Genomic DNA, 72089 nt, shown 5'->3' on the forward strand with positions numbered 1-72089 from the left:
TAAGTTGGCCGTGCAGACAGACCACATGTTACTCCGGAGTAAACAAGACACACACAAGCCAAAATCACTGTCGAGTTCCGGTCTTCTGCCATTTTTTATATGTCTCTTGTGCGTCATTGTTTGTTATCTAATGCGTCAATGTCTTTTTGTTATCCCTATCTGTTCCATAACAACTCGAATCCTTTAGACAGTCAACACATTCTGTAGACAGGTTGGCACGACTTAATATTCACTTTTGTCCCACTGGCACAGAATAGAAGAGAAATTAAATGAGCGTACATTCTTATTAGACATGCAATATAGGTCAAAGGTCAGAAATTCTACTACATACCCGCCTTCCAGGGTCTTAAGACCCTGGACCAAAACAATTTCTGATGTAGACCACATGTTAAATCTCTACCACAGATAGAGGCAAAAACCTCAATGTTTTTTTACGAGGCAAAAATTCCGTCTATGACCCTCCTTCAGAGCGATCGCTGTTACCAGCCTGCAGTAAAACCATCTCACAGAACACAATTAGTGGCCTACCCTTTGATTTAGTAAAGGAATAACAAATACTTTGATCATGAACATCATTGAACATAAATAGATGAATATATTTAGACTTATGACTGTAAGACATTTGCAAAAATATTTTTCCCGGCATTTGCAATGAATGTAGTTACCAATATTGTTAATTATCAATTGATTTTGAACACACAACTGAATTTCGTATGAGTCCATGTTCGATTAGAGCTCGTATAGATGGCTCGGTGGTGCCTCAGGCTGGTGGCCTGCCGACACCTCGTTGGGCTTTTGGCTGCCTTGGTGAAGAAAGACATCCACTCAAACAGTCTGTCTCTGTCTCTTCTTGGGGTGTGGTTCAGTCCATTGGGCAGACTGTGCAATGGCATGTGCGTGCTGGCCGAAATTGGGGAAAAGCTGAGAAAAAGTATGGAGCTGTGGGGGCTTTGGGGAAGGCGGGGGCAGAGTATGGGGCGTGGGGCTTTGGTCCAGGCCCTCGGCTTGCTTCAGGCCTCCTCGCTGTTTCGGCACTCCCGACACTTCTTTCCACAGCTCTTAGTTGTTCTCGTCATCGCTGGCAAGGTGTTGTCTCTCCTCTCGGTTCCTTCCAGTCAGGTATCGGGTGTTGGTCCTGGATTGGCTTTGACCGTGCCCCTCTTAGCGAGTGCAAGGGAATCTGGGGTGGCTGCTTTCATCCTCCAATCTGCACAGAGGAACTGGCACACAAATTCTACATTTTGCAAACTTACCATTTTGGTCTCATGGTCTTTCCACCTTCCTAGGAAGCTGCTGGTCCTGAGAAGTGCTGATCTTGTGACTGAAGATGATAACCTGTTTTCTTAAAATAGGTGCCGTTGTTTGACCAAAACTTTTTGGGGAAACCATGTCGGGATATTACTGAATTGGCACCCTCCTTTGAGGTTGGGGTTGCTTCCGCCAACCACTGCAATTGTCAATCTAAATCATTACGTTCCTTTATCCTTGTACCGGATTGATCATATCGATTAAATAAAACCTGACCCAATCCAAACTCACCTCCCCCCTCTGTCCCTCTCACAGGGACAGTGTTAGTCGTAGTAATAGTAATATTAATAGTAGTAGTAGTATTAGTAGTTTTAGAAACATCCAAGAAAAAGAAAAGGCAGCTGATAGTCAAGTGCAGCAAGAACAGAGGCGGAGGACAGGTCGTGTTTGAGGTCACTGTTCGCTTTTGCAATAGTACTTTGATATTTTACAACACCTAGTGAATTATTGTGGCCTCAATAATTCACTAAATAGTTGTATTTAATTTAGTCTATCTATGATGGGACAATGCACAGAAACATTAAGTTCAGAAACAGATATGTTCTGTACCAGATTATTTCTAAATAGCTACTTTCCATCTGTAGTCCCTGGCTACCTAAATTAAAGGGATCAAAAATCAAGCAATAAAATTATGACACTAATTAATCATAATAAATATATACATTCATAGTAATCAATAATTAATCAAAAAATAATCATACTGTAGCATGTAATCAGATTAAGAGAAGTCCTCAAATGCCCCTTCATGGACACATACTTACCATACGATACAACCACACCTTATTTACATCATCACACAAAGACCATACATGCTCTTGTTCACATCTGTCATCATTCATAACAACAACCAAGATTTTAACAGCCATACCTCACAATTTACAACAAAATGCTCTCATGGATAAATATACTACACATTAAGTTGATGTGTCAACATAATGCCCATCTTAGTGACCGTGTGAGCAGCCTTGATTGCTCCAAAGCCACCTTTTAACTTCGAATTTTCTATTCCTTTTGTTATAACGTGGAGAAGGCTAATTGGTCTGTACATGTTCTGGTCTTCATTATTTCCTGCTTTATGGATTTAATCATAGTAGCAGTTTCTCGACGTGGTAGGGAAAGTTTTTTCCGTTATTGATTTATTTATCAATCGTTGTTATACGAGCAATAATACAATCCTTATATGTTTTTAGGAAGATAGTGTCCAACCCATATATATATCTCTAGATCGTGAGTCTGATAATGCAGTGAAGATTTTGTTTAACTTTGTTTCATTTGTTAATTCTAAAATTAGTCCATCCTGAATAAATGACAATTATTTGCACTGATTTTGAGGGATTTTTTATTCAGGGTTTGTACAGACTGGATGAAATGTTCATTAAAATTATTACTTATGTCCAGACTGTCTGCGACAGTAGCGCCATTGATATTTAATGTTATAGTGTTGTTTCTTGTTTGCTCTCTTTCCGTAAGTTTGTATCTGGTTTTCCATAACTTTCTAATGTTCCCTTTTGCAGCTTTGATTAATTCTAAATGAAAGTCAGCCTTAGACTTCCGCATAAACATTGTAACTTTGTTCCTCCAAACTTTTAAAATCATACGATCTGTATTTAGACCTGTTTTAATTGCTCTTTTGAGAGCTGAGTCTTCATGTCTTTATTAGAATCCAAATTGTTTTATTAATCCAATGGTATTTTTATTTTACACTCTTCTTTCTGGTTTTGTATTCGTGTATTTACAGATGTTCTCTTTGATTTTTGTCATCCAATTGTAATTCTAGTAGGGCTGCTTATCATTTGTATCATGTAGAAGCCGTTTATAATATCCTTAAGTTTCTTTCTACGTGTTTTATTCAACCAGTCCAGATAAACGTCCCCCATGACGTTACTTCTTTCATACTATGCTGTTTGAGGATGTCTGAAAATGAATCAAGAAAAATGTCTTCAGCTGTGGTCGGTCGGTATACTACAATTACCTTGAAATACATTTCTGAGGAAAATGTGATTTTAATTTCAACATACTCAAATTGATCTACATTTAATGTTTTCCCTTTCATAGATCATAATTCCTCCCCCCTTTGTCACTCGATCTGTATTTTCTGTAATCTTGTCCCCCGGGACATAAATTAGAACAAAAGTTGTTGTGGGTTTTAACCATGTCTCTGATAGACACGGTAATCCGAATTAGAGTCTGACAGTAACTGCTGTTTTTGTTCAGTATGTTTCCTGTGGTAGAAAGTTTAATAATGCGGACACGTTTGTTACTGAATACTTTCTACAGACTTCTGTCTCTCTGCGACTTTGTGTATGTAATAAGCAACTACAATTATTTGATATGCTTAAATTTTGTTTTAGCTCAGCTGTTGTGTAGCTGCTAGCTCTTTGTAACCTACAGCAGGAATGTCCAAATTGCAACCAATAGCTATGTTTTTAACAGACAACCGAAATAATTGAAAATGTGGTATTAGCGTATCGGTTCAATCAGCGGCAGCTACGCCCTGTTTTATCATTTGACCTAAATTTTTGGTTTCGTAGGCAGGACAGAGGGAACAATGTGGGTCATTAGTTGTCCATCTTATACCATTCTAATTGTTGTAAGGATAGTTCACATGAGCGGCCATACCTTGAGTCCCACCATATATAAGAGTCAAAAGGCTCCTATTATGAGTCGTCTAATTGGTGATCATACACTTTGGCGGTTTGGGTGGCAGGGCACACGGACGCACCTCAGTCAGCCAGTGCTAGGACAGTTGGAGCAGTCCCCGTCCTCCATTCGTTCCTGGGAGGCGTCCCCAGTAGTTGTCCGCTGATGTCGTGCTGTCAGGCAACATCAGGAAGTTCCTTCTGTGCAGTATTGAATTGTCAGGGCACAGTTCGTAAGCAGGTCATTACAAGGTGTGTGCAGGTTGACCACAAAGGAATGCTTCAAAGATTGTGTTGAACATTGTCCGTTGACACTTATGTCCAGCAGGGGTCTGTTTGTATCCTGCTGTTCGTCCTGCTGTCACACCTGTATTTTTTGTGAGCATGTTCTGGCTACAACTTTGGAGCTTGTCTTGTTCAGAGAAGCTGGCAGTCCCCCGGCTGCACATCCTTTCCACCCTCGCTTGACCTAGCACAACCGTGGCTACCACCCAAGTCCGTCTGTATGGTTTTACGTTTTGTTGGGGTTTTTTCCTCCAGAATTTGGAACTCAAAACATGTACACCCATCGTTTTCATATCCTCTCGGTTAGTTCAATTTTGCATATCACGTTTTAAAATTACAGTCTTAACTATCCCATTAATTGCTAATCAATAACCTTAATTCAAAGATTATACGTACTACTTCATGTGTATTTAAGTACCCTTTTAATTCACTTAAAGATTATCTATACGTTAATTTAAACTATCATTTGTCTATCAGTAGCCGCGAGCAAGCTGTCATGCTTGCACTCTGACCTCCCGCTGTACGTGATACTCTCCAAAACAAAGGAATGTTTTTATTCACGTTTCTCCTTATCTTTCAGCTAAATCTTTTAATCTTTTAACTTTTAACGTCCGCACTGTTTTTATTTTTATTGTCTGCATTTTAATTTTGCTTTTATTTTCTTTCATTTCACTTTGTTGTCTGTGAAGCACTTTGAGTCTGCCCTTGCCTGGAAAAACGCCACACAAACAAAGCTGCCCCGCCTTGCCTTGCCTGTCTCCGACTCGTTATCCAACCTAGTCACAACAAACACACAAGGCCATGCTCTAAGCGCCAGGCTTAATCACACTTCTCCTCTTTTTAACACTTTACATATCGGCTCTTATTCTATTTATTAATGTATGCTGTTATTTGTAATTATTTTTCAACACTATTCACAGCAAACGGTTGTAAAGTTATAGTTATTCGCATTATACTCTCAAAATCTATAGCTAATTGAAAGCTGTTGAGATTTGGTTTGCCTCCTTCATCTCAGTTAGAGTGTCCGCCCTGAGATCGGCAGGTCGCAAGTTCAAAACACCGGTCGAGTCATACCAAAGACTATAAAAAATTTTGGAGCCAAATCACCAAAAATGATTCTCGGGCGCGGCACCGCTGCTGCCCACCGCTCCCCCCACCTCCCAGGGGCGATCACGGGGATGGGCCAAATGCAGAGGACAAATTCCACCACACCCAGTGTGTGTGTGACAATCACTGGCACCCCAACTTTAACTCTAACTTTATTCTGTCATGCCATTATCCTCTTCTAGCTCAACATCCAGAAGTATGGTGTACTGCAATGTCTAAATAAAAATATAAATTACTCCAAACTAAAATGTCAGACTGCACTTTAAAGTTACCTGACTTAAACTTACTTTTATTAAATTGATTTCCAAACTAACCACCACCACAGCAGACATCTTCCTCAATCCTATCCCAATACTCCCATAAATTAAAAGTGTTTCACAATAGTGGTTAAGTAGTTATTTTAAGTAATAGATCTCAATATGTAGAAATTAATAAGACTAAATTTGCCAGAAAGAGTAACTTGACAGAGTATATGAACTAACTTCTTGAGAATAATAATTGATCATAAATATGTTGGAAGCCACATATTGAACATATTAAAGAAAAATATCCAAATCCATTGCTATTCGGTATAAAGTAAAACACATGCTGAATAAGAAATGTCTGCACATGTTATATTATTAATTTATTTTTCCATATGTAATATTGTTTTGAAGTTTGGGGAAATGTTTATAGAAGAAATATAGACCCAATACTTAAACTTAAAAGGCTCATTTCAATATTACACAAAGCATTATTGTTATGATCATACCAATCTATTTTTTATAAGTCATAATGTGTTAAATGTTCAGATAATTTAATTTTAAAACAATGGCAATTATGTTTCCGAGTAAAGAACAACAGCCTTCCAGTTAGTATTCTTAGCTTGTTTACATTATGAGGAGAAAACTATCATTTACGGGGGATATTGATTTTTGAAATAGGTCAAGTAAAATAAAATAAAAACACAAATGTATTTCAGTTTTAGGAGTTACATGATGTACCATCCTCAGTGATGAGCTGAACACATGTAGTTTTTTGTTATGGTTTTTGAGACCCTTGAAAAGTAAAGTTTTTTGAACATTATAAAATATAGTAACAATTACTTTCATCTTTTAACATTGATGTTCCAGGTAATTTAATGTTCAGTAATTGTATATCATAGGCCAATATAAGCTTTGGCTTCCGCCTATTCTTTTTTTCGGTCATTCTTTTTCTTTTTTGTTCTGTGTGTAAATGTGTATGACTGTTAATATGTCTAATTTACTGTTAAACTGCTCACACAAATTGGTTGATGGTTGATTATATGACCAAAATAAACTTATTTAATTTATTCATTCATTATCTATCGCACTCATAGTTTTATTCCATTTTGCATGTAATTATTCCTATTGATTTCTTCCCCTTTCACTCAAACAACTAAACAAACAAACAAACAAACAAACAATCAAACAAACTTGCAGCTAACCACAATCAACAGCATACCATTTACGAATACCTTCATTTGTCACTTTCTCATCTTTTCTTCACTTTCGTTTTCCTTTACAAACAACATCCTGTATCCATCTCTTCCTTACACTTCACCAAATGTTTCTATTTTCTGTTCTCCTAGAAACTATTCACATAACGTAAGGTTATAAACATCCTTTTCCCATATTTTCTCAAACCATCCTCTTCACCCTCCTTCTGTTTTTTCACCTGCTCTCTCTTCCTCTCTCTCTGACTTTCTCTCCTTCTCTCACAATACAAACACAATAATCCAAAATAATCAGTCTTATAAAATAATTTTAGCTTTAGATATGATTTAGAGCAGTGGTTTTCAACCTTTTTTCCCCAGTAAAATAAAGAAATAAAATACAGCATAATGTCATCATTTTCTGATTTTTTAAATTGTATAACAGTGCACCATATTGCTCATTTGTTGTGGTCTTACTTGACTTATTTGGACAAACAAAAAAACCCAAGAATAACTAAAATGTTTTAAAAATTAAACAAGTGATTAAATTATAATAAAGATTTCTATACATATAATCAATCATCAACCTTCTTTGGATATTGTAATAGAGATCCATCTGGGCTCGTGAACTTAATTCTAAATATTTATTTTGTTGAAGAATTATTCTTCTATAATTATATTTATAAAGGATTTTGAATTGTCGCTATTTTAAAATATTTAAAATCTCAGGTCCCCTTTGGCATACCTTCAAGTACCCCCCTTTTTTGTCCGGGCGGAAACACCATACCCTCCTTTGAGAACTACTGGTTTAGCCTATAAAAAATCCTTTGTCTCATACATCATTACACTGTACAACTCCTCTTTGGGGGGGCTAGGATGACAGGGAATGCAAAACAATAACAGTGCAATACTTTTTTATATCATGGTCGTTAATGCCTAGTTTCTCTTATTTTACTGTTCATTTTTTATTCTCCTTGTAATATTTTTCTATTTTGTTTTCATTTATACCCTTATTAGTTACTGTTTACTTTTTACTTCTTCTTCCTGAGGGAACTCTCCTGAAGGAATCAATAACGTTTTATCTGTCTATCTATCTATCTATTACTAACCCGAGCACAATTCATGACGTCATGCTCATCTTGCAGACAGTTATTTCCATTTAGTTTTATTCTCTACATGTAATTCTACATGCACCAATGTCACATAGAAATTAGCTTTCTTTGTTATTTATTTACATTATTATTTCTGGTTTACTTGCTGTCTGTTTACTTAAGTTCTCATATTTTGGTCTGTCTTCCTTCTGATTAGAATTTGTTTAACGCTTCTCTACGTTTTGTTTTGACGATGGCGCTGAGTGTTGGCGACGCTTATCTGTACTTCTTCAGACTCTATGTTTCACAGTTTGCACAGATGCCCTTAGATGTATTAGAATATAAATTTAACTTTTATTTTATTGTGTGTTTATTCCTAAAAAAAAAAAAAAATGTCAATGTATAATCAATTTATCTGTATCAAATTTAAATTCAATATTATTAATTTATTTGTTGTATAACTATTAATTCAAAGTTACAATGTGTCCTAATCTATGATGTGCGTGCGTGTGTGTGTTTGTCTCAACTTCCACACAGGAACTGGATGGATCAGATAAGCAACAAGGCTGTTCAATACAATATATTACACACATAATTAATGACTAATGAATTTAACAATGCTTCAATGTCCCAGTCCAAATGTATGTATTGATATTTAAATGTTTATTTATTCATATACAGTATATTTTATTTTTCCTATTATCAAAACCAACCTGTCAGCCTTCTCTTCAGATTTGAGTACAGCTGTCCACTATATATATTTATATATATTTTTTTATTTATTTATTTTTGTATTCTTTAAACCTAGCTCAATGCTAAACTAATCCAATGCTATGCTAACTCAATGCTAACCTAGCTTAATGCTAACCTAGCTCAATGCTATCCTAGCTCAATGCTATCCTAACATTGTCACACCTCTTCGGCCCACGCCTCACGCAGCTGTCACTCACACAGCCTCGTCACATGCACACATCCCTTATCTTAAAATGTCTTCCAGCTGAGACTCCTTTTTTTTTCTTTTCTTTATATGCGTCACACAGTCACTCACACAGAGAATTTACCAGCACAGTTAAAAGTAAATGCAATAGACAACTATTTTTCTCATCCAGAAGCACAGCTGTATCATATCAGAACCTTAATAATAAGAACAACATTTATCAGTCACTCTTAGATGGACAAATAGTCAAGTTTAAGGAGGGTATTCTGGACTTCCCTGCTTAGGCTGCTGCCCCCGCGATCCAACCTCCGAGAGCGGAATAAGATAATTAAATGGATAGATCATTCACTCATGTTTTCTGTACATAAACTTTGTCTACTTTCTCACACGCACACACATTTTAGACAATTTCCCAACTTTTACAGATAGCGGGGCTGTGAGAAAAAGCGTGAAGGGAGGTTGCGAGAGGGGGGGGGGAAAAGGAAGGGGGGAATTAAACCAGATAAGAAACCAGGTGCTACACAAAAGTTATTAAATTATGCATACATCTAAATGTACCAACATAAACTGACTCACTCAATACACACACATTTCAGCATTCATCATTATACACACACATTGTTAATATACCATACCACCCCATTGTCCGGACAAATATAAACAACTAATGCACGCGTGCTTTTGTGGAATCGGCCGTCTCATATCACAAAAACCAGGTTCCATCATTGCTCATAAAACGGCGATTAACACGTTTCATTGGAGCAGCACCTGCGTTATCAAACTGACCAACACGGATCACTGGCCTCTAAGGCGCCATAGGACCACCAGGAATCACCCAGCAATCCTACAGACATCGTGTCTGGTCAGTCCATACAGTTTCACCAAAGCTCTACCATATGGAGCCCGAGACGCCACCTGTCTATTCTGCAGCCATTAAACAGATTCGTGACAACTTGGCTCAGTTGATCTCCTTTACCGGAGTCACTGAATGGTCACCTAGTATGAGGCTTTTTTACACGCTGAGTCACAAGGACTAGGGACCGCTGCAGTTTCCACATAGACAGGTGTCTCGCACTTTCACAGACGTATCAATTTTATATGGGCCAAATGTCACACCAGTTAGCAAACCCTGCCTTAAATTTATCTTTGTCCAACTCTGGCTAATTCTGATGCACTTGCAGAAAGAAGCATCCTCTGCCAGCAACGACAGAGGATGAAGAGGTTAAAAGAAATTTTTCGTCTCCCATCGTCTGTGCTTCTACACTCCAAACCACCAAAATTCTAATAACAATCCCCTTATGTTAAAAACAAGAAATCACAAGTTTTCAACAAACACACAGACAAATGATCACATATAAAACAACTCAATCCAACCATAATTTACCCCATTCCAGGTTGTTTTTGGAGAACCTGACTAAACCTATCTTTTATCAAAAATAGATTCAGCAATTAGTCTTATCGATCCGGCTCTCTCCAGGCAGAAAATGTTTACACTTTAAGCAAAACGCTTACCTTGTTATGCGCGCGTGCAGCAGACTGTCTGCCTGACAGAGAGAGCGGGAGCGGCTGTCGACCTGTAGCTTCTAAACCATCCTGTTCGTGACGCCAATTTGTGTAGTGGATTGTCCGAAGCTTAAACAGGCAACAAAAATAGTTTAGTACAACAAATTTATTTACCCATTTTCAGAAGTGCAGGTTGAATTAAGTTGGCCGTGCAGACAGACCACATGTAAACAAGACACACACAAGCCAAAATCACTGTCGAGTTCCGGTCTTCTGCCATTTTTTATATGTCTCTTGTGCGTCATTGTTTGTTATCTAATGCGTCAATGTCTTTTTGTTATCCCTATCTGTTCCATAACAACTCGAATCCTTTAGACAGTCAACACATTCTGTAGACAGGTTGGCACGACTTAATATTCACTTTTGTCTCACTGGCACAGAATAGAAGAGAAATTAAATGAGCGTACATTCTTATTAGACATGCAATATAGGTCAAAGGTCAGAAATTCTACTACATCTCTATCATGACATGAAATAGTTATTTACCTGCACATTACCTCCTCAGTCTTCTGCATCTTGGGAACACGCCAGTAATAGCCGCATGCGACCAGAGCGTTGCAGTCAGTTTATTAAGCTAGTAAAGAGACAGTGAAGCCGTGAGATGATCAAACATGACTATTAACGCCAGGGGTCCCCAAACTTTTTGACTCGGGGGCCGCATTGGGTTAAAACAATTTGGCCGGGGGCAGGGATATATATATATATATATATATATATATATATATATATATATATATATATATATATATATATATATATATATATATATATATATATATATATATATGTAATATATATATATATATAGATGTAAGCACAAGTTATCACTTGCAGGGCATTACTGCCTGACGCACTTCCGACAGTGCCATGTGGTGCTGGCTGCAGGGTCATCAGCCGGGAGCCACCCTTCACGGATGTTTCGCTCCTTTAATCCCGGAACATCTCTGGGTGGTGGAGCAGCGACAGGGACGTCTCCCTGCCGCCCCCTGCAGCCAGCTAGAGGATCCATACTGTACCCACATTCTACCCCGGTGTTATTGCTGTTGTGTATATGGAATGAGTCCCAAAGGACTATGCATGGCAGGGACGTCCATCTCCCTGAGTCAAGCGTGAGCCTGACCGCATACCATAACATGGCAGCAGGGAAGCCTCCCTACTGCCCCCTGTCTACGCGCCTTGCTTTCCCCACGCCTTGTCATTTCTTCTGAGCCACAACCAGAAGCTCCCTTGTTCTGCCTCCTCTGCCAGGGATTTGAGGGCCTTCTTTAGATTGGAGCCTTTGATCCCGAGGGACTTTAGGAGCCGCTGGGTGGACGCTCCAGTGTAGCCTCTACAGCCAACTTCTACTGGATAGGTGAAGGGCCTCCATCCTGCTTGTGCACACTCGCTTGCCAGCTCAGAGTACTTGTCCCTCTTTCTTTCAAAGGCAGCCTCCATTCCCTCTTCCCATGGTACCGTTAATTCTACCATGATGACAGTTTTAGTAGATGTGGACCACAGGACAATGTCTGGGCGTAACAAGGTTGTTGTGATCTCTTGAGGGAACTTCAACTGACCATCTAGATCGGCCCTCATGTTCCATTCTCCGCCAGCAGACAGGAGGGACTGGATGCTCTTGCTTCTGCTCTGAGGCTGGCCACCTTGCTTGACAAACTTAATCAACCGCTGAACTGTTCCCGGACTGGCCCCATTTGCTTCCACTCTGCGTGCCTCCAGGATTTCAGCTAGCTTCCGCAGGACGCGGTCGTGCCGCCATCTATACCGGCCCTGCGACAAAGCCACCTTGCAGCCAGAAAGAATGTGATGCAAGCTTGGGTTCTGGGAGTCACAGAGCTGGCAGGTCACCTCTGCCCCGTACCACACATGCAAGTTCCCGGGACTGGGGAGGGTATCGTACGTTGCCCTGATGAGGAAACTTAACCTCGCCTGGGGCATCTTCCACATGTCTGCCCACGTAACAACTCTGTTGACAACGGCCTCCCAATTGGTCCATCTCCCTTGCTGCTGTTGGCCCACAGCCTTGATCATATAGCTCTCCTCTTCCATCTTGATCACTTCTGAGATCACCAGATCTTTTCTTTCCTTCCTTGAGGCTTTCGACCACATCTTGGATGCTGTTCCCCATCCAAAGCCGGCTCTGCCAGACTGTATCTGTCCTACCATCTCCTGGTGTTTTAGTCGGACGATGGCCTGGTCTACTGTCTGCGTCGCATTCCACTTACGCCCTGTACAGACTTGGGTCTTGGTGTTACGGACAGACGGATCAGGTGAGTCTCTGAGATCGAACACGAGCCTCACCTTCTCCTGTTTGTAGCCCAAGCTGATGGATTTCAGTGGCAGCTTCAGAATGGTTCTTCCAAACAGCGCCGTGTTGGAAAGACATCTGGGAAGGCCCAGCCACTTGCGAATGTAGTTGTTGGCTTTTGAGTCCATCTTGAGGACTGTTGTGGAGGTGATGTCGCACAACTTCAAGGGCCACATCAGGCGATGGTATAAGGTGAACTGGTAACACCAGACCTTGAATTTCCCTGGAAGATAGCTTTGGTCAATTTTGTTCAGGCCATCCTTCAGCTGAGAAGTGACAGAGGCAGCCATGTGCTTATCAGACATGTCAGCAGTGTAACACCTTCCGAGGCTCCGCACAGGTTGGTCGACCACACGTGGGATTAATTCACCATCCACTGAGAATGAGACGTTGACATTCCTGGCTCCTTTCCGGATGGAGAGGCTGCGGGACTTGGCAGGTTTTATTTTCATCCGTGCCCATGCTAGGAGTTCCCCGAGTCTTTTCAGGAGTCTGGAGGTACATGCAGCCGTCTGGAGGAGGGTGGTAACATCATCCATGTAGCCCCGCAGCGCCGGGAGTCGCTGGCCTGACTCAGATCTCACTCCTCGGACCATCTGTCTTCCACCGATAAGGATGATCTCGAAGGCTGTTATGAACAGTATTGGAGAGATAGAGCAACCCATTGCTATTCCCTTCTCTAACTGGTGCCAACCAGTTAAGAATATATATATATATACTGTATATCTAATATATATATATATATATATATATATATATATACATACATATAATATACATATATCTAATATAAATATATATATAAAATTATATATATATATATATTATATATATATATACATATTATATATATATGTGTGTATATACAGTATATATGTATATATATATATATAAGAAAAAAATATATATATATATTACATATATATGTGTGTGTATATATATATATATATATATATATATATATATATATATATATATATATATATATATATATATATATATATATATACACACACTGTATATATATATAGCGCACTTTCCGCGCGCGCGATTATGTCACGTTATCGATAAGAAAAAGCATATTTAGACAATATGATTTGCCTGAGTGGCTAGGAGACACCGTGAGTAGCAAGCGGTACAAAGTGGATAAGAAAAGACAGAATTTTTTAAATTTTATTTTATTTTTTAATACTTGGGACTTCCCGCGGGCCTGATTTTGGACGCTGGCGGGCCGGAACCGGCCCGTGGGCCGTAGTTCGGGGACCCCTGATTAACGCCATCACATGGTGCAAGTTGGTGTGTACACGGCATTTCACACTGGTAAGTTTGAATCAAGGCATGTTTTATTCAGTTTCGGAGGCTGTTAGCTTTTCTAAACTAAGCTAGTTGAGGAATACAAACAAGGTACAGTATTTGGGGAAAAAAGCAATATTTATTGATAGATGACTGAGAAGACTTGAAATATTTCCCATATTAATGCACAGTGTATTTCTGAGTTAAAAAATGGTTAGTTTGAAACCAATTTATATTGGGAGCCTCCCTTTTATAAGGAAGAGTCCTCCCAGATGATTTTATTCTGAGGCTGTCTGAACAAAGAGAGGTGACCATAATTGAAGACAATTTAACTTTATTGATCCACAAGTTAAATTGTTCCACACAGTAGCTCAGTTACAAAGGATGGAAAGGGTAAGGATGGAAAGGATAATTCAGGTATAAAGTAGACTAAAAATCTACAATAGTAGCAATAGAAAGTATAACATATATGTAATATTTACATATCATATATACAGTGTATAATATATACTGATATATTATATTATATTATATATTTTTATATAATAATAATAAATATTATTATTAATTAAATAATTTGTTCTGCAAAAAGGAGTAGATACAAACAGTAGCAATACCAGCGCTGCAGAGAGGACCCAGCTAAAATAATATGCTTGTGTCCCTGCACAGCCTTGGCACAGATCGAAACCGAAAGTTAACTTGTGTTACACTCACACATTCTTGTCCACTCTCACTCTCCGCACCTGTTGATTTACCTCTAAAGGACAAAAAGCTTCTCTTTCGGATGTCAAATTCTGAGGTCTTTCGCAAAGCCAACGTTGGTTTGTCCGTGAGCCTTCACCGACTTTGAATTCTGAAATGTTTAGCGTGTAAAAAACGGATTCCGTTGACGAGCGAGATACAGGACACTTTGGACAGCTTGCTGAAATCTCAGCTACTGGACGTTTTCATATGGAACAATTGCACCAGTTTGACTTCTTTTCCAAGTCTTTGGAACAGGGTCCACTTTGTTTCGGTACAGTCGCCTGATTTTTTCTCTCTCGTACGATCCACTTTATTTCAGTTTGTTGCGCTCTCTCACAATACTGCTGGTTGAGCCGTGTAAACTAAAACTTTGTCTAGCTACGCAGCCCCCACAATGCATTGCGAAATCACGTGCCCTTTCAAGCCCTACAAGCTCTGATACAAGCAGTCCTGCAGCGTGTTGACTTGTGTGTGATATCATGTGCGATGCAAGCAGTCCTGCAGTGTGTTGACTGGTGCAAAGATGCACAGTTAACATCTAAATGTCCTCCAATAAACACACAAGGTTGCTCTTTTCTTCTTTTTTAGTCAAGTCATTTACAAAAGTTAAACACGGTAAGCTATAGGCTACGAGGAGCTAGCAGCTATGCAACAGCTATGCACACAATAGCACACAAGCTAGACATAGGAAATAATAATTGAACAATATTGCAGTCTAAAACAGCACATTTTTAGTGTCAAATAATTATAGTTGTATATTACTTACACGTACAAAGTCACCAAGGCAGAAGTGTATGAGAAAGTATTCAGTAACAAACGTGTCTGCATCATTCAATTTACTGCATCATGAGCTTAATTTAAGGATGTATTGTGTTGCCAGAAAAAACAACAAATTACCGCTCCACTTAAATTTTAAAGATAGTTTTTTATACCTACAGTTGTTCTCGGGGTAATTTGACTATCAAACCTTTTTATAACATTCCGCACTACAAAATTATAAGAGTGTGTACTATTATCATCTATGATCTCTATTATATGGTATCATATTATTATCGGTATAGGCCAATACTCAAGGCTCCAATATCAATTATAATGTTGTCAGAACACTCCTAACAATAACACATTTTTGGAAAGCCTATTTTAAAGGCCTACTGAAACCCACTACTACCGACCACACAGTCTGACAGTTTATATATCAATGATAAAATCTAAACATTGCAACACATGCCAATACGACCGGGTTAACTTAAAAAGTGCAATTTTAAAATTCCCGCGAAACTTCCGGTTGAAAACGTCTATGTATGATGACGTATGCGCGTGACGTCAATGGTTGAACACCATTGTATTCAATACAAAAAGCTCTGTTTTCATCGCAAAATTCCACAGTATTCTGGACATCTGTGTTGGTGAATCTTTTGCAATTTGTTTAATGAACAATGAAGACTGCAAAGAAGAAAGCTGTAGGTGGAATCGGTGTATTAGCAGCAACACAACCAGGAGGACTTTGACTTGGATAGCAGACGTGCTATCCGACGCTAGCCGCCGACCGCATCGATTATCGGGTGAAGTCCTTCGTCGCTCCGTCAATCGCTGGAACGCAGGTGAGCACGGGTGTTGATGAGCAGATGAGGACTGGCTGGCGTAGGTGGATAGCTAATGTTTTTAGCATAGCTCTGTGAGGTCCCGTAGCTAAGTTAGCTTCTATGGCGTCGTTAGCAAAAGCATTGTTAAGCTTCGCCAGGCTGGAAAGCATTAACCGTGTATTTACAGGTCCATGGTTTAATAGTATTGTTGATTTTATGTCTATCCTTCCAGTCAGGAGTTTATTTCTTTTGTTTCTATCTGCAGTTAAGCACGATGCTATCACGTTAGCTCCGTAGCTAAAGTGCTTCGCCAATGTATTGTCGTGGAGATAAAAGTCACTGTGAATGTCCATTTCGCGTTCTCGACTCTCATTTTCAGGAGGATATAGTATCCGAGGTGGTTTAAAATACAAATCCGTGATCCACAATAGAAAAAGGAGAAAGTGTGGAATCCAATGAACCCTTGTACCTAAGTTACGGTCAGAGCGAAAAAAGATACGTCCTGCACTGCACTATAGTCCTTCACTCTCACGTTCCTCATCCAATAATCTTTCATCCTCGCTCAAATTAATGGGGTAATCGTTGCTTTCTTGGTCCGAAACGCTCTCGCTGCTGGTGTAAGCAATGGGGAAATGTGAGGAGCCTTTCAACCTGTGACGTCACGCTACTTCCGGTACAGGCAAGGCTTTTTTTATCAGCGACCAAAAGTTGCGAACTTTATTGTTGATGTTCTCTACTACTATTATTATTATTACTACTACTATTTCAGCAAAAATATGGCAATATCGCGAAATGATCAAGTATGACACATAGAATGGATCTGCTATCCTCGTTTAAATAAAAAAAATTCATTTCAGTAGGCCTTTAATAAATGTAGATTGATATTGTTGTAAATTAGATGAGTTATTACATTTGTGGTATTGAATGTCATATACAGTAAATTTGAGGACAAAATAAAGTGGCTCTTGCACAAAAACTGCTCCCATTTAAATTGACATTCCTGATTTATATCCACATACGATCAGATAGGCCGGCTACATGTCACATTTGGGGGGGAAATAAAACGATAACAATTTTTTTTAAACAGGAGGACTTACGTCAATGTCCCACCACTCTGTGTCCTCACCCACAAGCTCCTCGGTACAGTGGTCACAACAAACTACCTGCTCAGTGGGCTTGTGGTTAGAGTGTCCGCCCTGAGATCGGTAGGTCGTGAGTTCAAACCCTGGCCGAGTCATACCAAAGACTATAAAAATGGGACCCATTACCTCTCTGCTTGGCACTCAGCATCAAGGGTTGGAATTGGGGGTTAAATCACCAAAAATGATTCCCGAGCGTGGCCACCGCTGCTCACTGCTCCAATCACCTCCCAGGTGGTTCAAATGCAGAGGAAACATTTCACCACACCTCGTGTGTGTGTGACAATCATTCGTACTTTAACTTTAACATTGTTACAATTCTTACTAGCTTTCTTGATCTCCGATGTGAAATAATGAACGTTGCCTCCGATGGCACGAACTCCTCACAAATTAGCGATTAGCGCAAATAACCAGTTTCTAAAACCCAAGATTTGACGTTGCTGTGGCTGTATTTAAAGACAAAATTACATCGCTATCACCGTCACCATGTACTTTTTTAACTTAGTAAAAATCAGCTTATCTCACATGTTAATAGATTTAGCTGGCACAGCTAACTTATCTTAGCTAACAACCAACAATGTGCGGTTAGCCTTAACATTAAATAAGCGGTTCATGGAGGTAGAGAAAAAAATCTTTACATTTTTTTTCCACAATTGACATATTCAAATTACTCGAGGAATAAGTGTGTGTGTAAGTGTGTGTTTTTGTTTTTAACTGATGTAAAGCTCTTCCTATTGACTGTGCATTAAACGTGATATTCAAAAGTTTTGATTGAATGTTGTACAACAGAAAGAATAAAAGTGCTATATAAATAAAGTTTTGATTGAATGTTCTACAACAATAGAAATAAAAGTGCTATATAAATAAAGTTTTGATTGAATATTTCATAACGATAAAAGTGCTGTATAAAAAAAGTTTTGATTGAATGTTTCACAACAATAAAAGTGCTATATAAATAAAGTTTTGATTGAATGTTTCAAAACAAAACAATAAAAACGCTATATAAATAAAGTTTTGATTGAATGTCCTATACAATAGTTACAATAAAAATGAAAGTGCCATACAAACAAAGTTTTGATTGAATGTTCCACAACATTAACAATAAAACTGCTATGTAAAAGTTTTGATTGAATGTTTCACAACAATAAAAATAAAAGTGTTATATGAATAAAGTTTTGATTGAATGTTTCACAACAATAAAAATAAAGGTGCTATATAAATAAAGTTTTGATTGAATGTTCCACATCAAATATAATAAAAGTGCTACATGAATACAGTTCTGATTGAATGTTTCACAGCAATTAGAATAGAAGTGATATAATTAAAGTTTTTATTGAATGTTCCACAACAATAAAAATACAAGTGCAATATAAAGTTTTGATTGAATGTACTACAATAAAAATACAAGTGCTATATAAAGTTTTGATTGAATGTTCTACAACAGAAATAATAAAAGTGCCATTTAAATAAAGTTTTGATTGAATGTTCTACAACAATAAAAATAAAAGGGCTATTTAAAAGTTTTGATTTAATGTTCCACAGCAATTAGAATAAAAGTGCTCTATAAATAGTTTTGATTGAATGTTCCACATCAAATACAATAAAAGTGCTATATGAATACAGTTCTGATTGAATGTTTTACAGCAATAAGAATAAAAGTGCTATATAAATAAAGTTTTGATTGAATGTTCCACCACATTAAGAATAAAAGTGCTACATAAAGTTTTGATTGAATGTTCTACAATAGAAAGAATAAAAGTGCAATTTAAATAAAGTTTTGATTAAATGTTTCACAACAATGAAATAAAGTACTATATAAAGTTTTGATTGAATGTTCTACAACAATAAAAATAAAAGGGCTATATATCAACATAAATGTGCTGTATAAATAAAGTTTTGATTGAATGTTCCACAACATTAACAAAAAAACTGCCATATAAAAGTTTTGTTTGAATGTTTCAAAATGATAAAAACAAGTGTTATATAGTTTTGATTAAATGTTTCACAACATTAACAATACAACTGCTATATAAAAGCTTTTATTGAATGTTTCACAACAATAAAAATAAAAGTGCTAAAAGTTTTGATTAAATTTTCCACATCAAATACAGTAAAAGTGCTGTATAACTACAGTTTTTAATGAATGTTCCACAACAATAAAAATAAAAGTGCTATACATCAAAATAAATGTGCTGTATGAATAAAGTTTTGATTGAATGTTTCACAACAATAAAAATAAAAGTGCTATATAAATAAAGTTTTGATTGAATGTTCCACATCAAATACAATAAAAGTGCTATATAAATACAGTTTTGATTGAATGATCCACAACAATAAAAATAAAAGTGCTATAAATCAAAACACATGTGCTGTATGAATAAAGTTTTGATTGAATGTTTCACAACAATAAAATAAAAGTGTTATATAAATAAAGTTTTGATTGAATGTTCCACAACATTAACAATAAAACTGCTATATAAAAGTTTTGATTGAATGTTTCACAACAATAAAAATAAAAGTCCTATATAAATAAAGTTTTCATTGAATGTTCCAAATCAAATACAATAAAAGTGCTATATAAATACAGTTTGGATTGAATGTTCCACAGCAATTACAATAAAAGTGCTATATAAATAAAGTTTTGATTGAATGTTCCACATTAAATACAATAAAGGTACTATATGAATACAGTTCTGATTGAATGTTCCACAGCAATAAGAATAAAAGTGCTATATGAATAAAGTTTTATTTGAATGTTCCACAACAATAAGAATAAAAGTGCTATATAAAGTTTTGATTGCATGTACTACAATAAAAATACAAGTACTATATAAAGTTTTGATTGAATGTAGTACAATAAAAATACAAGTGCTATATACAGTTTTGATTGAATGTTCTACAACAATGAAAAATAAAAGGGCTATGTAAATAAAGTTTGATTAAATGTTCCCCAACAATAAAAATAAAAGTGCTATATATCAAAATAAATGTGCTGTATGAATAAAGTTTTGATTGAATTTCTCACAACAATAGAATAAAAGTGTAATATGAAGTTTTGACTGAACGTTTCACAACATTAACAATAAAACTGCTGTATAAAAGTTTTGATTGAATGTTTCACAACAATAAAAATAAAAGTGCCATGTACATAAAGTTTTGATTGAATGTCCCACATAAAATACAATAGAAGTGCTATATGAATACAGTTCGTATTGAATGTTTACCAGCAATAAGAACAAAAGTGCTATATAAATAAAGTTTTGATTGAATGTTCCACAACAATAAAAATAAAAGTGCTATATGAACACAGTTCTAATTTAATGTTCTACAACAGAAAGAATACAAGTGCTGTGTAAATAACGTTTTGATTGAATGTTTCACAACAATAAAAATAAAAGGGCTATTCAAATAAAGTTTTGATTGAATGTTCCACAACAATAAAAATAAAAGTGCTATATATAAAAATAAAAGTGCTGTATAAAGAAAGTTTTGATTGAATGTTACACAACAATAAAATAAAAGTGCTATATAAATAAAGTTTTGATTGAGTGTTCTACAACAATAAAATAAAAGTGCTATATAAAGTTTTGATTGAATGTTCTACAACAATAAAATAAAAGTGCTATATGAATAAAGTTTTAATTGAATGTTCTACAACAGAAAGAATAAAAGTGCTATATAAAGTTTTTGATTGAATGTTCCACAACAAATACAATAAATGTGCAATATAAATAAAGTTTTGATTGAATGTTCCACAACAAATACAATAAATGTGCTAGATAAATAAAGTTTTGATGGAATGTTCCACAACAATAACAATAAAGGATTGCTGAATGCAATTTAAAAAAATTCTAGCAATCTGAGGAATATTACAACAACAACATTAAATCTGATTATTAATAATTTCAACAGAAAATGATTATAACAATATCAATCTAATTAATTTAGGATTATTCACGTTATTGCTTTGTCCCTAACATGCATTTACTTATACTCTATAGCCTGTTTCGGAGGAATACAAAATCCCCAAAGGTAAGTCATAATAAGACAAAAAGTCATTATTAAGAGATAAAAAGTTGAAATTATGAGATAAAAAGTCACAATATTGAGATAAAAAAGTCAAAATAAGAAGATAAGAAAGTTGAATTTATGACATAAAAAGTCGAAAATGAGATAAGGATGTCAAAATTATAAAATAAAAAGTCGTAATTATGAGATAAAAAGTTATTATGAGAAAAAAAGTCATAAATATGAGGTAAAAAGTAATATTTATGACATAAACAAGTGGAAATTATGAGATAAGAATGTGGAAATGATGACATAAGAATGTGGAAATGATGACATAAGAAAGTCAGAAAGATTTATTTATTTTTCATACACACCCAAAATCACATCTTGCACAAGTGAATGCCCTGGATTGGGATCAGGGGTAAATAAAGAATTTAAACTTAGAGTTGATTATTTTATTTCCTATTAATTTAGTAAAAAGCACAATGTAAAAAGACACCACATTGTCCAAATATTGTTACAGCATTATTCCAAATTGGAATAATTAATTTTAGTCCTCAAAATTCTACACACAATAGCCAATAATGACAATGTGATTTTTTTTTTTCTTTTTTAAATGTATTAAAAATAAAAAAAATCACACGTGTATAAGTATTCACAGCTTTTGCTCAAGAGGTGGGAATCTCCAGGCACCTCACCATTCGATTACGATTACCATTCAGGACCTACGATTCAATTAAAATTTGATTATTGATGCATCTTTAATCTACATATATATTGATACAGATTTAAATTTTTTTTAGTTTCACTGAATAAGCGTTTATCACTTACAACTTTAAAAACAATGCATTTGTAATAAGAAACAGTTAAATTAAATCCCATCACATTTATTAAATTAATGGAAATATGTACAAAACTGGAACATAAGTGCCCTAAAATAAAGGACTTGGTTGTATCTCTCAACGAGGTGGCTCGCTGCAGTCAGACAAATTGTAGAACTGTCTGCATTACTTCATTTACAATAAATAAATGGATTATCGATTATTTACGTTTACTAATCTATTTTACAATCGCCCTTTTCCGATCTGCGATGCATCTAAAAATTGATTATTCCCCCACCTCTATTATATACACATTTCTGTCTCCTACAGTCAGCTTGGTAAAAATGTCATTAACAGATATTATCTTGTGATATGTTAATGAGCTCTGTCCGTATAATATCTGGTAGGTCATAGCAGATTCTGCTGACATCCATCTGTGTTCTGTAAGGAAGCAAGTCCTGTACAGTAAACGTATCATTCTGGCCTGTCCACACTGTGAGAGAATACCTGCAAATATAACAACCAAAGGTTTTTCATTTAAAATAGGTACACAATAAATAGTTATTATTACACACAAACACATACACATATACATACATACATATACACACACACACATACATACATACTGTACATACATACATACATACACACACACACACACACACACACATGTGTATATATATATATATATATATATATATATATATATATATATATATATATATATATATATATATATATATATATATATATATATATATATATATATATATATATATATATATATATATATATATATATATATATCCATGGAGCCTTTTTCAGCTGCATATATATATATATATATATATATATATATATATATATATATATATATATATATATATATATATATATATATATATATATATATATATATATATATATATATATATATATATATATATATATATATATATATATATATATATCCATGGAGCCTTTTTCAGCTGCATATATATATATATATATATATATATATATATATATATATATATATATACATACATCACAACCATTCTAAATTAATTTGCATTTAGCCCATTTTAAATGATTTGAAATAATTACAATTAATTCAAAACACATTTTAAACATCTATTTTCTCTATTTTTTAAACTTCATAGGTCCATACAACTTTGTTGGGCTAAATGTGTGCTAAAAGACGCTTGATACTGTCACATTTTTTTTACTCGGCCGTTACACGTACGAATCTTTGGGCATCTCACGATTCGATTACGATTCTGGGGCTGAATTATTTATGCATCTTTAATTTATATGTTGTATATCAAAATTACATTGTATATTATAATATATTACAAATGTATTATGTTTAATGTATATACTTGTGCCGTCTATCCACTGTCATATATATGGCTGAAAGTGTTGCAGGCCTTACTGGATGGAATTTACTTTCACTCCTGACTAATGATATTAATCTACTTGCTCATTTCCTATTCTTATTTTTCGGTACCAACCGAAACCCTCCAGTCCCACTGGGTACCGATTCACGTAAAACCCGAGTCAGTCAAACTACCTCTAGGTAATGTTGCAATTTTCAATGCCAACAAAGAAATTGACTCAAAAAACGCTCTAATTTAAGTAAAGCAAGGCTCCACTTTTCCAAAAAGGCCCTAGATTGATGCTAATATACATTAGATTTGCTATTGATATGCTACTGATTAGCATTAGCAATGTTACATGGCCATTTTAACACCACCAAATTTGTTAATCAAAACTAAAACTAAGAGGCACTTTACAATCAAACAGCTGGTGCTTAATAAGTACAATACTTACAGAATTAAAACTTTTAGGGCGCAACAAAAAACAAAAAATAGACCGTAAACTATACACTACTGCCATCTAACGTCTTGGACTTGCAACTGTAATTGCAACTTAATGTCATACTTGAGACTCAGAAATGTGATAATGAAAATAAGATTTAACAACTGGACAGCAGTTATCATAATCAGCTCATTTTTGAAAGTTGCAATAAAAATTGAGATGTAATTGTCAAAAACAATTTATACTTATTAACACACACAAAAGTACAGAAAATTTGAAGCGTTGTGTTACCAGGTATTGGTAATTTGTACTGTATTGGTTGAAATGTGAACGGTACCCATCCCCAACTGTCTTGATTACTTTATTTAACATTGGTAAATAATTTTTTTTTAAATAATTAAAAAAAACATAGGTAAATAATATGTGGACATTTGTCCATCGATTTAGCATCTTCTACATTTTATTTGTGACTTATCAGAGAATCAATAATTTTTCCCACCTCTATCAGCTGCAGTGTTAAACTTGTTTGCGGTTTAATGCTGTTTATTGATTTTTACACGCTTTGTTTCGAGCTACAAGAAGACGACTGTTTTAAACGTATTTCCACAGGAATATTCAGTATTCAGGCAGGATTACGACTCCAGGTTTCAAAAACTTCTGTCAAGTTTGTGGGTTTTTTTGTCATATCCAAGGTGAACTGCATATATGAAGTAACGTCACAATCATCATTTGATTATGGTCTTTGCTGAACACAAATGTGGGAGGGACAGTCACCTATTGGACTCTTGCAGCAACCATGTGAGCTGAGAAACGGACTTGGCCAGAAGAGCTGCACGCACTGGGAAGGTGACCAGATGTTTGAGGCCTCGACAAATGGCCTCCATCTCATGCACCATGTCCCAACTGTAACCTGAAGAAAGTCCATATTTTAGTGAAGGTTTATACACACGATATGAAGTGCTTTACAGTAGTGTATATCAACAAAACCCACATCTGGTGAAGTTGGCACATTGTGTAAATCGTAAATAAAAACAGAATACAATGATTTACAAATCCTTTTCAACTTATATTCAATTGAATAGACTGCAAAGACAAGATATTTAATGTTCGAACAGAGAACCATATATTTTTTTTGCAAATAATCATTAACTTAGAATTTAATGGCAGTAACACATTGCAAAAAAGTTGGCACCGGGGCATTTTTACCACTGTGTTACATGGCTTTTCCTTTTAACAACACTCAGTAAACATTATAAAGCTTTTCAGGTGGAATTATTTCCCATTCTTGCTTGATGCTTGATTCTTGCTTAAGTTGTTCAACAGTCCGGGGTATCTGTTGTCGTATTTTAGGGTCCATATTGCGCCAAACATTTTCAATGGGAGACAGGTCTGGACTACAGGCAGGCCAGTCTAGTACCCACACTCTTTTACTATGAAGCAGTTGTAACACGTGGCTTGGCATTGTCTTGCTGAAATAAGCAAGCAATAACGTTGCTTGGAGGGCAACATATGTTGCTCCAAAACCTGTATGTACCTTTCAGCATTAATGGTGACTTCACAGATGTGTAAGTTACCCATACCTTGGGCACTAATACACCCCCATACCATCACAGATGCTGGCTTTTGAACTTTGCGCCTCGAACAATGCTGATAGTTATTTTCCTCTTTGTTCCGGAGGACACAACGTCCACAGTTTCCAAAAACAATTTGAAATGTGGACTAGTCAGACCACAGAACACTTTTACACTTTGCATCAGTCCATCTTACTAACCCCGTTTCCATATGAGTTGGGAAATTGTGTTAGATGTAAATATAAACGGAATACAATGATTTGCAAATCCTTTTCAACCCATATTCAATTGAATGCACTACAAAGACAAGATATTTGATGTTAAAACTCATAAACTTTATTTTTTTTGCAAATAATAATTAACTTAGAATTTCATGGCTGCAACACGTGCGGCTAATTTTTCTTTGCTAATGGCCACACTGTCTTGTTTTTAATAGTTTTCAATAAACCCAAGCCAAGGACGGAAAAGGTTGTTATTCTTTGTGCTATGGCGCCATCTTTTGGATGAGTTCGCTCACTGCAGGTGTTGCAGTTTGAAAATGTACTTCCTGTTTTAATGCTTTGAACTGGAAGTAAAACCGTTCATCTGCTCGAAAGGATTCTTCATTCATCCCTCTAAGCAAGTTTTACAATATAACTAAAACCATTCTTACTTACTCAACCACTCCATGTGTGATGTCTGTAGAGGTGTTTTCATGTATATTTGTATGTGCTAACGTAATGTAATAACACTAGCGTCGTTAGCATGAGCTAATATGCTAACACTTTTACGAGTGTCTGTGTTAGTATTATTAACTTACAATGGATGCACTCTCTTTGTATTGTTTCCGTTTCACACATTCCTCAGTAAATTCACCAAAAGGTCACCGTGGAATTATTGAGTCTGTTTAGCTAATTGGAGAGCTAGCTTCCGCAGCTAATGGGCCCATGACGATGACTTCTGTTTTGTTTGATCAGCCGTTTTACTGCCGTGTTACAGACATTGTTTGAAACAATTAAGGTATTCTGTAAATAAACATTTACAGAATATTTATGTGTAAAAAAAACTAATTTCACAACATATATATCTGCGGCTTATAGTCTGGTGGAAACATGTTTTTTTCTACTAAAGGTTATTAAGTGCGGCTAATATATGGAAACATGTTTTTTCGTCTAATAGTTAGTAGGTGCGGCTTATATTCATAAATATTTTTTTTTCCCTAAACGTTAGTGGGTGCGGCTTATATATGGACGTTTTTTTCTGTGGATCGACTACTACCAGTCAAATAGTCGGAATCACCCACGTTAGCATTCCATTCAGTTGTAAACAAATGTCACATAGGAGCATCTGTGAACAGAATGTTTCTAACTCCTGTTATTTGTTGGAGGCTAAATTGCAGAGTATTTTAGGAATGGTTGAAAGGACAGTGTTGTATGTGGTGGACAGGTGGTGTCACAGACCATCTCCTCTGTTCAGGGATGGTTTTTCACTCTTGACATAGATGGCTTCCCTCACTCTTCTTTCGTACCATCTGTCCTCCCTGTCCAGAATCTGTACATTGTAGTTCTCCCTGAGGTGAAGGTAGACAGCTGAGTCTAGACTTGAAGAGTTTGTTGTCAAAGGAGGGCTGTTCCTCCCTGAGGTGCAGGTAGACCGCTGAGTCTAGACCTGAAGAGTTTGCCCGTCTATGCTGTGCCATGCGTCGGCTTAGTGGTTGTTTTGTTTCCCCATTGTATGAATCAGTGCATTCATCATTACACTGGACAGCATACACCAGGTTGTTTTTGTGGGTGTGGGGTGTCACCCCCTGCTATTGGAGTATAACTATTTGGGGTTATGGCACCAGCTGCTAGACTAGATCTGACCAGTCTAAGACAAGATCTGAACAGTCTATAAGACTAGATGTGATTAATCTAAGTCTATGAGCATGAACTGATGAAGCCAACTTGGATGAGAGGCGAAACATCTTCTAAGAAAAACCAAACAGTCCAGTTGTGATAGATTGAATGCGCTGAGATGACAATGACCTACTAACGTTTAGAAAAAACAGATAATGTATGGAACATATTTTTTTCTTCTAAAAATTAGTTGGTGTGGCTCATGTCCCGCAGTGCTCTATAGTCTGGTAAATACAGTAAGTCTGCTTTGGCATATTTTTCTGCAAGAGTCTGTCTGATCACAATTAAACACTTGGTGCGGTATGAAGCCTGCTTCTTCAATCTCATCAATACACAAAATGGCTGCCAACGGGACACAAAATTAATGAATGCAGCGTTTGTACATAGAGACATGGTTCTCACACAGAGGCATATTCTGCGCTTTGTAAAAGTTTGTAAACCGAAAAGTTTGCAAATAGAGGGCGTTGTAAACCGAGGTTCCACTGCATGTTAAACAGAGGTGGGTAGAGTACTCAAAAATGTTACTCGAGTAATACTGTTACTTTAGAACATGACTCAAGTAAAAGTAAAAAATAGTCATCAAAATAATTACTTGAGTAAGAGTAAGTATTCTGTGAAAGAAATACTCAAGTATTGAGTAAGATGTGAGCAACTTCTGATTTATATAATGTTTTTAACGGTTTTCAGACTACAATAAAAAACTCCTTTGTCCCACACGCCATTACACTGTACAACTCCTCTCTGGGGGGGGAGGGGGGTACTAGGATGACAGGGGATGCAAAACAATAACAGTGCAATACTTTTTCATAACATGGTCACTACTGCCTAGTTTCTCTTGTTATATTCTTATTTTACTGTTATAATTTTATTCTCATTGTTGCTTTTATTTTTATTCTATTGTAATATTTTTCTGTTTTGTTTCCATTTATACCCCCATTATTTACTTTTCACTTTTAAATTCGATCTCAATTTTGTACACTGCTGCAGGAATTTTAATTTTAATTTTCCTGAGGGAACTCTCCTGAAGGAATCAATAAAGTACTATCTATCTATCTATTGTAGTGTGTGTGTGCGTGCCTGTGTGTGCGTGTGTAAAATACAAAAAGCATATACCATTTTTTGCAACTTGTTTTCTCTAGTTAGAAATGGAATGTCAACATATCTACTGACACAGATGACAGCAAATGATAACAATTTTTTTTTTACTCGTTTGAAAGAAGTCATTAAAGATGTGTGCTGCCTTGTCTGATGCTATGTCACTTTTTACAGTCACATACATTAATCTGATTTGTCAAATAATTAAGTTTCTTCTATTTTCACAGCTCCAAGTGAAGTTGTAGTTTCCATCTCTAATGTGACTGCTGGCCATACGCAGTGTGCCTCTCGTACACCAGGGGGCGTGTGTGGTCATTGCATCTTTTTTTAGCTATGTTAGAATGAAGTAGAGGCACTGCGATGAGGTGGCGACTTGTCCAGGGTGTACCCCGCCTTCCGCCCGATTGTAGCTGAGATAGGCTCCAGCACCCCCCGCGACCCCAAAGGGAATAAGCGGTAGAAAATGGATGGAGAATGAAGTAGAAGAAGAGAATGCTACATGCTAGCAAGCTAGCGTTAGTAACTTTCAAGCTACCGACCTAACAGATAAGTACAACTTTCCACTGCTCTTTGGTGTTGTTGGTAATGATTTAATTTGTTTGAATGACACTTGTGGTTTTAAAGATCACTATATATATATATATATTTTTTTTTCATAAAGAAATACAATGATGTGTAGGGATGATACTCGAAACCGGTTTTCCCGGTTGTTCGATAAGAAAAGAACCGAGTCCTCGGACTCAAATCCCTTTTTGAGAACCGGTACCCGTTATCGAGACCACTATAGTAAAGAAAAAGAGTTGGTTCTTTATTCGAACCCCTCGGAACGAATCCCGTCCCAACCAGAAATGCTCCGTGGGACATCACAAGAAATCAGTCATGTAGCTCAGTCATTAGGCGCAGATAGCGAATAGCAGCAGAAGTGCACTTTTTGGAGAGCTGTATTATTTTCAGTTTTGTGCCCAAGGGACTGATTTTATTTAACACTAGTATTATTTATACACCTATAGTGATCACAGAGACAGGTTGTTTTTGTGTTACCTTATATATTTGTTTTTCTGAAAAATCCCACTTAATATACTTTGGGTAACAACAGTCAATATTTATTTTTTTTATTTTTTTAGGGGGGCAACAGTCAATATTTATTTATTTTTTAGATTAAATTGTTTTCTTTTTTAATAAAAGTGAGCTTTTGTTAAACCAAATATTGTGTGTTTTTTTCCATATACAACAACCTATCTGGACTCGATAAGAGAATCGATAAGGAATCGGTTCGATAAGAGGATTCGATAATAGACTCGAACTCGATAATTTCTTATCAAACATCATCCCTAATGATGTGTGCTTACGGACTGTATCCCTGCAGACTGTATTGATCTATATTGATATATAATGTATATATCGTGTTTTTTATGTTGATTTAATTAAAAAAATAAAACACATTTTTTTTATTTCTTGCGCGGCCCGGTACCAATCGGTAGTTGTGGACCACTGCTTTAAAACATTAGCTGTGGGCCGCAAATGGCCTCCGGGGCACACTTTTGACACCCCTGCTATAGATAATAAAAAATTAAATCTGATAAATCTATCGATAAAAAGCAGTGCCTGGCGACGCATGCGCGTTTCTCATAACGCACAGTCACCATCTCTGCTTCAGTAAACAATGACGGTGATGGCGTCACTGTCAGCGATGCTAACTTGTCAGCCACTTCTTCAATAGACTCCTTTTGAACACTTCTCGCACATTAACACTTCAAAAGGCAAACAATTGCCTTTTAACAACTACACTACCCAGCATGCAACGGGAGTGACGAGCATGCGCGGTAGCCCCGAAAAGTGTTGTTGCATATCAATCAATATCGTCACCCGGCAACTAAGAATGAGGTTATGTTATGAGCACGCTGTGAAAGTAAACGTCAAGAACTCAGCCAACACGCCTCGTCTGCATTATTTATAATTAGATAGACAACACATATACAGTGTGATTTTGTTTTGTTTACAAGGAAAGAAAAACAAAAGTTAAAAAAGGGAAATGTCATATACTGTATGTATGTGCTGCGGTTGCTTTAAGAACGTTGCGAAAGCTGCCGTAAAGGAGGTGCGTTGCTAGCCTGGTTGCTATGTTTCCGGTTGGTCGTAAAAGTGTTCGTCATGTGTTTGTACCCTGCTCAAATCTCTCAGTAAAGTTATTCATTGGATTATACCTTTTGTTTTGAACTTTATTACACCTTGGAGCGCTTTTTCCCGTCCATTTTTTTCCTGCTTTCGCTATCTGCGCCTAATGACTGAGCTACGTGACGCCATTTCTTGTGATGTCACACGGGCATTTCTGGTCGGGACGGGATTCGTTCCGAGGGATTCGAATAAAGAACCAACTCTTTTTCTTTACTATAGTGGTCTCGATAACGGGTACCGGTTCTCAAAAAGGGATTCGAGTCCGAGGACTCGGTTCTTTTCTTATCGAACAACTGGGAAAACCGGTTTCGAGTATCATCCCTAGTCACCACTTTGTCAACAAATGCGTGAACAAGTTGAACAGTTTAAGAAAAACCTTTCTCAACCAGCTATTGCAAGGAATTTAGGGATTTCACCATCTACGCTCCGTAATATCATCAAAGGGTTCAGAGAATCTGGAGAAATCACTGCACGTAAGCAGCTAAGCCCGTGACCTTCGTACTGCATCAACAAGCGACATCAGTGTGTAAAGGATATCACCACATGGGCTCAGGAACACTTCAGAAACCCACTGTCAGTAATTACAGTTGGTCGCTACATCTGTAAGTGCAAGTTAAAACTCTCCTATGCAAGGCGAAAACCGTTTATCAACAACACCCAGAAACGCCGTCGGCTTCGCTGGGTCTGAGCTCATCTAAGATGGACTGATACAAAGTGGAAAAGTGTTCTGTAGTCTGACGAGTCCACATTTCAAATTGTTTTTGGAAACTGTGGACGTCGTGTCCTCCGGACCAAAGAGGAAAAGAACCATCCGGATTGTTATAGGCGCAAAGTTGAAAAGTCAGCATCTGTGATGGTATGGGGGTGTATTAGTGCCCAAGACATGGGTAACTTACACATCTGTGAAGGCGCCATTAATGCTGAAAGGTACATACAGGTTTTGGAGCAACATATGTTGCCATCCAAGCAACGTTACCATGGACGCCCCTGTTTATTTCAGCAAGACAATGCCAAGCCACGTGTTACATCAACGTGGATTTATAGTAAAAAAGTGCGGGTACTAGACTGGCCTGCCTGTAGTCCAGACCTGTCTCCCATTGAAAATGTGTGGCGCATTATGAAGCCTAAAATACCACAACGGAGACCCCCGGACTGTTGAACAACTTAAGCTGTACATCAAGCAAGAATGGGAAATAATTCCACCTGAGAAGCTTAAAAAATGTGTCTCCTCAGTTCCCAAACGTTTACTGAGTGTTGTTAAAAGGAAAGGCCATGTAACACAGTGGTGAACATACCCTTTCCCAACTACTTTGGCATGTGTTGCAGCCATGACATTCTAAGTTAATTATTATTTGCAAAAAAAAATTAAGTTTATGAGTTTGAACATCAAATATCTTGTCTTTGTAGTGCATTCAATTGAATATGGGTTGAAAAGGATTTGCAAATCATTGTATTCCGTTTATATTTACATCTAACACAATTTCCCAACTCATATGGAATCGGGGTTTGTAAATAATTGTGATAAAAATAAATGTAACAATCGGAATGAAACTCAATGTACTAAAATATACTCAAGTAAAAGTAAAGTATGTTGCATTAAAATTACTCGACAAGTACAATTTATCTTAAAAGTTACTAAAGTAAATGTAGCATTAAAATGTTAAAATAGGCCTTCTCTGCTGGCCTATCATAACCAGAAATCATTAAAGATAAAAGTAATTTTTTAATTTACTTTCCCTAAATAGCTAAAAGTATTCATATTCTCTTCATGTCATATTATGCTCGTTCCAGTGCTGTTGTTTTTTAGTTTTAGTTGGTATCCAATCAGAATTCAGCTAGCTTATATTGCCATGCTGTACGAAATCAGCCAGAGGCTTTCAGAATCAACAATGCTGGCGTCCGTGCACTGTAAGCGATCTGGGACATACAGGTGATAGACAGTTGCGATAGCCAATCAGATCACAAATTGTTGTCAGTAAAGCCTTCTAGATGGCCTGTGACATTTACGCATCCTGTGATTGGATACTCATCGGGACCGTTAGCGGATGAATTTGAGAACACATAGAGACAGTTGCAATAGCCAATCAGATCACAAGTTGTTGGCAGTAGCCTATCCAAGTAGCCTGATGTTAACGAGACTGTGACTCACTTGTCACTCCAAAGTGAGTATCCAATCACAAGACTCAATTTAGCAGGAAGCAGGAAGTGTTGCACCGTAGCCAGACCGGGATAGCAGAGAAGGAGAACAAAACGTTGATTCTGGCGATGAAATTGGGAACAGCGTCGAATAGGTCCTACTAATTGTGAGTTCAAATACTTAATTTTTTCACTTTTAATATGTAGTTTGCTATTTTAATTTTGACAGTACCATATAAGAGATGTTTTAATTGCTGATGCATTCTAATTGATTTTTAAATGCGCCAGAAAATAACCCGTTTTGTTTACTGTTGATGTGATCAATGCCCAGTAGGGCGTAAATGTGTTCCTTTATAGTATTTCTCCAGCAATGGTCATGTGGTGACATCAATGATGGTATTTTGAGAGGTAATCTTTGAAGTCGGACATCACTGAAGGCTTAGGTGGGGAACGCACGGCCCGCCACTGCCCAGCTCTAATGCCCACACTGCCAGAGTCTGTTCAAAACTAAACAAGTAAAGTTCCGGCACCTTACTGTCACCAAAAAGAAGTAAAAAAAAAAAAACGTCACCTGGATTATCAGTCCCAGCAGTCCAGCCAGTTGTCCAGCCAATAGAAAGCACAACGTTACTGGGAAGCGTTCTCACAATACTCAGGAAAGCTTGAGGTTCCAACGGTGCTTCTTCACCTCCAGGTCCTGGGAGGATATCGGCGTTGACCCACACCGGAACGCGGACCTGAGACAGTACCTTTTGCAACATGGAGGCGGAGAGAGACACCGCCTCCAGGCTTAACGGAGAAAACTCAAGGTTAGCATCAAACTCAACCTCACCTTACTTGGGAAGAATGCAATCTGTTGTTACATATGTGTCACCTCTTGAAGTCTAGTTTCACACCCTTGTTGTGCAGCCTGACTCTTTCAAGCCACTCCTTCAGAGTGATGTCACTGTCAGTGTCAGGGGGGTGGGCCATGATCGGCTCTTTGGGGTCAGAACCTCTCATTAATATGTCCGCTTCAATCATATGAGTGGGACCTACGAGCACAAGTAATGTTTGTTTTGTTACTGAAAGTGTAAAAGTCTTCACCATGCTGTTCATGTACGTATCAGAATCAGAATAGTTTTTATTGCCATTGTTTGAGAACGGGTTCACAAACTACGAATTTTTATTGGTGCAATCGTGCAACATAAAACACATAACCCAGAATAGGTAATAAAAAGAGCTGTAACTGAGCTATCAGATCTTGTTATTGTTCATGTGCCTGATGGCCGAGGGGAAAAACTGTTCAGGTGGCGGGAGGTGTGGGTCTGGATGGACCGTAGTCTCCTGCCTGAGGGGAGAGGGGAGAATAGTTTGTGTCCAGGGTGAGAAGAGTCAGCTGTGATCCGACCTGCACGCCTCCTGGTCCTGGAGGAGAACAGGTCCCGGAGGGATGGGAGGTTGCAGCCAATCACCTTCCCAGCAGCACGTACAATGCGCTGCAGTCTATGCTTATGCTGGACTGTGGCGCCGGGGAACCACACGGTGATGGAGGAGGTGAGGATAACATTTGACAACCAAACAATTAAACAAGGAGACTCGGTAAAGAATCTGGGTATTATCTTCGACCCAACTCTCTCGTTTGAGTCACACATTAAGAGTGTTACTAAAACGGCCTTCTTTCATCTCCGTAATATCGCTAAAATTCGTTCTATCTTGTCCACTAGCGACGCTGAGATCATTATTCATGCGTTCGTTACGTCTCGTCTCGATTACTGTAACGTATTATTTTCGGGCCTCCCTATGTCTAGCATTAAAAGATTACAGTTGGTACAAAATGCGGCTGCAAGGCTTTTGACAAAAACAAGAAAGTTTGATCATATTACGCCTATACTGGCTCACTTGCACTGGCTTCCTGTGCACTTAAGATGCGACTTTAAGGTTTTACTACTTACGTATAAAATATTACACGGTTTAGCTCCAGCCTATCTCGCCGATTGTATTGTACCATATGTCCCGACAAGAAATCTGCGTTCAAAGAACTCCGGCTTATTAGTGATTCCCAGAGCCAAAAAAAAGTCTGCGGGCTATAGAGCGTTTTCTATTCGGGCTCCAGTACTCTGGAATGCCCTCCCGGTAACAGTTAGAGATGCTACCTCAGTAGAAGCATTTAAGTCCCATCTTAAAACTCATTTGTATAATCTAGCCTTTAAATAGACCCCCCCTTTTTTTAGACCAGTTGATCTGCCGTTTCTTTTCTTCTCTCCTCTTCTCCCCTGTCCCTTGCGAGGGGGAGTTGCATAGGTCCGGTGGCCATGGATGAAGTGCTGGCTGTCCAGAGCCGGGACCCCGGGTGGACCACTAGCCTGTGCATCGGTTGGGGACATCTCTGCGCTGCTGACCCGTCTCCGCTCGGGATGGTTTCCTGTTGGCCCCGCTGTGGACTGGACTCCCGCTGATGTGTTGGATCCACTGTGGACTGGACTTTCACAATGTTATGTCAGACCCACTCGACATCCGTTGCTTTCGGTCTCCCCTAGAGGGGGGGGGTTACCCACATATGCGGTCCTCTCCAAGGTTTCTCATAGTCATTCACCGACGTCCCACTGGGGTGAGTTTTTCCTTGCCCGTATGTGGGCTCTGTACCGAGGATGTCGTTGTGGCTTCTACAGCCCTTTGAGACACTTGTGATTTAGGGCTATATAAATAAACATTGATTGACATTGATTGATTGAGGATGGACTACATGATGGCTGAGTAAAATTGCACCAGCATCTCGGTCGGCACCTTAAGTTTCCTCAGCTGCCGCAGGAAGTACATCCTCTGCTGGGCCTTCTTGATGAGGGAGCTGATGGTCGGCTCCCTCTTGAGGTCCTGGGTGGTGGTGGTGCCCAAGAAACGGAAGGAGTCCACAATGGAGATGGGGGTGGGAGAGTCAATCAGGGTGAGGGGGGATGGTGGGGATGTGACTTTTCTGAAGTCCATGATCATCTCCACTGTTTTCTGGGCGTTCGGCTCCAGGTTGTTGAAGCTGCACCAGCACGCCAGCCGGCCCACCTCTCTCCTGTAGGCGGACTCGTCGCCATCCGAGATGAGCCCGATGAGGGTAGTGTCGTCCGCAAACTTGAGCAGCTTTACGGACTGGTGACTGGAGGTGCAGCAGTTTGTATACAGGGAGAAGAGCCAGGGGGAAAGTACACAACCCTGAGGAGTACCAGTGTTTGTGGTTCGACTGTCCGAGTCAATCTTCCCCAGCCGCACGTGCTGTCTTCGGTCTGTCAGAAAGTCATTGATCCAACTGCAGAGGGAGTCGGTCGGGCACGCTGAGCTGGTAGAGCTTGTCTCGTAGCAGTCCAGGGAGGATGGTGCTGAAGGCAGAGCTGAAGTCCACAAACAGGATTCTAGCGTAGGTTCCTGGGGACTCCAGGTGCTCCAGGATGAAGTGGAGGGCCAGGTTCACTGCATCATCCACAGACCTGTTGGCTCTGTAGGCGAACTGCAGTGGGTCCTTGAGGTGGGGCAGGACCAAGCGCTCAAAGGACTTCATGACCACAGACGTCAGCGCCACCGGCCTCTAGTCATTAAGTCCTGTGATCTGTGCTTTCTTGGGGACAGGGACAATGGTGGAGGTCTTGAAGCACGACGGCACGCGGCATAGCTCCAGAGAGGTGTTAAAAATGTCAGTGAAGACAGGAGCCAGCTGATCCGCGCAGTGTTTGAGGGTGGAGGGGGAGACACCATCCGGCCCGGGGGCCTTCCGCGTGTTCAGCTTCAAGAACTGCCGGCGTACATCCTCCTCTCGGATAGAAAGGGCCTTTAAAGTCCTGTAATGTCCTTGGAGTCCTTTAAATCCGTTAATGAAGTGCTGGCGTTGGTGGGGAGAGCAGAGCTTTGATGAGCTGAAGGCCGTTTATGACGACAGTAATGTATGTTGAGGCCCTGAGCGAGAGTCCGGTCATTCAGGGCCTGGGGGGCTTTGGGCTTATAGTTCTTAAGGGCCCTTAGCCCTCTCCAAACGGCCGCAGAATCATTCGAGCTGAACTGTTCCTGTAGATGGTTAGAGTACACAGATTTCGCTTTCTCCACTTCCCTGTTGAAGTGGTACTTTGCTTCTCTGTAGGTACTCCGGTCCCGCTTCTCCACGCAGCCTCCTTCTTCTTGCGCAGCTGTCGTAGCTTGGGTGTGTACCAGGGCTTGTCATTGTTATAACAAGCCCTGGTGTGCGTTGGAATGATGCACGCCTTATTGAACTGAATGTATGAGGTCACAGTGTCCGTATACTCGTCCAAATTGTCCATGGCCGCTCCAATTGGCTCCCAGTCTGTCGTCTCCAAACATGCGCGCAGCTCCTCCACAGTCTCAGCGGTGTAACACTTAATGGTCTTCATAACAGGTTTAGCCTGTTTCAGTCTTTGTATGAAGGGATTAAGTGCACCATCACGTGATCTGATGTCCGAAAGCAGCGCGCGGGACTGCATGGCGTGCCTTACTTATTGTAGTGTAACAGTGATCCAAAGTGGTCTTCTCTCTGGTCGGGCATTTAATAAACTGCCTAAACTTGGGTAATTCCTGGCTCAAATTTCCCTTGTTAAAGTCACCAAGTACGATAACAAGAGAGTCTGGAAAAGACTGTTCCACATGTAAGATCTGGCCTGCAAGCGTGCGCTGAGCGTCATGCACGTCCGCGCTGGGCGGTATGTAGTCAGCCACCAGTATGCATGAAACAATCTCACGCGGTGAGTAAAAGGGCTTACAGTGAATTAAAAGATATTCCAGAGCAGGAGAGCAGTGTTGGGATATCACCGTCACGTCTGTACACCAGTTGCTGTTGATGAAGAAGCAGACTCCACCGCCTCTTGCTTTGCCGGAGAGCCCCGTGTCTCGGTCCGCGCGGAGAAGATGAAAGCCCTCCTGTTGAACCGCGTTCAGGGTTAAGAAGGTTGAAAACAAAACATTGTGCGCGCAGCAGCATTCGTGAGGGAGGGGTAGAGATAGAGAGAGCGAGAGAGTTGTGATAAACGCGCATGCGTCGAGGCTCTGCTTTTTATCGATAGATTTATCAGATTTTATTTTTTATTATATATAGCAGGGGTGTCAAAAGTGTGCATTTTTGTAACATTTTCCTTGTTTTATTTGGCAAGTTGAAAGAACATGGCGCCAGTATGCTGTTATTTTTCAATAAAATACTGGAAAGGATAGAAATGTAGTTTGTCTTTTTTTATCCGATTATTAATCGATTAATCGAAGTAATAATCGATTATCAAATTAATCGTTAGTTGCAGCCCTACATTTAATGTATTTTTCTCCTGGTCCTTATTTTAGACAGGTCATAAAAAATTTCAATAATTATCGCTATTGACAGCTATAAAACACTAACATTGTGATACATTTTTCAGCCAAAGCCATAAAACAAATTATTATTTTCATCTAATCGTGGAATGCGCATACTAACACCAACATACAGTGAAATAATTGCTACTAAAAATGCAGCTTTTTTGGATGCAGAGACTGAATCGATGGGCAAGTGTGCATGTGTACCTCATGTTGTGACCGGGTGACTCTATATACTGTTTATGAAGTTTATTTTCGACCGTGTTTGGAAAGAAATCGGGTTGACAACTTCAAGGTATATATTTAAAACAGTGTACATGTCAGGTTTGTCACTGACAGTTTAGTTATGTTTTGAGTTTTTCCTGTCTGTCTTTATTTCCTGTAAGCGCTCTTATTTTGTCTTTAATTCCTGCTTGTATCCCTGAGTGCTTTTTCCCCTCAGCTGTGGCTGATTGGCACCTGGCCACATCTGGTGTCAATCAGCCAGCTACTATTTAGTCCTGCTTTGCCCTCCAGTCAGTGCTGGAGTATTGTCATTTCTACTTGTCGATGTCAGTGTAGCTGGATGCGGTAGCGGTAAGCTATATTCTGTAGCTGTTTGTAGCTTGCTGTCTTTTTGTTCCTCGTCTTCCAGTTCCTGTTTCCCTGGCATCCTGTTTCCTGTTCCTAGTTCCTGGTTTGTGTTTTTTCTTTATATTTTTGGACATTAAATAATGTTTTCCCGCTCATTGCCTATCGTCATCTCTGCATCTTGGGGTTCGTCACCAACACACTCTGACAGAATACTCCAGCATCCTAACACGACTTTGATGGCGGAGAGGCTTGACAGGAGTCTTGGGATAATGGCTAAATTAAAGACAAGTTTGGCCGCTTTTCAAGCCCTCTCCCACCCACCCCTGTCTGTGGGCCTATCTGGGGACGTCTGGGATCCGTCCCTTGAGGGGGGGGCTATGAGTAGCTGTGCAGCTGAGGAGGCACAGCTACTCCTCACACAAGTGGGTCTGCAACAGACGCCACCATGCAGTCCGGTGGGCCGGCAGACGCCACCATGCAGTCCGGTGGGCCTGCAACCTATGGCGCCATCATCTCCGGTGGGCCGGCAGACGCCACCATAATCTCCGGTGGGTCTGCAACCTATGGCGCCATCATCTCCGGTGGACCGGCAGACGCCACCATCATCTCTGGTGGGTCTGCAACCTACGGCGCCATCATCTCCGGTGGGTCTGCAACCTACGGCGCCATCATCTCCAGTGGGTCTGCAACCTACGGCGCCATCATCTCCGGTGGGCCGGCAGACGCCACCATCATCTCCGGTGGGTCTGCAACAGACGGCGCCACCATCATCTCCGGTGGGTCTGCAACAGACGGCGCCACCATCCTCTCCGGTGGGCCAGCAGGGGTCGGCACCATCCTCTCCGGTGGGCCAGCAGGGGTCGCCACCATCCTCTCCGGTGGGCCAGCAGGGGTCGGCACCATCCTCTCCGGTGAGCCAGCAGGGGTCGTCACCATCCTCTCCGGTGAGCCAACAGGGGTCGCCACCATCCTCTCCGGTGGGCCAGCAGGGGTCGCCAACATCCTCTCCGGTGGGCCAGCAAAGGGCGCCACCATACTCTTGTCGGCCATGGATGTGATCGTTTCACGGATGACCGCCTCGCAAATTGCGGCGGCGTTCAACTCGCCGTCGCCACCTGACTCTTCCCCGCTGGTTGCGGGGACACTTGGCCTGGTGGCCCACTGCCTTGTCCTCCCTCCACCCCCCCGGTGACTTTGGACTGTTTTTTTTGGGGGGGAGGGGTGTTCTAGAACGTCTGGTATCCGTTGTGGGAAGGGGGGCTACTGTCAGGTTTGTCACTGACAGTTTAGTTATGTTTTGAGTTTTTCCTGTCTGTCTTTATTTCCTGTAAGCGCTCTTATTTTGTCTTTATTTCCTGCTTGTATCCCTGAGTGCTTTTTCCCCTCAGCTGTGGCTGATTGGCACCTGGCCACACCTGGTATCAATCAGCCAGCTACTATTTAGTCCTGCTTTGCCCTCCAGTCAGTGCTGGAGTATTGTCATTTCTACTTGTCGATGTCAGTGTAGCTGGATGCGGTAGCGGTAAGCTATATTCTGTAGCTGTTTGTAGCTTGCTGTCTTTTTGTTCCACGTCTTCCAGTTCCTGTTTCCCTGGCATCCTGTTTCCTGTTCCTAGTTCCTGGTTTGTGTTTTTTCTTTATATTTTTGGACATTAAATGTTTTCCCGCTCAATGCCTATCGTCATCTCTGCATCTTGGGGTTCGTCACCAACACACTCTGACAGTACAGGGGTGTCTGACCTTTTTCCACCAAGTGCTGGCCGCAAACTACAAATTCAAAGCATGCGGGGGCCATTTTGATATTTTTTTAGTCTGTAAAAAAATGCTGAAAACAGAAATTACATACATATAAAGACATAACTTTGTGCATATTTACCAACCTTAAAACCTCCGAATTCGGGAGATTGTGGGGGTGGGCGGGGTTCGGGGTCGGGGCCTGGGGGCGGGGTTAAGAGGGAGGAGTATATTTATAGCTAGAATTCACTGAAATTAAAGTATTTCTTATAATTATATATGTATTAGGGCTGTCCGATAATGGCTTTTTGCCGATATCCGATATTGTCCAACTCTTAATTACCGATACAGATATAAACAGATACCGCTATATATACAGTCGTGGAATTAACACATTATTATGCCTAATTTGGACAACCAGGTATGGTGAAGATAAGGTCGTTTTTTTTTTTAATTAATAAAATAAAATAAGATAAATAAATTAAAAACATTTTCTTGAATAAAAAAAAGTAAAACAATATAAAAACAGTTACATAGAAACTAGTAATTAATGAAAGTGAGTAAAATTAACTGTTAAAGGTTAGTACTATTAGTGGACCAGCAGCACGCACAATCATGTGTGCTTACGGACTGTATCCCTTGTTATATATTGATATATAATGTAGGAACCAGAATATTAATAACAGAAAGAAACAACCCTTTTGTGTGAATGAGTGTAAATGGGGGAGGGAGGTTTTTTGGGTTGGTGTACTAATTGTAAGTATATCTTGTGTTTTTTATGTTGAATTAATAAAAAACAAACAAAAAAACAATACCGATAATAAAAAAAACGATACCGATAATTTCCGATATTACATTTTAAAGCATTTATCGGCCGATATTATCGGACATCTCTAATATATAAATAAATGATAATAAATAAATGGGTTATACTTGTATAGCGCTTTTCTACCTTCAAGGTACTCAAAGCGCTTTGACAGTATTTCCACATTCACACACACATTCACACACTGATGGCGGGAGCTGCCATGCAAGGCGCTAACCAGCAGCAATCAGGAGCAAGGGTGAAGTGTCTTGCCCAAGGACACAACAGACGTGACTAGGATGGTAGAAGGTGGGGATTGAACCCCAGTAACCAGCAACCCTCCGATTGCTGGCACGGCCACTCTACCAACTTCGCCATGCCGTATATATATATATATATAGTACAGTAAACAGTAATGAAAACACAGTTCTACTAACTGTACTGTACTTACTGCTTACTTAAAAAAACAAAAAACACTTACCTTTCACTATTTGAGTAGCTTTTGTTCTGCCATTTGAGTACTGGCGAGCGATCTCTGAATCCGGGAACATATCCTTCACGGATTTGTTGAAAACATCCGCAAATGAGAACGGAATGTTGCTTGCAAAGTGGCCCATAATACTGCGTTGCCGCCGCCTTGTGGATGTTGTGTGTCAGTGTATTAACGTGCCGGCTGGAATAAACACACGCTGAGAAATAGCTCCGTACCTGCCTACTTTATGGGTTATAGATAAACCTATGGATAACGGAGACATATATAATAGTCTCCTTTTCAGGTGAGAGACGACGCTAAAGGCAGTGCCTTTAAAGCACGCCCCCAATATAGTTGTCCGGCTGGAAATCGGGAGATTTTCGGGACAATGGTTGTCCCGGGAGATTTTCGGGAGACGCACTGAAATTCGGGAGTCTCCCAGAAAATTGGGGAGGGTTGGCAAGAATGCTTTGTGTGTTATAGTAACAATATTAGTCATATATGATACCGATATTGGAGCCTTGAGCATTTGCTAATACCGATATTGATCCGATACGATAACAGCACTCATAATACATACCTTAATATTTTGCAGTGAGCAATGTTAGAAAACCGAACATTTTAGGTATGACAAACACTAAGCTAATTATTATCAACTGTCTGGAATTGACTTATGCTGTCTTAAGTTGAAGTTTGAACTAGTTTGTTTAGCGACACCTAGTGGTCACAACAGCTTTGCATGAGAAAATGTGCTGCAGGACTGCTTGTTTGCTGTTATCGCACCGATATTAATATCAGATCAGGACACCCCTAGTTATTGCTATCAAAATTGTAGCTTTTTCCTCACTACATTATGTATTTTTGTCCTTTTTTCTTCTATTTTTATTTTATCTATTTAATTTTTCCTCCAAAAAATATGTTGTGGACCATCAAAACCCATGCTGCAGGCCGCAAATTGCCCCACGGGCCACACTTTGGACACCACTGGTGTGCCATTTAAAACATACATGTTATGATACTTTTGGAGAGGGTGGGGAGTGGTGGACCAAAACACGTGTTATGAAAAAATACATCAAAGCATATCCAATACATGTTATGAAGTGTTTTCAATGTAGATCAATGAAATCATCACATAAGTGTTGTGTTGTATCGTTATGTGTGATTCAAACGAGTACACTGAAGGTAAAGGTGACTGCTGCGATTCATGGGCGTTCCACTTCTCAAGTCGGAAATCAAAAATGGCCACATCCACAAAAGTTATTTATGCGCTTACCTTGTCTGATTAAAAAACAACTTCTGGACAAATATGAGCTCCTTCTGCTGTGTGTGTGTATGTTGAATATTAGCTGTGTCTCAATTCGGGGGCTGCATCCTTCCAAGGACCCAGCCCATGCGGTCGACAAATTGTGGGTCCTGGCGAGAGTCCTCCAGCAGCGGCTGGAGTGATATTAATTGGGACAGTCTAGCCTACGGGACACTTCCTGGTCACGTCAGTTGTCCCCTCCCTTACATTTACATCACGTATCTGCTGCTCGGTCGCCCGAGGTTTACTAATGACGAATTGAAGAGAAGAATGTCCAATAGTTTTTTTGTGTTCTCTTGGTCCTTTACCTTATTCCAGAGGAAGTGGCTAAGAGCCCCCGGGCACTGCCGACGTCTGATTTCCCTGATCACGGGAGATGGTTGTCATGGAGATGTGTCACGTGTTGACAAGCGTTCTAAAGCTGTTATTCCTAATTATTAGTTAATGATAGATTTTTATGCTTGTGAATGCTTGTTGGAGTGGGACATGTACCGTATTTTTCGGATTATAAATCACAGTTTTTTTCATAGTTTGGTCATGGGTGCGACATATACTCCGGAGCGACATATGTGTGAAATTATTAACACATTACCGTAAAATATCAAATAATATTATTTATCTCATTCGCATAAGAGACGAAGCAAATGGCAGCAATCGTCATACACACGTCAGCAATCGTCACTCACACGTCAACCAGTAAGAATTTGCCGGGGGAGGGTCATGGCAGAAGTGTATTGTGGGTCATAGGATGCTAACTGCTATATGCTATATGCTACTGCCGTAGCTATTAAAATGGATCACATCAACATTGGCGGTAACTTATAAAAACTGAGAAGGGCTGAACTAAAATGGCACCGAAAAGGAAATCATATACTGCAGATTACAAGCTGGACGTAGTGAAATATGCAGCAGAGAACGGCAATCGAGCAGCAGAAAGAAAGGAAACGGCGCATACCAGAGGCGACACTGGGGAGGAAGATTTCATCTGATTTAGCGATCGGAAGTGACAGATTGTTTGGTAAACGTATAGCATGTTCTATATGTTATAGTTATTTGAATGACTCTTGCCATGATGTGTTGCGTTAACATATCAGGCACGTTCTCAGTTGGTTATATGTGCGTCATATGGCGTACACTTATTCAGCCTGTTGTTCACTATTCTTTATTTATTTTAAATTGCCTTTCAAATGTCTATTCTTGGTGTTGGATTTTATCAAATTAATTTCCCCCAAAAGTGTGACGTATATATGTTTTTTTTCCTTCTTTATTGTGCATTTTCGGCCGGTGCAACGTATACTCCGGAGCGACTTATAGTCCGAATAATACGGTACATTTAAAAACATGACATCCAGAAGATGTCCCAGAAAGAGTCCTCACGGTCTATCCCTACCACAATCTCTTATTTAGCAGTTACTTTATTAATATTCAATTCACAATTGATGTCCTTTTCTAATCGTGTAACATTGCTTGCAATATAGCCAGTAACAGTCAATATTGGAATAGTATAATATTACTATTATCATATACTTATTTGCAATGAAGGCAGAGGAAATGAATCACAACAACTGCAGTTTCAGTACATGAGTTTATTAGTTTGTATAGGTTATAAAAATACTTAGTTTTTAAATGATCATCCAAACTGGTATAAACGTGTTTGTGTCATTTCTTTTTGCTCTGTTGTTGTCCAAGTCCTCCTTGATTATTCTGCACGGAAAAAAAAGCAGAAAAGTTAAACACAAGATCACAATAATCATTGATAGAAGTGAACATTTTCAAATAACATTCAAATGTACACAAAAAAACAGCAATAATCATTATTGGTTCATTGATGCACATGTTTATAGTACTTCAATTTTCTGGCCACCTATTAATAGAACATAATTAACTTATTGCAGTTTAATAAAGTAAATTAGAAAATATCGGGTTTTACTTTCAAACGTTGAAAAAAGCTCCAGGCACGAAGCTGTCTGCAATGGCCGGATATATGTCTCTCCCTCTGGGTAAAGAGAGGGGCAGAGCACGGAGGTCGCGCAACATTATAGTCGAGGTCTTGTATTTTGACACAAATTTATATCACTTGACATGTCTGCTTTTAGCTGTTTTAAATGAATAAATAAAACTATACTTACATTTTAAGGTGGCTTTTTTGGCTCCGCATGGCGTCTCCGTGTTGAAAATAATTTTCAGAGTTGAGAGTTGAGAGTTGAGACACAGCTTGTGTCTCAATTTGGTGGCTGCATCCTTCGGAGTGCGCATTTGTGGGGTGCCCGACGTCATTGCGGTGCGCGAAGGCTGTCCCAATTTAAAAAAAGTTCCAAATGTCCTTCGAATGCGGCAGACAAATGTGTCCTTTTCCGCCATTAGCAGAAAGGTTGCATCCATGTACACTTCGCTTCCTTTCATATCCCTCGATCATTTGCGCTCACAACTCTGAAAAATATTTTCAACATGGCGCGGCTCTATGCGGACCGCGAAGAGCGACTAATTTGTAAGTATATCTCTGTTTATTAATTAAGGCTGAAACGACGCGTCGACTTTGTCGACGTCATCGGTTACGTAAATACGTTGACGCCGTTTTTGTGCGTCGACGCGTCGCATATTTACGTCACACTACCGTCATGGCGGAGCGCAAAGCAGACTGTGCGAGCGAGGGGGAAAAAATCACGCCAAAAGTGGTCAAAAGTGTGGGAATATTTCAATACACGGCCTAATAATGTTGTTGTATGCACACTGTGTCGAGCGGAAATGGCCTATCATAGCAGCACAACGGCTATGAACGAACATTTGAAAAGAAAACCATCAACCATCAACTAGTCAATCGTCCGCGCGAGTATACGTTGTCATCATTACACAAAAACATGAATGTGTCATTTGTATCTGCTAGGGGTGTAACGGTACGTGTTTTGTATTGAACCGTTTCGGTACGGGGCTTTCGGTTCGGTACGGGGGTGTACCGAACGAGTTTCTAAGCTAAAGCTAACTTTAACTGCTAAAGTGTTAACAAGCTGCTTCGCTCCTTCTGCGGCTGCCTCTGTCTCAGCACGCAGCATTGTCCCACCCACACAACCATCTGATTGGTACACACAAAGCATTATCAGCCAATCAGCAGTGCGTATTCAGAGCGCATGTAGTCAGCGCTTCAGCGTGGAGCAGATAGGTGTTTAGCAGGTGAGCATCGGGCAGCGGACTCTCCCCAAATGATAATAAACACCTCCCAGTCAACTACTAGTAACATCACTATGAGCCCGTTGACCTTCTAGGAATATAAACTGGAGCTCAGCTCACTCGCAGTCCTGGCTTGAGGTGAAGGCTACCGGTAATTAGCTCTCAGTTCCAGCCACATTGACACCTTCTGAGCGCCTATTTTCAGCTGCTGGGAATATTGTAAACATGAAAAGAACCAGAGCATGTAGACATGCTAACCTTTCTTCATTACAACTGTTAGTCACTCACTGGAATGAGTAGAATTGGTTATTGTGTACTGTGTTGGACTGGATGTTTATTTTGCACATTTTAAAAGCAATACTTAATGTTTACAGTGCTCCAGAATATTTAAATTGGCACTTTTTTGTATTGGATGTTTATCTTTATTTTTGCACATTTTAGCAAATAAGCAATACTTTCACTTTTGTTGAAATGTTTACACTGTTACAGAATATTTTGTTTTGCAGTTTTTTGTATTGGATGTTTATCTTTATTTTTGCACATTTTAAAGCAAAATAAGCAATACTTTTACTTTTGAAATGCTTATACTATTGCAGAATATTAAGATTTGCACTGGATGTTTACTTTTATATTTGCACATTAAAAAGCAAATAAGCTACTTTTAATTGTGTTAAATGTTAAAAGTTTAAATGTTTACATTGTTACAGAATATTTTGTCATGTTGTTGTCAATGTTGACTGAGTGGCCATACTTCTTTTTTTTTTGGAAATAAAAGCCATGCCTTTTGAAAAAACAGGCCTACATTTATTTTTTCATCTTCGTTTTAAATAAAAAAATAATCGGTAAAAGGAAAAATAATCTATAGATGAATCTAAAAAATAATCTATAGATTAACTGATTAATCGAAAAAATAATCTATAGATTAATCGATAGAAAAATAATCGTTAGCTGCAGCCTTATTATTAATTTAAAACAGCTAAAAGCAGACACGTAAAGCAGGGGTGACAGTAGTGATGTACATTATTGTTTAAATAAGAGACCTCGACTATCGTAATGTTGCGCATCCTCTGTGCTCTTTCCTCCTCTCTTTACCCCGAGGGAGTGCCATATATCCGGCCATTGCAGACAGCTTAGTGCCTGGAGCTTTCTTCAACGTTTGCAAGTAAAGCCTGACATATTTTAATTTACTTTTTTAGACTGCAATAACTTGACTTAATTATGTTATATTAATGTCTGGCCGGACTAATGACGTATTGTAAACGTGTCATCAACATACCGATATTAGTTATAACTGTTTTTTGGGGGTTATGTGAAAATGTTTACTTCTATTAATGATTATTGTGATCTTGTGTTTAACTTTTCTGTTTTTGTTGCTGTGCAGAATAATCAAGGAGGAGGACTGACAACAAATGACCAAAAAGAAATGACACAAAACACTTATATACCAGTTTGGATGATCATTTAAAAACAAATTATTTTTTCAACAGATACAAATGAATAAACTCATGTACTGAAACTGTAGTTGTTGTGATTCATTTCCTCTGCCTTCATTGCAAATAATTATATGATAATAATAATATTATGCTATCCCAATATTTACTATTAATGGCTATAATGCAACCAAATTGACAAGATTAGAAAATTACCAGTACATCAATTGTGAATCCCATATAAATAAAGAAAGATCCGGCTTCAGAACTAACCACTCCACTGACACATGCCTTCTCTATCTGAGCGACCACATCAAACATGAGGTGGACGCGGGCAAATACTGTGGCATGGTCATGCTGGACCTTCAGAAGGCCTTTGACACCGTTAACCACGCTATACTGTTGGATAAGCTCAGAGCAATCGGATTTAACAAAAACTCATGGAGCTGGATGCAATCTTACTTGGAGGGGAGGGAGCAGGTGGTAGAGGTAAACAGCACTGTGTCTCCCCCCCTCTCGGTGAGCTGTGGAGTCCCCCAAGGCAGTATATTGGGACCTATACTGTTCCTAATATACATAAACGACTTGTCATTGGCATGCGACTGTGAATTGTTTTTGTTTGCGGATGACTCTGCCCTGCTGGTATCCGACAAGGACAAGTCACAGGTGGAGAAAATCCTCAGTGCTGAGCTCTGTAGAACTTGCACCTGGCTCGCTGACAACAAGCTATTCATACACTTGGGTAAAACGGAATCCATCCTGTTTGGGTCCCACATTAACCTTAAGAAAGTCAATGACTTCACTATAAAAGTGGGTGACATTGCTATCACCAGGAAAGATGAGGTCACCTACCTAGGTTCCATTCTAGAGGCAAACCTTTCCTGTGATAAAATGGCAACCAAAAAGGTTAACCAACGAAGGAGATTTCTCTACAGAATCTCCTCTCTGGTCAACAAAAGCACCATGACGATTCTGGCGGGAACTCTCGTTCAACCCTTTTTCGATTGCGCATGCACCTCCTGGTACCCTAGCACCTCCAAAACCCTCAAATCTAAACTCCAAACCTCCCAGAACAAGCTAGTCACGTTACTTCTAGACCTCCACCCCAGATCCCACCTCACTCCTACCCACTTCTCTCACGTGGGCTGGCTCAAGGTGGAGGACAGAGTAAAACAACTTGCACTGAGCCTAGTCTATAAAATCCGCTACACCTCCCTGATACCGAAGTACATGTCAAACTACTTCCTTAACCACAACACCAGGGGGAGCTCCACTAACCACGTTAAACCCAGTTTCCGAACTAACAAAGGTCTTAACTCATTCTCTTTCTATTCCACATCAATGTGGAATGCGCTCCCAACAGGTATAAAAGAAAGGGCATCTCTATCCTTCTTCAAAACCGCAATAAAAGTTCACCTCCAGGCAGCTACAACCCTAAACTAACACCCTCCCCGGATTGCTAATAATCAAATGTAAACAATCAAATGCAGATACTTTTTCTTATGCCTTCTGATCTCTCTCTCTCTCTCTCTCTCTCTCTCTCTCTCTCTCTCTCTCTCTCTCTCTCTCTCTCTCTCTATGTCCACTACTTGCTGTCCATAACCCCCCCCCCCCCCCTCCACACCCCTGATTGTAAATAATGTAAATAATTCAATGTGATTATCTTGTGTGATGACTGTATTATGATGATAGTATATATCTGATAGTATAGATCTGTATCATGAATCAATTTAAGTGGACCCCGACTTAAACAAGTTGCAAAAACTTATTCAGGTGTTACCATTTAGTGGTCAATTGTACGGAATATGTACTTCACTGTGCAACCTACTAATAAAAGTCTCAATCAATCAATCAATGGTGTTGCTGTATAGATAGACTGTGAGGTACATGATCCACTTCAACAAGAATGAAAATAAATCCATCATTAACTAATAATTAGGAATAACAGCTTTAGCATGCTTGTCAACACGTGACACATCCCCATGACAACCATCTCCCATGATCGGTCGTCTCTAACCGCGGGAAAATCAGACGGTGCCGGTAGCTATTAAAATAAATAAGGTAAAAAGGTAAAAATAAGGTAAAGGACCAAGAGAACACAAAATGATTCGACATTCTTCTCTTAAGTTAGCCATTTTTTTAACCTTGTGCGAATGAGCAGCAGATACGTGACGTAACTGTAAGGGCGGGGACAACTGACGTGACAAGGAAATGTCCCGTAGGCTAGACTGTCCCAATTCATATCGCTCCAGCCACTGCTGGAGGACTCTCGCTAGGACCCACACTTTGTCGACCGCATAGGCTGGGTCCTTCGAAGGATGCAGACCCTGAATTGGGACACAGCTACAGCCAACGTATCAACGTCTGCATAACAATTTTACCTCCGGGTACCAATAAAGAAACATTGACTTTCCTGGTTAGGTTCCGACCTCAGGGTGTTAGAGTTGAAACTTCCAAACAGGAAATCAGAAATTCCCACTTCCCAGTACAAGTGGTACGCAAACTCATTCGGCTGTATTTTATAGTCATGATTTGTTTTACATATATGTGTGTAGTTTCTCTCTTGTGATCGGAGCAGGAACTATAACGTTGGTTCAGCACGTCAGGTGATTAATTTAGTTCATAACTCTTTGTTGGCTGTGGCGTCATTTCCAGCTCGGCTTCCAAATTCTGAGGTAAATAGAACGCAGCATATTTAGTAAAAAAAAAAGAAAAGATGACGTACCGTTAAGAGCCTTGTTCAGTCTGCTCCTGCTATTGACCGCATGACACCAAATAATCTGCGACGCATCATTTTTCTTTATTTGACTGCAATTGCGAAAATATTCGACCGCCTGTTCACACATTATGAACGTACAGTACAGTCCAATATCATGCCCAAGCAACAGGATTTAGACTGACATGACTCATAGAGGGGTATGTAATAAGAAAAACAGAATCAAATTTGATAAATCCTTATAATGGATGGATATAATGGATTCTTACGATTTAAATATAAGCATTCTTATAAGGTGTACTTTGGGCTTTTTTGTTTTACGCAAATATTCAACAACAATTAAAAAGGAACTCACATAGATTCCCCCTCAATTGCAGGAGAATGGTTCAGTCCTGTCCGGCTGATGACGTAGAAATCAAACACATCCTGGTTGTGTCACGTGGTATCATGTTTACACTGACGTCATGACGGAAGACATCTGCCGTATAACCGCCAAAGATAAACATGAACGAATATTAGATATTCCCTAAGGTTAAATAATTACAATTGAAAATCACTAATGGAACATACTGTGTTATAGTGACCTTTTGAAACGAAAATTTAACTTTATGGTTGACATTATGTTTGTAATGATCTGCAATGCACTACAACAGCGGTCCCCAACCACCGGGACCGATTGGTACCGGGCCGCGCAAGAAATAAAAAAAAAATAAAAAAAATAATATGTTTTTTTTTTTAAAATTAAATCAACATAAAAAACACAATATATACATATTGTGTATGTGTATGTGTATGTCAATATAGATCAATACAGTCTGCAGGGATACAGTCCGTATTTCTTTATGAAAAATAAAAAATAAAAAATAAAAATAACCCCCCCCCCCCCCCCCCCCCCTCCAAACCTCCCCCCGTTTAACATAATTAATGAAAAACAGTGCAACATAAAAAGGCATTTCTCCTTTCTTTAAACTTGGACCATTGACCATTAATAAAAAACAACTTAAAGTGCAACATAAGAAGGCACATCATCTTCCTTGAAACATAGATAGTGAAATAAAGCATGACATCTGGAGTGATGCTGCTGTCTTCCATACTTGGAGCCATGGATTGTAGAATCCTTGTTTTCAGTGGCAGGATCATTGACACAGATGGTGAAGTTTCAGTGCTCAGTAGAGATGTAACCGTTTTTAGGGGTTTAAGCACCTGGATGACCTCCTCTGCCACTCTCACATCATCATCAGACAGGTTGATGATGTCTTTGACATTTGTCTTCAGGGTGTTGTGGGTCAATGCAGAGTATATAGCTGCCTGCTGCTCCAACATATCAAAAATTGATTTACGTGGACCCCGACTTAAACAAGTTGAAAAACTTATTCGGGTGTTACCATTTAGTGGTCAATCTTACGGAATATGTACTGTTGTGATCAGATGTTATTACAGGTATGACCGCTAGGGGGCAGTACTGGTTAGTATGCTGCTTACCGTACCATATAAAGTGGTAGAGCAAGAATGCATAAAAAGACACATGTATGTTGTTGAGAACATGGAGCATTAAAAGTTAAGTCACTTGCTATCAACAGCCTCATCCTTCAAACACGAACATGACATGGTACCAGGAGTAAACTCGACTTGACGACATGGATTTAAAATCACCGGAGAGTTTGAAACTAACGGGGAATGTCGACGAGAACTGGCGCACCTTCAAACAGCAGTTTCACCTGTACATTGCGGCTATGGGACACGAGACAAAGCCGGAGGCGAGAAAGGTAGCGCTGCTGCTAACAATAGCAGGGCCACAGGCCATAGAAGTATTTAACACGTTTGTGTTTGACACTCCTGACGATAATGGAAAGTTGGATGTAGTGCTTAGCAAATTTGACGCTCACTGTTCTCCGAAGAAGAACGAGACGTACGAAAGGTACGTGTTTCGGTCTCGTACGCAGCGGCAGCATGAGCCATTTGATAGCTTCCTGACGGACTTGCGGCTAAAGGCGCAGTCCTGCAACTTCGCGACGCTGAAGGACTCCATGATCCGGGACCAGATAGTCTTCGGCGTGGAGGATAAAAAGGTCAGAGAGAGGCTACTACGAGAGGTGGAGTTGACGCTGGCGGGAGCCATTAAGATCTGCCAGGCGAGTGAGCTGTCCCAAAAGCACGTGAGGACGTTCAGCGAGATGTCTGCAGTCGCCTCGGCGCAGAGCGACAACGCGGCAGCGGTAGGAGCAGTGTCGTACCAGCGGAGACAGCGCACACAGACCCGGCCTGCACGGCAGTCGGAGGACGAGATGATAAGCTGCAAGCGCTGCGGCACAAAGCACAAGCCCCGACAATGTCCAGCGTTTGGTAAGCAATGCTCAAGTTGCCAAGGCAAGAATCATTTTGCTAAACAGTGCTTCTCCAAATGGAAAGAGGGGAATAAAGGAAAAACTGTAAACATAGTAGATGAGCCTGATCTCAGTGACACGTTCTTTGTTGGCATGGTAAATTTGGAAAGTGAACAAATAAGTAAACCAGACAATGTAAATGACGTCACTGGAGAAGATAAATGGATAGCTCCTCTAATGATAAATGGGACTGTAGTCACCATGAGATTGGACACGGGTGCAAAAGCAAATCTAATAAGCATGTGTGATGTAAAGGCAATGAAAAACAAGCCACAAATAAAAAGAAAAGAATCTGGACTTAAAGACTACAATGGACAACCAATTAAATGTTTGGGCACATGCAGGCTGAGTGTCACAGTTAAAGGAAAAGTGCACCACCTATGCTTCTTTGTTGTGAATGAGGGACGTGAATCACTTCTGGGTGACAGAGCCTGTGAAGAACTAGCACTTGTGAAAAGAGTGTATAGCATTATCCCAAAAAATGACTCTATGGAAACAATTGTTCAGAACTTTTCAGATGTTTTCAAGGGTTTTGGTGTTTTGCCCTTTACATATAAAATACAATTGAAAGAAGATGCCCAACCAGTTGTGCATGCAGCACGCAGAGTTCCAGCCCCACTGAAAGACAGCCTAAAGAAGGAACTCGACAGAATGATCATGCTGGGGGTGATCAAAAAGGTTAATGAGCCTACAGACTGGGTCAACTCAATGGTCATCACAAAGAAAAAGAATGGTGAGTTGAGAATATGTATGGACCCTAAAGATCTAAATGAGAGTATTAAGCGTGAACATTATCAAATACCTACACGTGAAGAGATCATCAGTGAAATGTCAGGTGCCAGCTACTTCACAAAGCTTGACGCCTCACAAGGTTTCTGGCAGCTGAAACTGAGTGAAAGCAGCACAATGTACTGTACCTTTAATACGCCCTTTGGCAGACACTGTTTTCTCAGACTGCCTTTTGGAATAAAGTCAGCACCTGAAATATTTCACAGAGCGATGGAGCAGATCATCGAGGGCTTGGATGGAGTTCGAGTCTACATTGATGACATCATCATATGGGGATCCACAGCCCAAGAGCACAATGAGAGACTAAGCAGAGTTATGGAACGCATAAAAAAGTATGGACTAAAACTAAACAAAAGTAAATGTGAGTTTGGTGTTCAGGAGATCCTTTTCCTTGGAGACAAGCTGTCTGCACGTGGTGTCCAACCAGATCAAGAAAAAATATGTGCAATACAGAACATGCCAAGGCCCACAGACAAAACCGGTGTGCTACGCATCATGGGGATGGTCAATTTTATAGGTAAATTCATTCCCAATTTGACAGCAAAGACATCTTGCATACGAGAGCTTCTGCACAAGGACTGTGATTTTAAATGGACAGTGAAACATGAGCATGAGTGGCAAAAAACTCAAGAACACACTGACTACAGCACCTGTGTTGTCATTTTATGACCACACAAAGAGGATAAAAGTGTCAACCGATGCTTCCAAAGATGGTATTGGTGCCGTTCTACTCCAGGCTGAGGGTGAGCACTGGAAACCGGTAGCCTATGCATCTCGGGCTATGACAAAATCGGAATGTCGGTACGCTCAGATCGAAAAAGAATGTTTGGGACTGGCATATGGTTTGGAGCGGTTTCATAGCTATGTGTACGGCCTGCCGTCCTTCACAGTTGAAACTGATCACCGACCGCTGGTTGCCATCATCAAAAAGAATCTGAATGAAATGTCACCGCGTATTCAACGGTTGATGATGAAAATGCAAAGGTATGATTTTGAACTGATATATACTCCAGGTAAACACCTAATCCTTGCTGATGCCCTATCCAGAGCAACTACAGGCGACAGTGTGAGTGCAACAGATGAGGACATACAGTGTCATGTGAACATGGTGTCTGCTACACTGCCTGTGTCAGACACAAAGTCAAGACAAATCGCTGAGGCTACAGCAACGGATGCTGAGTTACAACATGTCATGAGGAACATGGATGAGGGATGGCCGGCTGGCTCATGTCCACTATTTTATCACGTCAGAGGTGAGCTCAGTACTGTGGATGGACTGCTGTTGAAAAAAGGCAGAATTGTTATTCCACAGGCTTTGAGAATGGACATTTTGCACAGGATACATGAAGGCCATCTCGGCATTGAAAAATGCAAAAGGAGGGCGAGAGAGTCGGTTTTCTGGCCCGGACTGAATAAAGACATTGAAACACTCATAAATAAATGTGAAACATGCCAGAAACACAGGAACAAGCAGAGCAAAGAGCCTATGGTGGTTGCTGAGGTGCCAACCGCACCATGGCACAAAGTAGGAATGGACTTGTTTCATCTCAGAGGTAAAGACTATTTAGTGGTAGTAGATTACTACTCAAACTTCCCTGAAATGGCGCTACTAGCAGGCTTAACGTCAACTTGTGTAATAACACATGCTAAATCTATATTCGCCAGGCATGGCATTCCACACACTGTAGTGAGCGACAACGGCCCATGCTTCAGCAGCAAAGAATGGCAGAAGTTTGCGGTGCAATATGATTTCCAGCATGTGACGTCAAGCCCACATTATGCACAATCAAACGGGCAAGCGGAAAAAGGAGTTCACATTCTAAAGCAACTCCTAAAGAAAGCAGCTGACAGTGACTCGGATCCGTATCTGGCTTTATTGAGCTACAGAGCATCACCTCTTCAGTGCGGACTATCACCAGCTGAACTGCTGATGAAGAGGAAGCTACGAACAACCTTGCCGAGTCATTCAAACAATATAATAAAGCAAAATAATCCCTCAAATATTGAACATAAGCTACGACAACAGAAGATGATGCAAAAGTCATTTTATGACAAAACAACCAAGCGTCTTCCTCCACTGACTACCAACAACACAGTCAGGATTGAGGATACTGATGGATGGAGTACAAAAGCAACAGTCCTGCAAGAAGTTGCTCCAAGATCGTACACGGTGAGAACTGATGATGGACAAATCCTCAGACGCAATCGTCGCAGTCTGTTAAAGACTCCTCAAGGGACTGTTGGTGAGCTTAGTGTAACTTGTGGTGAATCTCAGGTAATACCCACACCTGTTATGGACTGTAACGCTGACTGTAACACACCTACTCCAAGTGAACCTGAGTTAAGAAGGTCCACAAGAGAAATCAAAAGACCTGATAGACTGAACTTGTAAACAAAGAAAAGTCAATATGCATGTTAAATATGTTGAACAAAATGTATATTGATTGTTGTGAAAGTGTTATAAATAGTATTGGCTTAGATTTGAGATAGCCTATGCAATTTGAAATTGTTCATACTGCACATATGTGTCAGAGTTAGACTAAATGAGAATTTGTTAAAATAACTGACCCAGCTAATGTGATTAGTTAGGTCAATACATTTTGTCTTAGAAAAAGGGGGATGTTGTGATCAGATGTTATTACAGGTATGACCGCTAGGGGGCAGTACTGGTTAGTATGCTGCTTACCGTACCATATAAAGTGGTAGAGCAAGAATGCATAAAAAGACACATGTATGTTGTTGAGAACATGGAGCATTAAAAGTTAAGTCACTTGCTATCAACAGCCTCATCCTTCAAACACGAACATGACATGTACTGTACTGTGCAACCTACTAATACAAGTTTAAATCAATCAATCAATCAATAAGTGGAGTTCCACCTTGTTGGGACATCATGTATTAGTTTATGAGTAGGCAGCTTTAGCATTTCTTGCTTTGTCTTAAGCACATAAGCAGCTGTTGTGCTTGGGTGGAAGTAGGAAACCTCCTTCCTGATCCTCCCAAGGAGGCGCTCCATCCTATTGACTGAGATTCCCTTCTGTGATGCCAAACTCACTACATGTGCAAAGCACCTATCTGTGGTCCCAGTCCTGCCTCATTCACTGCAATTGTTTGACATTTGGCATTGTCACATGCGATTGGGATATCTTTATCTTCCATTCCTCCACTGCTTGTGTCAGTACCTGCGCAATGGGGCGTGTCTTCTCATCTGCCAGTCTGCTGTGATGAAGTGAGCGCTTATCGTCACATAGTTCTCCTGGACGTGCACCAGTCTGTCGTGAGCGCAACAGATGATGCTCGGGATAGTTCATCCACAATTTTGTTCTTCTCCTGCTCATAAAGATCTGGCACAATCTTATCGCTGAAGTGGGTGCGCGACGGGATGTTGTTACGTTGCTCAAGCACGTTCAGCATGTGTTTAAAGGCCTACTGAAATGAATTTTTTTTATTTAAACGGGGATAGCAGATCTATTCTATGTGTCATACTTGATCATTTTGCGATATTGCCATATTTTTGCTGAAATGATTTAGTAGAGAACAACGACAATAAAGATCGCAACTTTTGGTATCTGACAAAAAAAAGCCTTGCCCCTACCGGAAGTAGCGTGACGTAGTCAGTTGAACATTTCCGCAAAGTTCCCTATTGTTTACAGTGATGGCGGCCAGAAGTAAGAGCGATTCGGACCGAGAAAGCGACGATTTCCCCATTAATTTGAGCGAGGATGAAAGATTTGTGGATGAGGAAAGTGCAAGTGAAGGACTAGTGGGGAGTGGAAGCGATTCAGATAGGGAAGATGCTGTGAGAGCCAGGGGTGACCTGATATTCAGCTGGGAATGACTACAACAGTAAATAAACACAAGACATATATATATACTCTATTAGCCACAACACAACCAGGCTTATATTTAATATGCCACAAATTAATCCCGCATTACAAACGCCTAGGTGTTTGTTATGCTAGCTCCTAGCTCCTAGCTCCCGTCCATATAACCCGCCAATACAATTCAAACACCTGCACAACACACACAATCACTCAGCCCAAAGGACCGTTCACCTAACCCAAGGTTCAAAAAGCTTATATATTTACCCGAAGTTACGTACGTGACACGCACGTACGGGCAAGCGATCAAATGTTTGGAAGCGCAGCTGCGTATTCACGGTACCGCGTCTGCGTCTGTGTATCCAAATCAAAGTAATCCTGGTAAGAGTCTGTGTTGTCCCAGTTCTCTACAGGCGTCTGTGTATCGAAGTCAAAGTCCTCCTGGTAAGAGTCTCTGTTGTCCGAGTTCTTCGATCTCGACTGCATCTTTCGGGAATGTAAACAATGAAACACCGGCTGTGTTGTGTTGCTGACTTCCCTCGCAAAATACTCCGCTTCGCACCGACAACTTTCTTCTTTGCTTGCTCAGCTTCTTTCTCCATAATGCAATGAACAAATTGCAACAGATTCACCAACACAGATGTCCAGAATACTGTGGAATTATGAAATGAAAACAGAGCTATTTTGTATTGGCTTCAATGGTCTACCGATACTCCTGTTTCACTGGCTACGCCACGCGCATACGTCATCATCCAAAGGAGTTTTCAACCGGAAGTTTAGCGGGAAATTTAAAACTGCACTTTATAAGTTAACCCGGCCGTATTGGCATGTGTTGCAATGTTAAGATTTCATCATTGATATATAAACTATCAGACTGCGTGGTCGGTAGTAGTGGGTTTCAGTAGGCCTTTAAAACCCTCGTTTTGCACAACCGAGTGTGCACCTATAAACACACCGATTAAATGGCGCGGGGCGTTGAAGCTCTTCCGTTAGTCTGCTCGCCATGACCACGCTGTGTGTGGACTGAACGTGCGAACAACTTTTTTTTTTTCATATATCAAACCGCGGATCACGTGTGTGCCGAACCGAAGACATGCCCCCACCCCCACCCCCACCCCCACACCCAGACACACACAGACTGCCTCTTTTCTTCTCTCCCGCGACACCGCAACTCTGCAATAAAACGCACTCAGATCTTCTGTTTCTAGCCGATACTACATAAAAAATAAGGTAAAATAACGCAGTAACGCATCATGTAGTAACTGTAACTGAGTTACTGAATATAAAAAATAACGCGTTAGATTACTAGTTACCGCCGAAACTAACGGCGTTACAGTAACGCGTTAGTCCCAACACTGGTTATGAATAATAACCCTTTAATAATATACAAATTACAATAGTTAACACACAAACTGTAAGATATATTTTTTTTAAATACAAACATAGCACAAACGTTTTGGACAAGTTTGGGGAGATTTTGACAAGGTGGGGGCGCTGGAAGTTATGAATGATAATATGTCAATAACATAATAACTATAATAGTTAACATACAAATTGTAATAGTTAGATTTAAAAAATTGCAGCACAAATGTATCGAAAACATTTGAGACAAGTTTAAGGAGATTTTGAGGAGTTTGGGGGCTGGATGACAATTACAAGCAATGTTCCCTCTAATTTTTCATGTGTGTGAGCAAACGCACAATCACCCTGAGCATTCAGTGGAATACAGACGTGCACACTGTGGTCATACCAGCAGCACATTTGTCTCAAACCTGACATAACAATTTAAATGTCTTATTATTATAATCAAGTGACTAGTCAATTTCAAGAGATTATTTTCTAAAATATGTGATTTGGCCCACTTAGATATTGTTTTTTTTTTAATCAGCTATGCACTATAGTATTTTATGCCTGAGTGGGGGTCCTGCTTTGGAAAGATTGTGTACCCCTTTCAGAGATCACATTTAGTTCCCCTTAAAACATTCACATGTTGCATGAGATGAAGTGTTTAACTTTCTGTCCGTAAAATAAATATTTTTATTAGCAATTATGTAGTCCTGTAACATCATTTCATGATTACTATCCAAAAAATAACATTCTTAAGAAATTACAGTAGAATAAGCACACTGATTGAGGAGTCATAATAAAACGACCTGAAATTTACACTTTACGTGTAATGTTGGAGTTGTCCAACTTTTTGTGTGGCCATAAACGCACCGGTGGCTAATTGCCATAGTGTATGTGTTGGTGCAGATGAGAGAGAGAGCAAGCGGCTGCTGTTGATATAACAGATGACAAAGAGTTGCTTTTGGCTTGGTTTGTACGGTAGACAACACATTGTTTTGGTGTGGTTATGGCCGACAAACAATTTCGCTAAATAAAGGGACCGATGGAATTCCTGTCCTCCTTTAAGTGTCTCCACAGACGTTACAATAATTTAAGTGTTGACAAACATTGTTTTATCTGTTGTGGCCGCCTTTCGTCACCTGTTAGTCACAGTTGCAGTGCAAAATCATACAAAACAAACGATTTGTTTATTTTGTTTAGAGTGGGATTTGATTTTTTGCACGGCATAGATTTGCTGTGCGCAGAGGACGCGTGAGCAGTGCGCAATTGCGCAGGTGCGCACCTTAGAGGGAACGTTGATTACAAGTCAGAAAATGTATTTCAGAATAACTTAATATTTGCAACAAGGGGAGCCAACTTCACACAGGTGGAATATTCTCAACATTCCTGAATCTCTGCAATGAAGGCAGCAAAATGGTGATAAACAACAGCAGTCGCAATCTGTACAAATGTCTTCTAAGAAGGATTTTCTCGTCTGTTCTAAAAACACTTGGCAAAGCATGGTAATGTTACAGAATAAAAACTACATTTGTGTCAAATGTTTAGGGTCTTTTTAAAGGAATTTACTGCGATTACTCAAGATTAATCGAAATACAAGACTGTGATTAATCTGAATAAAAAATTCAACCACAGCACAAAAAAATAAAGCAATAATAGTTGTTTTTAATAATATAACCATATGGTTTGAGTCAGTATCCATACTGTATGCCTAGTACAGTCACCATGGTCTTACTGAGCTTCCTCTCCATGCCACCAGATGGCGCACAATCCCTGCTGTTACTCAAACACAATCAGTGACAAGGTTGTTGACAGGAAGTAGCCACAAAATGTTGACAGAACGCCGACATAAACTATCGGTAGATGTTATTATCGTTACATAAAAGTCAGGGTTGAACATTTGTCAGTGAAAGCAGCATTTTACCTTTAACAACAGACCTGGGATAATATCCTGCTCACTGGATGCTATCTACAACACAGGTGTCCACATTTCTTCCATAGAAGGACAAATGGATATTCTCCGCATTTTGTCTGTTGAACACACCAGAAGCAACAAAATGGACATAAGGATTATGGAGGGTCAAATGGGACACAATTTAATCTGTTAAGAATTAAATGTGTCATTAATTCTATTTGGAATAAAATGTGGTATTAAATGTGTCATTTAAGTATATAATTATTGATTGTATTTTTCCATTATTTAATTAAGACCTCACTAAACTATCCCAATCTCTACCGCGCTTGTTTATCAGAGTGGTTTGGTCAAGAACTTACTGAGTTCCTTTTTAGCATGACCCCAACATGGAGAGACGGCAGGCGGAATGCAGGTAAAAAGTATATTTCATGAACAAAAGGAAAGGAGTGCAGCTAGGGAGTGCACTTGTAGAGGTAGCAAAAATAAAGCAAAGCAATGCAGGTACAGCAAGCAAAATAATAGAAGATGGGATTCATGGCTCTTTGAATGGAGCCTGATTTTGAGGAGCTGTTCCGTTAAAAGACTGTTTTTTTTTCTTTCTTTAAAACTTTTTTTTAATTAAGGAAACAATCATAGTATAATTTATAAGATAAGATGTGGACCATAATAATTGAAATGTATATTACTCTATTGGTGGGAATTATTCTGAAATATTAGCTATAATTTTATTTTTTATTGTTGTGTTTTCATTGTAAACATTCCATAAGGCAGTGGCATATTTCAATGTTTTTTTTAACAGGGAAATCTCTATTTAACGTTTTCCCTCACCCAAAAAACTTTGTAGCACAAGAGTGTTTCAACAATACATGAAACATACACAAATAACAAGTAAGAATAAAAGTGGATGCCTAAATATAAGAATTAGGAGATAAAAAAATGTGAGTACAAAATTGTACTACCATACCTGGGGTGTGTATGCTTGAAATACTACATATCAGAACTGTGTCCAAATAAAATTAATAAATACATACAATAAAAAATAAATGCTAAACAGAATGCAGTGCAATGATCGAGCTCTGAACAAAGGACATTCTGATCGGCAACCAGGAACAGGTGTCCACCTGGTTGCTAATCAGATACAGGTGTGGGTGCCAGTGCTCAGTGGCAGACAATTGAAGCACACAGGAAATGAAAACTAAAAAATAGCACTGGGATGGAAATAAGACCAAAACATGAAAATAACAGATGGGTTGCAATCATGGGAACAAGAGGCACATCCAGGTTTCAGGCGATTGTCTAAGCCCTGTTAGATGCTGTTTATTTACCTGCATCAGTGCAGATTTAGGCTTATTCTGAAATGTTTAGAAGCGAAAATAGAAGTTAAAATGGGATGGAGTGAATTTTCACACTCCTAAGATAAATGTGTTTTAAAAAGATTTAAACCATTTATCATCACCAAGAGGTTATTGCTAACTCACTTCATTCGACACTCACGGTATTTAGAGAAGAAAAGATTGGAGGCACATCATTTCTGAGGGGTCCACAAATTAATTATTAATCCATATTGGATTTATTCGTGTATCGCTAAGTATTGTATTTGATTGACATAACGAGTACCATGCTGCTGTGATCGTGGCGCTAATGAGAAAAAGGAAATGTTTTTTTGCAGTTGATTTTTGCTACTAATATTACACTCATCTACAATTCATGTCTGCAGTTTTTTTTACGGTGTGAAGTTCATAATTATTTAGTTATGGGTGTCCCATAATGTTTTCAATGTTTTCTAACGATATCAAGATTCAGTAAATGCTGTTGAGCCTAGAGATTTAGTTTTTTAATACAATTAAGTATATTTTCTTGATGCTAACAAATATCACCAAAGACTTTATAATGTGTTCATCCGCCTTGAATAAAGCACTTTGCTTTCCTGCACAAGAACAACTCAGCTTTAAGTTTCTGTTATTAAAAAATCGACAACGTAAATACGGTAAATTGGCCAACCATCCATCCATCCATCCATCCATCCATCCATCCATCCATCTTCTTCCGCTTATCCGAGGTCGGGTCGCGGGGGCAGCAGCTTAAGCAGGGAAGCCCAGACTTCCCTCTCCCCAGCCACTTCGTCCAGCTCCTCCCGGGGGATCCAGAGGCGTTCCCAGGCCAGCCGGGAGACATAGTCTTCCCAACGTGTCCTGGGTCTTCCCCGTGGCCTCCCACCGGTCGGACGTGCCCTAAACACCTCCCTAGGGAGGCGTTCGGGTGGCATCCTGACCAGATGCCCGAACCACCTCATCTGGCTCCTCTCGATGTGGAGGAGCAGCGGCTTTACTTTGAGCTCCCCCCGGATGGCAGAGCTTCTCACCCTATCTCTAAGGGAGAGCCCCGCCACCCGGCGGAGGAAACTCATTTCGGCCGCTTGTACCCGTGATCTTGTCCTTTCGGTCATAACCCAAAGCTCATGACCATAGGTGAGGATGGGAACGTAGATTGACCGGTAAATTGAGAGCTTTGCCTTCCGGCTCAGCTCCTTCTTCACCACAACGGATCGATACAGCGTCCGCATTACTGAAGACGCCGCACCGATCCGCCTGTCGATCTCACGATCCACTCTTCCCTCACTCGTGAACAAGACTCCGAGGTACTTGAACTCCTCCACTTGGGGCAGGGTCTCTTCCGCAACCCGAAGATGGCACTCCACCCTTTTCCGGGCGAGAACCATGGATTCGGACTTGGAGGTGCTGATTCTCATCCCAGTCGCTTCACACTCAGCTGCGAACCGATCCAGCGAGAGCTGAAGATCCTGGCCAGATGAAGCCATCAGGACCACATCATCTGCAAAAAGCAAAGACCTAATCCTGCAGCCACCAAACCAGATCCCCTCAACGCCTTGACTGCGCCTAGAAATTCTGTCCATAAAAGTTATGAACAGAATCGGTGACAAAGGGCAGCCTTGGCGGAGTCCAACCCTCACTGGAAACGTGTCCGACTTACTGCCGGCAATGCGGACCAAACTCTGGCACTGATCATACAGGGAGCGGACCGCCACAATCAGACAGTCCGATACCCCATACTCTCTGAGCACTCCCCACAGGACTTCCCGAGGGACACGGTCGAATGCCTTCTCCAAGTCCACAAAACACATGTAGACTGGTTGGGCAAACTCCCATGCACCCTCAAGGACCCTGCAGAGAGTATAGAGCTGGTCCACAGTTCCACGACCAGGACGAAAACCACACTGTTCCTCCTGAATCCGAGGTTCGACTATCCGGCGTAGCCTCCTCTCCAGCACACCTGAATAGACCTTACCGGGAAGGCTGAGGAGTGTGATCCCACGATAGTTAGAACACACCCTCCGGTTCCCCTTCTTAAAGAGAGGAACCACCACCCTGGTCTGCCAATCCAGAGGTACCGCCCCCGATGTCCATGCGATGCTGCAGAGTCTTGTCAACCAAGACAGCCCCACAGCATCCAGAGCCTTAAGGAACTCCGGGCGGTTCTCATCCACCCCCGGGGCCTTGCCACCGAGGAGCTTTTTAACTACCTCAGCAACCTCAGCCCCAGAAATAGGAGAGCCCCCACAGATTCCCCAGGCACTGCTTCCTCATAGGAAGACGTGTTGGTGGGATTGAGGAGGTCTTCGAAGTATTCCCTCCACCGATCCACAACATCCACAGTCGAGGTCAGCAGAACACCATCCTCACCGTAGACGGTGTTGATAGTGCACTGCTTCCCCTTCCTGAGGCGGCGGATGGTGGTCCAGAATCGCTTCGAAGCCGTCCGGAAGCTTCCCCGAACTCCTCCCATGTCCGAGTTTTTGCCTCTGCGACCGCCGAAGCCGCACACCGCTTGGCCTGTCGGTACCTGTCCGCTGCCTCAGGAGTCCCATGAGCCAAAAGAACCCGATAGGACTCCTTCTTCAGCTTGACGGCATCCCTCACCGCCGGTGTCCACCAACGGGTTCTAGGATTACCGCCACGACAGGCACCAACTACCTTGCGGCCACAGCTCCAATCAGCCGCCTCGACAATAGAGGTGCGGAACATGGTCCACTCGGACTCAATGTCCAGCACCTCCCTCGTGACATGTTCAAAGTTCTTCCGGAGGTGGGAATTGAAACTCTCTCTGACAGGAGACTCTGCCAGACGTTCCCAGCAAACCCTCACAATGTGTTTGGGCCTGCCAGGTCTGTCCGGCATCCTCCCCCACCATCGCAGCCAACTCACCACCAGGTGGTGATCGGTAGAAAGCTCCGCCCCTCTCTTCACCCGAGTGTCCAAAACATGAGGCCGCAAATCCGACGACACAACTACAAAGTCGATCATGGAACTGCGGCCTAGGGTGTCCTGGTGCCAAGTGCACATATGGACACCCTTATGTTTGAACATGGTGTTCGTTAGTGATGGGTCCGGCAACACCGATGCATCGGCGCATGCGTCGAGCTCATAGAGCGATACCCTGTGTCGGTGCGCGTATCGCTTTTAGAAAGTCACGTGACCGAACACGAGCTGTTTTGGTCACGTGACCGCTCATGAGCTGTTCTGGTCACGTGACCGCTCATGAACTGTATCGCACTGACGCCTGCGCGTCAAACTGTGTTTATTAGGAAGCGGCGCAATGCGTGTTGTTGACGAACACCGTTAGGGCCGCTTGTTGTCACTGTCACTCAAAGTTGCATTTCAAAATTACACAGAATAAATGTGTTTATTTTGTTTAGAATTCAGATGGGTTTGATTTGGTGCGCGGCATATATTGGCTGTGCGGCGCACGGTGTGCGCGGAGGACGCTTGAGCACTGCGCAATTGCGCAGGCGCGCACCTTAGAGGGAATGTTGCTCACAGGGCACAGAGGAGGCGTCAGTGCGATACAGTTCGCGTATCGGTCACGTGACCAAAGCAGCTCATGATCGGTCACGTGACTTTCTAAAAGCGGTACGCGCACCGACACAGGGTTTCGCTCTATGAGCTCGACGCATGCGCCGATGCATCTGTGTTGCAGGACCCATCACTACTGTTACTAGAAAAGGTACAGGAATGACGGCGTGGCGAAGTTGGTAGCGTGGCCGTGCCAGCAATCGGTTACTGGGGTTCAATCCCCACCTTCTACCATCCTAGTCATGATACATGTTCACATTATTTGACTGTATCTAAAAAAGATAAAAATATATTTTTATTTAAATGAAGATATTGAATAATCCTAAATGAAATACAATGACTTGGTTTATATTATTGTATATACTAGGTCAGGGGTCGGCAACCCGCGGCTCTAGAGCCGCATGCGGCTCTTTAGCGCCGCCCTAGTGGCTCTCTGGAGCTTTTTCAAAAATGTATGAAAAATGGAAAAAGATGAGGGGAAACAATATATTTTTTGTTTTAATATGGTTTCTGTAGGAGGACAAACATCACACAAACCTCCCTAATTGTTATAAAGCACACTGTTTATATTAAACATGCCTCACTGATTCGAGTGTTTGGCGAGCGCCGTTTTGTCCGACTAATTTTGGCGGTCCTTGAACTCACCGCAGTTTGTTTAAATGTATAACTTTCTCCGACTTCCTAGGACGTGTTTTATGCCACTTCTTTTTCTGTGTCATTTTGTCCACCACACTGTTAGCGTTGTGCGTGAAGGCACAAAGGTGAGTTTTGTTGATGTTATTGACTTGTGTGGAGTGCTATTCAGACATATTTGGTCACTGCATTAATGCTAGCTAATCGATGCTAACATGCTATTTAGGCTAGCTATATGTACATATTGCATCATTATGCCTCATTTGTAGCTATATTTGAGGTCATTTGGTTTCCTTTAAGTCCTCTTAATTCAATTTATATCTCATGACACACTATCTGTATGTAATATGGCTTTTAATTTTTTGCGGCTCCAGACAGATTTGTTTTTGTATTTTTGGTCCAATATGGCTCTTTCAACATTTTGGGTTGCCGACCCCTGTACTAGGTCATAAAATCAGTGTCAGTTGAGTCGGTCCATAGGTTGCCTGTAGGGATTTTTAATGTCCAGCAGATGTCAGTATTTAGTGACACAGTATCGACACAGTATCAATACAGTTTTGCAATGTGTCGAAACGCTTCATGAGGCCTCATCAACCCATCACTAGTTTATACTCAGTCAGCACAATATTACAGGTGAAAACAAGAATAAAACCTACCTCGAGCATACAATCGGTCTGTCTGCTGGCCACTTCCTGATACCGGCTTATAAGCCCAGCCAATTGGACCGCGGCGGTCACGTGACCAGGAAGCACGCACAGCGCTCAAAGAGTAAATAGCAGGCAAGAGCCTACCAGTCAAATTCAAAAAGGTATGAATTTGACACCTGCGTTACACCATCTCTAAGGGAGAGCCCCGCCACCCGGCGAAGGAAACTCATTTCGGCCGCTTGTACCCGTGATCTTGTCCTTCGGGTGAGGATGGGAACGCAGATCGACCGGTAAATTCAGAGCTTTGCCTCCTTTTTCACCACAACGGATCGATACAGCGTCCGCATTACTGAAGACGCCGCACCGATCCGCCTGTCGATCTCACGATCCACTCTTCCCTCACTCGTGAACAAGACTCCGAGGTACTAACCTCTTGGGGCAGGGTCTCCTCCACAACCCGGAGATGGCACTCCACCCTTTTCCGGGCGAGAACCATGGACTCGGACTTGGAGGTGCTGATTCTCATCCCAGTCGCTTCACACTCAGCTGCGAACCAAACCAGTGAGAGTTGAAGATCCTGGCCAGATGAAGCCATCAGGACCACATCATCTGCAAAAAGCAGAGACCTAATCCTGCAGCCACCAAACCAGATCCCCTCAATGCCCTGACTGCGCCTAGAAATTCTGTCCATAAAGGTTATGAACAGAATCGGTGACAAAGGGCAGCCTAAGCGGAGTCCAACCCTCACTGGAAATGTGTCCGACTTACTGCCGTTTCCATCTTAAAGATCTAAAAAAATAATTTGGGAATGTCCGGCGGGCCAGATTGAAAAGCTTAACGGGCCGCATGTGAGCCCCGGGCCTTAATTTGCACAGGTCTGCTCTATTTGAATGATTGTAACACCCAAGAACAGAACAGGAATACGACATTTTTTGTTCAATTTATACACTCACACTCACTTGTTTTAATGCTATGCTCAAGCTGCTTGACCATCGTGTGAATTACGCCGCCAAGAAGAAAAACAGACGTGACATCATATACAACCCTCCTATAAACACCAGTCCAACAATGTCACAGAGGGTCATGACAGGTTTAGCTTTTTTTTTTAGGTACAAAAAGTCACAAATGAGACATGTGTTTTGTTCACTTGAATTAAAGACTTAAGTTTATCAACTTTGGGAGCTTTACCATACATCCACGTGATGTGACTTACCCCTATATTGAGCAGTCAGTCAGTATACAAGTATTCCGTATAGTGTTTATTTCTCTCTTCAAAACATAGACAATGCCGTAGATTGGACTGATCTTGAACTAGGTATAATAACATCTAAGGAATCCGACTATAACATCCTCAGCCGATGAGTATTTTCTACGCATAACATCCTCCCCATGCCTTAACGTGCAGTCTGACCCACAGGTCCTGTGAGCCTGATCCTTTGTGGGCCGCAACTTAGAATAGAATAGATTCACTGGGGTCAGCAAATGGGTGTGAAAGCGGGATTAGCTCAGTCATTCAGCCACAACTCCTACTTTGTGTAAACCGGAGCTTCTAATTTATTTCTGTCATCTAATTTTTTTCAGCCCGCCCCCCCCAATAGAAATACGATTGACAACCTGATATTTATTTGTCCATACAAAGCACTCTTTGAGTTGCTAGAAGCAGCACCTACATGCCACTTAGCTGAAGACTTGCCTCCTCGAGGAGACCAAAAATGTTAACCTGACAATATTTATTTATTTATTTGTATCCTCATTACCATTCAACTTAATGGTTATGTATTACAGTTGTACGGTATAAAACAATACAGAGGTATACCAATGAATGAAAAAAGGTACAATACTGCCTTTGAACAATTCATGATGCTGCGTAGCGGTGACACTGCTGGCAATATGAGCCGAGGCGCATGTCGTGAGTCAACACACACACTGAGCACTTGCAAGCGAAACTATAGAGACAGAAGATAGAGACTGGACGTATATATATATATATATATATATATATATATATATATATATATATATATATATATATATATATATATATATATATATATATACAGTATATATATATATATTTTTTTTTCTAATTTTGTTATTGTTTATAAACTCAGGAAATGGACACAGGAGGACTTTAATTTGTTACATCTTTTGGACTCATGTTTGCTTTGTCTCTGTGTGGTATTTTAGTTCCTGTCCTGTGCCCTTATTTTGTAATGTTCACCTCCTCGTGCCGTGCACAGGCTGCCACACCCTTTGCCTTATTGTAATCCAGGGCACACCTGTACCCGGTTGCCAATCAGTCTCCTGACTACATCGGATCATTGCTTTGTGTTTTGCCTCACATACCTTCGGTGTTGTTCCCAATACAAAAAAGTGTCATGTCTTGTGCATTTACTTTTGCACTCGCCTTCTTTTATTTTTTCTCTCCACCCCTTTTGTAAGTGAGTTTTCTGTTCTTTTCTCCTCTCCGTGTGAGTGCGCCTTTTGTTATATTAAATAACATTATTTTAGTCAATGTCTGCCTCCCGTCACTGCATCCATGGGGTCACGCTGCAGAGCTACGTTCTAGCTTCCTGACATAATTATGACCAATGTATGACTATGTAACTACTTGGCATTGGATCGATACCCAAATTTGTAGTATCACCCAAAACATATGTTAAGTATCCAAACAACAGAAGAAGAAGGGTTTGTTACATTTTAACAGAAGTGTAGATAGAACATGTTATTTAAGGACAAAATTGTTCTTTAATTGCAATAAGAAACATATGTTTAATGTACTGTAATATTTTCTGTTGAAATAAAGCCTATAATGATTTTTTTTGTGGTCCCCATTATTTTGAAAAGTATTTAAATACATTTTGGTACCGGCACTAAAATATTGGTATGGAGACAACACTATTATGTAAATATACTTGGTCTTATTTCCTGGTTGGGGCTGTTGATTGCCATATTTTTCGGACTAGAGCGTGCACCGGTATATTAGCCGCACCCTCTAAATTACAGGGAAAAACTATTTTTTCATATATTAGCCGCACCTGACTATACGCAGTAGATATATACGTTGTAAAATGTGCTATTTACACAATTAAAAAAAAAAAAAGTTTATTTACATGCCTTAATTGTTTCCAAACAGTGTCTGTAACACGGCAGTAAAACAGCTTTAAAAAAAAAACAGAAGTCATCGTCATGGACTCACTAGCTGCGGAAGCTAGCTCTCCAATCAGCTAAACAGACTCAATAACTCCACAGTGACGTTTTGGTGAATTTACTGAGGAATTTGTGAAACTGAAACAATACAAAAAGAATGCCATTGTAAGTTAATAATACTAACACAGACACTCGTAAACGTGTTAGCATATTAGCTATTGCTGACGACGCTAACATCATTACATTACTATAGCACATACAAATATGCATGAAAACACTCCTACAGACATCACCCATGATACAATTAAGTAAATATAAACAGTTTTAGTTATACTACAAAACTTCCAAACGTTGCTTGGAGTGATGAATGAAGACTCCATACGAGTATAAACGCTATGGACGGCTAGAAGACTGAACGGTACTGCGGTTAAAAAAAAAAGTACTAGTGGAAGGACACTGCAGCTGCAGTGAGCGAACTCGCCCAAAAAATGGCGCCATAGCACACACAGAAAAACACCCTCTCTGTGTTTTTGATTGGTATTTTTTTGGAAAACTTTTTTTATGGTGTCAGTGAAGAAAAATACATAAACTAGCCACAGGGTTTAAAGTGTAGGAAGAAAGAAGTGTCTTATAGTCCGGAATTTACAGCAATTAGTGCTGCCACCTAGCTGGAGATGAGTGTATCGTTCAAGAATGAAAAAAGACACTAATACTGGAAATCCATGACCTCTCAGCCCCCCCCCGACACAATGTGTGAAAATGTTGAATATCTGGCAAAATGTCGGAGTACGCCCTACCGTACATGTAATACTTTGGACCACTTTTCCTCCTGGAACTCATCCAAAAGCAGAGAGGGCAAAGAAGAAGAGTATGAAAACACAAACAACAAAGTAACCGTGAGCTATGACTGCAAAAGTATACTGCTTGTATTGAGAGTCAAGTGACAAGACTTCTGTCAGGAGTGAGTCAATCTGCTGACACAGTTAATATAAGAACAAAGTCTGCATATAGAAAAGACCAGACTGGTAAGTCAGAGGGGATTTTTAACCACTTGCCTACAATGTTGCGTTTTGTGCTCAACATTGCAACATAAGAAAGTAAACATTGGCTCACTGCGGATCATGCACACCTCTTACTGTACATGCACAAGAAGCCATGGAAGGAGCAAAGCAGACTTCCCAACTATCCTGAGGAAGCTATAATGGACCCAGCCTATATTTCAGTACTGCTAAACTAGCATGTGAATGAGGCCTCCATACTTGTTACAGTCACTCCTCCTTGTGAAAACCATGTGACTTCAGACACCTGGGAGAAACCCCAGAACTGTTCTAGGGAGTTAACATCCCAGGTAGCAGACTGGAAGAGACTGGGAGGTTGACTCTTATGTTGGGAAATTAACTTAACCTTGCAGGAGCAAGTCTTTTTGACGGAGGGGAGGAAAACTCCCAATAAGGAAGAAACATTTTTAATTAAAAAATAATTGAAAGGTTGGTTTGTGTAGTGCAGGAGTGTGCAAACCTAACGTTAAAATGTTAAAAAAAAAAGTTTAATATTCAGCACTTCTATCTCTAGATCAACTTCAGATCTGTCTGTCGATATAAAGTTTAATTATTATTTATATTTTTTCTTTGTTTTATGCCCTTTTTAAAAAAAGTCCGCCCCCTCCAAAACATTTTTTAAAAGTGGAATATTTGATGTGAAGTAATTGGAGCCTTAATTAGATCAATAATTCATAACAACATTGATTGTAATTCATTGTTATTTTTGAAGCAATGACAGTTTAAAAAAATCCCACTATAATTCTCAGGGCTCCAAAATAATTTTGGAGCATTACAACATTACAAAAATGTTAAAAATAGGTCATACATTTTACATTTTTATTAAACGCTTAAATCTCTAGCTCAACTTCAGATGTACCCGTCGATATAGCGTTTAATCAATTCGTTTTTTAAAAATTTGATAACAAAAACAAAAATTAGGCAACATTTCCCCCACTATAGATGTTAAAAGTGAAATATATAAGGTAAGTATTTGGAGCCTTAAATAGATCAATAATTCATAACAACTTTGGTTTTAATTCATTATTATTTT

General features: G+C 40.1%; 1 protein-coding gene across 5 annotated transcripts; it reads right to left on the minus strand.

Moving 5' to 3' along the window:
- Nucleotides 1-21788: 21788 nt before the first annotated feature.
- Nucleotides 21789-50599, minus strand: fam151b (family with sequence similarity 151 member B). Of its 5 annotated transcripts, none has more exons than XM_062051038.1 (6): nt 50454-50587; nt 41840-42031; nt 33811-33970; nt 33625-33725; nt 24857-24992; nt 21789-22765 (listed from the first exon to the last, which is right to left on the minus strand). In XM_062051038.1, the coding sequence occupies exons 2-6, from the start codon at nt 41973-41975 to the stop codon at nt 22609-22611; spliced, it is 690 nt and encodes a 229-aa protein (XP_061907022.1). In that variant the 5' UTR covers nt 41976-42031; nt 50454-50587; the 3' UTR covers nt 21789-22608. The 5 variants fall into 5 exon arrangements, with proteins under 5 accessions (XP_061907022.1, XP_061907020.1, XP_061907023.1 ...); XM_062051036.1 differs by having other exon boundaries at nt 21790-22765; nt 33508-33725; XM_062051039.1 differs by lacking the exon at nt 41840-42031 and adding an exon at nt 40700-40755 and having other exon boundaries at nt 21791-22765; nt 33508-33725; nt 50454-50544.
- Nucleotides 50600-72089: the final 21490 nt, after the last annotated feature.

Source organism: Entelurus aequoreus, linkage group LG06 (assembly GCF_033978785.1).
Source record: "Entelurus aequoreus isolate RoL-2023_Sb linkage group LG06, RoL_Eaeq_v1.1, whole genome shotgun sequence".
Lineage (NCBI taxonomy): Eukaryota > Metazoa > Chordata > Actinopteri > Syngnathiformes > Syngnathidae > Entelurus > Entelurus aequoreus.

Bases quoted from the DNA above. Each gene is read 5' to 3' on its own strand.
- fam151b (XM_062051036.1), bottom strand. From the start codon at position 41,975: ATGGGCCACTTTGCAAGCAACATTCCGTTCTCATTTGCGGATGTTTTC. The intron at 33,971-41,839 runs GTAAGTGTTTTT...TTGTGCTCGTAG, and splicing joins AGCTACTCAAATAGTGAAAG to GTCCCACTCATATGATTGAA. The intron at 22,766-24,856 runs GTGACTGTCCCT...TTATATTTGCAG, and splicing joins TTGCTGCAAGAGTCCAATAG to GTATTCTCTCACAGTGTGGA.